Raw genomic sequence first — 72,089 nt, 5'->3', positions numbered from 1 at the left:
GAAATGAAAAAGAAAAATTCTGTCAATACAACATCAGACCTCAGCAATTCTAAACTGTGGACGTCAATAAAAGTATTTAATAACACACTCAGCTGAAGAATTTTGCATTATCTCTAAAAAAATCTCCTCCCTTACAAAGAGATTAACCCAAAACATATTGTTAATCATTACAGGGATTATGAATAGTTAACTGAAAATGGGATAACTGAGGCTGGGGAAAAGTAATAATTAATGAGGCTGGGTACAGATGGGACAGTTTGGGATACTTAATTATGTTTTGGCACTAAAAAACTGACCCACTTTTCAATTTTTCTGGTCATGAGTTTTCTACACATGAGTTTAAAGGTATAGCAAGTAAGATTTCCATGTTTAAATGTTCCATAAAAATAGACAACGTTACCATCAAAATTTGAAACCCTTCTGACATCACGTCAAAGGCATCTGTGTGTTGTGTTGCAGGGATATCTATTGACGTGAGCATACTAACAGGATAACCTTGGCTCTGTCCTGTCTTGTTATACCGTCATATCTCAAGAGGTGATAGTGAGTCATTGCAGGTGTCTAGTTTGCATTGTGTCAAATGTGAGAGGAGTAAGTAGTGCCTTGCAAGTAAAGATGGTGCTTTAGTACAAGTGTCATACAGACAATCAAGGGTTAGATGTATTTAATCTGCCATCAGGGGACACTGCTACAGAACAGGGATCATTCAACATCCACCCTGCATGATGATCTATTAAGAGGATACATATTCACTAATCATGTAGAAGCCTATAGACCTGTGAGTACCAGATATAAAGGTTTCTATGTTGTATATTCATATTTTTATGTATTGTATCTTTAAAATCAACCATAAGAAATCAAATCATATGAAAGTCTCTACTCAAAGTCAGCTTTTGTTAGTTACAAACTAACAAAGAAGATTACAAAAAAAATAATTATGTTTCTATGATTTTTTTTTTAAATGTGGGAAGTTGTAATTAATAGCTTGAAGTTTTTTTAAATACTAGCTGAAAATAAAACAAAATGAACTACATTATTTATAATTTCTAATCAGTATTGCATGCCCCGAGAAGAAAGTAACAAGAACTTCCAAGGACTGCATAATGCTTATACATTATGTAACTATGCCAGTGACTAAATCTTTGCTCTGCAGTAGTGCATGTAGTTAAAGTTTAAAAAACATTTCTTTCGTTGAGGAGCTCTGAGGATTTGGCTGTTTTGGTGTGTGACTGTGTGGGATTTTAAGGATCCATATAAATGTAAGTAGCTGCCAGCTGCTGTCTTTCAGCTCACTGACCCCTTGGTTCTCTCACACTGCGGTGCAGCCACAAATAAAATCCTGCAATCATAGTGGATTATGAGGGTCTTAACAGCAAGATGTCAGCTTGCAGCTGGTTGCAGGCGGAGCTTTCACTCTGCTAGGTCTGCTTGAGCCGTAATGATGTCTCAGCTGTGCTACTCTGTAGATTCGCAGAAGAAAAATGTAAAAAAAAAAATGAAAATGACAAATGCTTTGGTCATCAGTGCATCTCTAACTGTTTGATAAAAATCTGATAAAATGTGTATAAATACATTATTCAAATAAGAAATTCACCATGCTTAAAAATTAATGAAAAATAATACATATTTACATACCGTATAAGGTATTATAGTCATGTGATAACACTTGAAATAACTGTGCTTGGATATGCAGTGGAAAACCAGAGATTATGAAAAAAGAAACCATGGATAAAGTTTCAAAGAATGTCTTTGTTTATGGTTAAAAAACCCTTTAAAGAGCCCATAAAACCACAGATTGCCAGGAAGACAGTATTTTATATTTGTCCATTTTCATTTAAAATCTTGATAGGATTGTATGTTGCACAATGTGTTAACACAAACACTATGAACCCCCAACTAAAGATTTCTTTATCCAACTTGTTATGCTTTGGTTCAATCAATCAATCAGCTATTTGCAATGAATAAATCCGTATCTCTCATGCATCAGAAGATGTTACAGTTGCAGAGTGCAGAAAGAATGTAGTAACAATGTTAACATTACGGGGAAAAACAGCCTTTCAAATGTTCAATGAAAACATGCATGCATAAACCACAAACTTCGCTCTAACAGCGCCAGCAAAAGCTATAATTCTAAATATGTTCTCAAAAACAAAGAAAGCTTCTTAATCCAAAGTCAGAACGTTCCGTGGCTAATATTCTGTTGCAGGATGGAAAAATGCTGCAGCTTTAATCAGCCCACCAGATGGCCTTGCTACTTTCTGAGTGCCCATGCAAGTGCAGGGATGGTTGAAAAACAGTGGAGACAGAGATCTGAGGCAGGATGCTAGTTTGCATTGATGCAATGTGAACGTGTGATGTTTCCAGAGAATACTCTTTGTTATCTTGAGGAAAATATCCTTTTAAAATTATATATTTGTTTATTAATGACAAAGATTAGCCGTGTCAATGATAATATCTGATCAGATTGAGTGATTCAAGGGGTGTACACATGGCAAGTGATGTGATGACCACAGACAATGCAATGTCAACTAAATTTAGTAATTTGTATTGATGATAGGTAAAGCTGTTAATGGTGTAAAGTGGACACAGAATAGAACCAGACAGAAACCTGCGGCAGTGGTCTCATGTCACAGCAGAGTTGAACAGAATATCCAAGCATCTGCTCCCGCCAGCCTAGGAAGCACTGATAGATTAGAAAACCTGGAGGGGTTTCTTATTATCGTGGGGCCTTGTCTATGACAGAATCCTGGTTGGCAGCAGCCCACAAGGTAGTTTTGCCATCCTGAAATTGAATTGGGAAGGATTTAATGGGTTTAAAGGCTTTTGCTCTCAGTGTGATGGAATCAGATAGCGGTGAAAATGCCAGAAAGTTGTGAAAGACAGAAGGTTTGACTGGAGAGAGTGATATGGAAAGAGAAATTGGGCATGGCTGAGGTAAGCTGATGGGAAAAAATACATTTCTTAATTAGCTAATGGTGATATTAGGTATGTATCATTGTGTTGTCTTTATCTAATCTCAAATAAAGATATTATTGCCCTAAAATTGTGCGATGGAGGAGAGGAAGGACAGGGTAAGCAGAGGTGTGGACTCGAGTCACATGACTTGGACTCGAGTCAGACTCGAGTCATTAATTTTATGACTTTAGACTTGACTTGAAAAAATGTTCTAAGACTTGTGACTTGACTTGGACTTTTACACCAATGACTTGGGACTTGAATTGGACTTGAACCGGTTTACTTGAAAAGACTTGATATTTTACCCCAAATATAAAATTTAACACGCATATTATATAGAGATTGAAAATGTGACGTCATTCACGGGTAGAACCGCGAAGGATTCTGGGAACTCGTGGCAAGCGGTACTAGCGCACGCAGGCTTTCAATTGAAATCAGTCACACAGCGATAAAAAGAAACACAAAAATGTCAAGAAGCTGTTGTATTATTAACTGCAATAGCCGGTCGCATGACAGCCACGGGAAGCCGACGGGTAAAGAGATCGGTTGTTATCGGATTACGTCGTTGAAGAGAAATTGTTCAGCCATGTTTCCGAAGTAACAAAGATGCGACTGGATTGCAGCCATTCAAAGACCAATTATAACGTCCCAGAACCCTCCAGCTCACAGGTTAGTCTGCTCCAAGCATTTCCACAAAGGTCAGTCTGCTGTTGTAGTTAATGCGTCATTTTTCTTAACATAATTGGTGATATAGGTTACAAGTAAGTCTGGCGCTGAACAGAAATTGTCGCGCTATGCTCCTTTGTTTATTGTGCATAAATAGTGAATTGTCCTGACAGAATATTGTGTTTCGCTTCTGTTATTATGGTACATTGACAAAAACATATACTTTTATTCACAGGATAAAACAGTTGTTTTGTATCACTAATTGTCCAGTGCGATTACAGCATACAATATTATTGTCACTGCTACATTTCTGTGATGCTACCAGAAATTATTTCCACTACTAATTAATTATCGTTGAGCTCAAAGGTCCTATTAATAAACGGTTAACGAATGTGTATTTATGACGACGATTTGTGAGACTGGTAAACTTATGATACGTACGATGGTCTTTACTTTCTACACGGTGCATTTCAAGGTCCTGTACCCATCCGTCGGTAAACTGTACCTGGGCTTGTTGCAGTGACCGGAAGTTACTAAACTTCATGAGTGTATGCACTCACTCCAAGAAGCGTATAATTATAAATATGCATATAAATATGCTACGATGAGATAGCTGACTTCATCTAACTAGCAAATGTTTTCCAGGCTACGTTGGTGATACAGTTTTTTTTTAAATTATATATTTTTTAAAATATCATTTATTTATGTATGATATTTTTGTCATGCGATTTTAAAGCCGGTCCTACAAGCGCATCCAAGAATAACATGCAGCTTATCTCAGAACTGTCGGTGAAAATTATTCTTGGAGCTAGGTTTAATTGAGCTGCATTTTAAAGAGGTGCAATTTCACAATTTGTGTATATTTTCTAAGTTCACTATTTTGTCATGTGTTGAGAAAAACACACATTTAAAAATTACATGGTCTAATATTTACATTTAGCATAACTGCAACATGCTTTTTTTCGTTTTTTTTTTAAAGACTCGAAAGGACTTGAAATTCAAAATTTCAGACTTGTGACTTTACTTGGACTTTTACACCAGTGACTTGAGACTCGACTCTGACTTGCCTGACATTACTTGAGACTTGACTTGAGACTTGAGGATAAAGACTTGAGACTTACTTGAGACTTGCAAAACAATGACTTGGTCCCACCTCTGAGGGTAAGTCTTTGATACACACATCAAGGTCAATACACAGCATAAGAATGGCTTCCTGTTCCCACATGCGAACAGGTTCATCTCCCTGTTCTTCCCCAAACACCGTCTGCTAGTGTGGCAGTAATGCTCAGGCTCACCTCTTACCATTCTTGTGCTGTGATTTGACCTTGATGTATATGCCAAAGACTTACTTCGTGAAAAGCGTGAAAAGTTCACTGTTTAGTTGAGTGTCATGGGAGACATTATGTTTCCTATCAAGCTGCACCCAGTTTGGAGTAGAATGCGTCACACGGCAAAATGGGTAAAGCATTAACACGGAAGCTCAGATCATTGAAATAATGAAATGGTTAGCCCAGAGTCATAAACTGAACCCAAGTCAGAATCACAGGAAAATCACTGGTGACAAAATTATAGCTAATAAACCCTTTACACACTTTGCTGAGCTATGGAAGAGACTGGAAGAGGAGTGGAGTAAATTTAAACTGCAGAATAGTGAGAATAGGTTCTCCTACTTCCTAGTAATTTCTCTGAAAACTGTAAACATAAAAAAAAAATCTAATTTTGCTCGAAGAGATTGCTGTCTCTGTATTTTCCACAAAATAAAGGCTGCTGTTGAATGGCCATGGTTTTTGAGCACTATTTTGAACAATTAAGGTTCACCAACACTATAGGAAAAATAAATGGTTTATGATTTGTTCTTTATATTGTTATTCATGTGTATATGAATAGAATGAAAGAAAAGGGTGGAGAGTTAAGACATCTTATGTTTCTGCTTTCAGTCTAAAAGTGCATGTTCTTTTTATTTCCACTGAACGATACAGTAGTAGTTATAAGATGTTATTATGATATAATAATGTAATTAATATAATATCATAACATAATATCGAAGTAGTAAGATGCAGTGTGTGCTTATGACTCAAACCGTCACTGCTGCTGCAAATGTTATCTAAGCCAAATGTGTAATAGTCGTGATCAGTTGTTGTCACAGTTTCCAATCACTTTCCCAAACTGCTAGTCCTCTGCCTTTGGCCACAGATTCAGATGGCCTTGGTTATGACTGGAAGACGTGGCTCAGAGGGAGAAAGGGAGGACAGAGGGAAGAGAAAATGAAAAGATGAAACATTTAGATATCCTTCATAAAAAGTAATGAAGAGAAGAACTGTAACCCTCTGTTTACATTAGCAAATAACACACTTGTTAAGGTGACATACTAAATTTCTGCCTTAAAAAATGCCTTTAATCTTTTGAAGGTTCATCAAAGGAAAGTTCAGGAAAGGAAATGAGCCATAGAAAAAAAGAGGCATTTGCACATCGAGGTAGATGTGAAGCTTCAGCGGATTACTCATCAGTTTTCAATAAATGAAGGGTGACTTAAATAAGCCTCCTTTCCAAGTGCCAGCACGTATCAAAAACAAAAAGAGCAGAAATTCATTTTTAGCTTCAGTTTGAGTATGATGGAAAATCAGACTGGTGCACTGAAATGTCTTTTGCCATGAAATCATAAGCGCTCCGACAGCTCACAGAAAAAGATCATGCAGTGTTGTTGGACAGACATCAAAGGCAAAGGCCTCAAATAGTTTCTCTGTCACACTGGGTCACCCAGCAGCACTTCTCTTCCTCCATATGTACACAGACAAGTTGATATCCATGAAAACGAGGCACACTCATATGCAAACGCTCTTGCACAAACGCGTGGTTTTTGCAGTCACTCTTCCTTATCCACTACCTGAACAGTCTGATGTCATCCTGCTTTCTAAGAACTCCTTTAGCTGGTTCCGTGGTCAGTTAACGTAGCGCACAGATGCATTATCCCAGTACCACAAGGAACGAGAATTTGTCACAATTGTCCTAACCTTTGATCTCTAAGCCTTTGAAACCTGCTCCCTCTCTCACACCATGAACCCCATTCAAAGCATGCGTGCCATCTGTGAAAAGAACACCAGTGCGTTTGTTTCTAAACTTAGTTTAGCATGGAGTACAAGTCAAGTCACACAAGAAGAAGTGTGAGAATTTTAGGCTTCTGTCTCACAGAACAGGCAGTGATCATCTGACAGTTCTATATCTGACAAATGGAAAAATATGTTTTCCCAGCTGGATGCAGGTGGTTACTAATAGTCGTTGTGAACTCAATCGCTAAAGTCCCATTTACACAGACAGTCAATGAGCACCTGTTAAACACTGGTTGCTCTTCTGCAACCAGTTTGTGAATTGTTGATGGAGTTTGCTGGCTGTCAATGGGTAAAATTGTTTGAAAAGAGGTATAAGGTGCTGCACTGAAAACATCCTTGAGTTTGCTTTGGATTTGGTGTTTCATGCAAACTACTGCTGATGACCAAAGCAATCATAAGGAGGTTTGGAAGGTTGGTGCAGCATCTTCTTTGCAACCAATTTCACCCAGTGATAGCCAACAACCTGCAGAAACCACTCACCAAGTGGTCAGGAAATAGATTATTCTCTTTAACTGGAGGTTGTCAGGGGCTTGCAGACTGTTGTGCTGTGTGACTGAGACCTGAATAACCTTTTAGGCTTACCTTTCAAATGGCATCTTATGTTGTGATAAACTGTTAATGTATTTTAATACAGCATATAGAAATGACAAAAAAGTCCAGTAGTAATCAAATAAATAAACAGCTGGACAGGATCATTTAAAACGACTGAGGTTGATAATATGATGTAGCTTAAGTACAGTGTTTAAAATGTCACCACTCGATATGAGTAGATTGCAGTCAATTGAATTGTTTTATTTCCCCTTATAATTCAAGTGTCACGGCTCAACGGCACGAGGGAACAGGGATGGACACAGGCGCAGAAACCAACCCGGAAGCGAGGTGACAGAAAACAAATGATTTATTTCCGCCCACAGGTAAACAAAGGTGAAACACAAAGCGACGCCACCACACTAGTGGCGCGTAGGATTCGTCGGTGATAATGAGGGCGACCTAGACACCTCTAGGAGACGGCTGAACAGCGGGGACAGCGGGGAGGTAGAAACAGGACTAGGTAGGGGCCGGGGGCATTGGTTTCAGATGGAGGGGACAGGTGGAGCGGAAAACCCGGAAGCGGTCGAGGCGTGGGGAGGCAGGCAGGTGAGCGGTGGGCCGGCAGGCCACGTTGTGTAAGCAGCTGGCGGCCCAGGTCCAGGAGGACGGGAGCGAGGGGAACAAGATCTCCACTCCGGGTGCTATCGCTGAGGACAAGAAAAGACAGGTCAGTCATCACACGGCGTTGAGACAAGGTTTAGGATGCTCCACTGAACTAACATGGGAATAGCAGATACTCAGGCGATGAGTGGTTGAGAGCGCAGGTCTGATATACCGCTGGCACGATTGCTCACAGGTGGTCAGCCAGGGAGGGGCAACCGGACTCCGCCTAAAGGAGGAGGAGCCGCTGTCTGAGACCTGCAGGTGCCCAACCAGACCATGACATCAAGTGCATGATCCTGGCTATGGTGCCTGCTGTTCATCTGTAGTCTATGCATGTCTATTTACTTTCATTAAGGCTGTAAAACATTGTAAAAAGGGTTTGGAATAAGTTCATGAGCCAGCGACGCTCATTTCTGTCCAAGGACAGGAATACTGTTGAGTTGTGAGGATATCCTGAACTTTTCTTTTGGTAAGCACTTCTGTTTTTGCCACTGTTAGCTGCTGTTAGCTGGCATTAGTGAAGCCTTCTTTGAAAGTGGATCTACCTTTGTTGGAAAAGAAAGTCTGATTTGTTTTTAGGATACTTGAGCTCAACATTAGCTGGAATTATGTTAGCTTATAACCAGCTGTTATTGAACTGCCCTGAAGGGTTGTTTGTCTAATCTGCAGAATGTACTTCACTGTAATGCCTAACACGAAAAACCTGCACTAAGATGCTCACAGTCACTTTGATCAAAAGCTTTAATAAATTAATTTCTATCTACTATACAGACTCTACTTTTCCCTCTGGATTTACTTACTGTTTTGTTAAAAGGATACAATTTTCAGTTAATATATTTCATTGCACGAGTCTTTCGAGTAGGTAATTACTTGTAAGCAACATGTGTCTGATGTGTCCTAAAAATTAAAACAAACAAATAAATAAGAAGAAAGTACGATGAAATTATATGATGTAACTTTTTTATTCCAGATCCTTCACATTCTGCTGGATGAGAAGTCACCCACACAGTTCAGAATCATATTGTGATTAATGTTGTTCACCGATTACCGTTTAAAATGCAGCAAAATTATATGAAGCACTATTTCAAGCCGCAGGCAGGTTGCCGCTTCTCTTGGATGACCTGAGAATTCATTAGACAACAAAGCGCACGAGGAAAAAATAAGAAATAATCTGACTGTGAAGATTCCTGTGACTGTGCAAGTGGATAGATTTCAGGCCACCTGCAGCTGCCTGTGTGCTTTGTCTAATTATGTTTGTCCGGAAAAAAAGGACCTCTCAACGGAATAAGCAATGGGATTTAATTAGCAGTGAGTGACAGGGCCCAGTAGTTGTGATGCTACCCCCTCCTCTTTTAAAAAAAATCCTTTCATGGAAGATGCAACTCTGCTGCATACTGCAGATTGTTTTGTGGATGTGGGCTTATGGGAATTACTCAAGGCAGTCTTTGGTTTTCTTTAGTAAGTATGCTGATGGAAAACATGGCCTAGTATCAAGCACTGTTAAGTCAAGGAATGTGACCAAGCAGACATATCTGCTAACCTTGGATTATATGTGGTGATGAGTCAGTGGCACCAAATACTTTATGCTTTAATTACTCCTAAATGTTAATGTGTCACCAACATAATGATCTAAATAGTAACTGTGCATTAGCGCATGGATTGAGGGTTATTTCAGCCTTGGCGTGCCGCTGAGGGAACACATTTTTCTCCAAATGACCTAAAAAAAAAAGACTCACTGCAACAACTAACCTCGGGAACAAATGCACATGCATTCATCAGCAGTGTTAATCAGTCTGTGAACTGTCACAACACGGCAGCTTTCAGAGGAATGAACAGCCTTTACACCCCAGCCCAGATTTTTGTTTTTAAATCAATTATGACCCATATCTCCCTCTCACTCATGCAGAAAACAAATGAAAGTTGTAAATGAACAGATCTATTGTTCTAATGCCCTGGTGAGCTCTTTGCTGTAATTAACCAAGAGGTTGTGGACTTTAAAAGCCAGTCAAGGCCAATCAATACTGATTTGCAGGACAGTGAGCACAAACACAGGTCCCCCGAGGCACGTCCATCAAGGAGACAGCTCATGCCATTTCTCATTTCAATAAAGCCTAAGAAAAAAAGGTGGGAGTAGCTTAGAAGACACATTTGACAAATCATCAAAATATATATTTTTTCTGTAAATGGCTGCTTTTTATTTGGTTTCTAAGGGAACAAAGCTAAATAACCTGGATAGTTCACAACATAAAACTGGTCCCGACTCATAATCTTGTCTTTTTCCTCGCCCAAACAACACCCTTTGACTTCTAACCTCTTTGTCTGACTGACCAAAACGGTGTGTTTAATTTATGCTGTTGTCACATAATCCAGTTCAGAGGAAGGCACCATAACACATAAATAATTTATGTCCACATCTGTATTTCAAAAGACACCTTGAGAATGAATATTGAATATGTTCTATGTGCATTGTGTCTAATGATGTGTCCGTGCATGGATAAGCAGAAGATAATAAAGGACATTAAAAGTCTGGCCTCTAAACTGTGTGAGATCAGACAAATCTGAAATGTGGCAGATCTTCCAGTAAATGCTTTTATCTGCAGCTATTTAATTTATTTTACCTCCATTAAAGATAATCAATACTTTATTGATAGCTGTTAACATTTTTGGTCCATTTCAGTAATCCCACTTGCAGCTGTAACTGTCTGCACAGGCACGGCTCAGTGATGTTATATGCATATGTCAATAGAAATGTGGTAAAAATCATTTTCATATTTTTTAACGCTTCAGATTTTATTTTCAGAATTGCCTAAAGCCCTATAATCATGCTTTGCCTCTCCAGCTTTCCTATTCCTAACATGTCTTTCATCCTTGGAATTACATGCAGTTTTAAGCAACGGCATTACTATAAAAGCGAGAGAAATGCTTGGAGTGTGTTCAGCACTAGCAACAGGATTAATAATGATGCACCAATAGCAAATTTGTTCTTTCCACACATGTTGCAGTTTGTGGAATCCTTATCTTTTTTTCCATCCTAAAAAAAGCATAAATTTGCTGAGGTGAAACTTTAAAAGTAAAAAGAAAAGCTAACATATTTTTCAGAGTCAAGTACATTACCAATTCTCATTACATAGGCAGTAACCTAAATTGATATTTAGTCATAATGTTTCCCAGGAGATAGCAAAACAATAAAAAAAAAAACCCTCATTGCACAGTGGTTTTGTTAGAATAGATATCTGAACTCTGCAGTTGAAAGTACATTGCCTGCTAAGCACAAATCTGTCTGAACTTCAAATGAGCTGGAGACAAATGTAGTGGGAAGATCAAGCGTATAAATCTAAGTAGCAGCTCTTCAAACACTAGGGGCGAGTGACTCATGCATGAGAACAGGGACATACTGATATATATTTCATATGTTTTTATATGGATTGCGTAAGCTTGCAATCATGGCTCATCCATAACAATCATTTAGCTACATTAGCAAGAGTGCGTTTTTCAATAACTTCTTATATGCTGCATCTAATTTAAATGCAAAACCTACTCATATGCTTAAAAGTCTCTTCAGTTTGTCAGTCAGCTACATAGATGATTGTTTTTTCCTCATGTAGAACTTGTCAAAATGTGCCAGTTATTTTTCTGCTTTTGTCTGTTTAAACAAAAGCAAGTCTAATTATGTACTGGCACACAAAGCCGAACAACTTCTTTTAAAGCAGTTCCTCATTTTTAAAAACACGTCTAAATGAATTTTATCTCACGTGAGACAAAAGTGTTTTAGAAGCATTTAAAAGAAAGGAAACACTGTCAAATACTGACAGTCATTCAATGCAAGTTTATTTAACCAGAAAAAAGGATGAAGCAGAAATATTTCACAGAAAGAAAGTAAAAAACAAAAACATCAAATTAAAGCTGAATAGTGAAAGCATGAGACTGAGCTTTAACAGTTGAGAAGAAGAAAGTTCAGACTTCACTTTCCTGACAACAATAATTACTTCCCTATCCTAACTCATGGCCTGAATCCCCTTCACAGCCGGCTAATGCTCCCCAATTGCGTTAAGTTCTGTGTGTTTCTGTGATGAGATATTCCCTGCAAAGAATTTGTGCTTTACTTCTCCACAGTCAAAGCCTAACCAGTGGGGCGCATTTCTTAAAGATGACTGGACAGCAAATTTAATCCTCAGAGGGTGAGAGAAGCTTAGGATTATGGTCGATATCTTACCAACCAATGAGGATTTGAGCCTGTCTGGTTCTGAATTCTTGGCCAATCACAGCCTGAGGTAGAACAGAACATCAAATACACACGGAAAAAGCAGCAGTAAAGAAGTGATGCATTATGATAGCAATTGTCTTAAGGAATGGGTCTTTACTATTAGTATTTTATTTAGTTAATTATTTTTTTTGCTACTTTTCCAAGTTGAGTTTTGTTGACTTTAATGAATGTAACTCATACATTTTAATAAAATAATTATATTTTATTGAGAGCCTTTTCTTTCTTCCCTTGTTTTCTTCTGGATTACTTGCCCAGCATGTGACGATCTGCCACAGGCATGAATCTGTAATGGATTTAAAAATATGCGATGCATGTTTATTAACTATGATCCCTGTTCCTACATGGATCTTATTTGCAATGCATTGCGACTCTTAAACTTAGCAGAAATTGTACTGAAGCTGGCGCAATACATTTAAAAAAAATATTGTAAATCTTTGCAGTTAGGGCAACTCTCACCCTTAAAGAAATTGACGTTTGTTGTCTTTGCTTTCACTGCCCTCTAGTGTCAATTAATCGGTAACTGTATAGTATTCATTGTGCATTATAGAGATTTTTCCTGTTAATATATGTATATTCATATATTTTTATGTGTATATGTCATACTTATTATTATGATCCCATTTCATATATCTTTTTATACGTATCACCTCAAATGCACCCTGAATGGTGCACTTTGATCTGCATAGCTGACTATCAGTTATTAAATGATAGCATGCATTAATGCCGTATCACAGGCATACCAAAGTATAACCTAGATAACTGTGCAATTATAATTACACTGAACCTGAAATAACAAAGATAATCGGATCAGTTGTTTGTAATCCCTGTGATAAGATAAGTAATGCAAACAAGCCAAAGTTAATTTCATCCAGAGTTTGAGGATAGTCTGTTTTGTACATCTGAACTGAGGTGAACTTTGTCCTCACGTGTTAGCCAGACCTTCCCCAGAGTAAGCGGCAAGAAAAGTGTATATTTTTTGTAGAACATTATCTTTATCAGCAGAAAGTAAGACGTTTAAAGAATGTCCTCTGAAATGAAGTCTTGCCCAAAGATATCAGTATTATGCAATGAAAAGCAAAGCATCTCAAATCCAGTACAATTAGATCTTTTAATAGGTAAAGACATAATGGAAGAAATATATCTTTTAAAAAGACCCTTTGGTCATCTTCCAGATTTACCATCTCTGGTCCATCATATTATGTAAAGAGGATGAAAGCATGAAATGCAAACTGAGTATTTAATGCTGTGCTTACATTTGGTCGATACAACCACTGTTTTCGTCGGAAATGTCAGAATAATTCACATTTTGTTGTTTAGTTGTTTAGCTAACAGGCCCTCAGCAAATTATAAAGTCATATTTGATATTAATTTAATCTAATATTTTCCAAATATTTGTTCTGATGTTATGTAGCGGACATTTAAACACATCAAAACAAATTACCAATTGTATAGAGACTAGTGAAAAGTAGGACAAGGTATGAGATGACTGGCATTAGGCTAAGGATCAACAACTGAATGTACCCTGTAGTAGACAAGGCCAGTCTGAACCAGTTCAGTCTGGCCTTGGTGTTTTCTGAGGGACTCTGCTTGCATAAACTAGGACACAACTTTTTTTTTTCCTGTAAAAATGCTGTTGCAGTTTAGAACTCATTTGTCCCAGAGTGGTTAGAAAATAAAAGATGGTATCTTATTGTGTGCATATACAACATACATGAACACGAGTGAAAAGAATTTATTAAAGCATGCAGAGCCTTCCACCATGTTAACAGTTTGGGACTGGGGAAAAAAAACCTGATTTGTTTTGATGTATCTTGGCAGGTTTTAAAAAAAATATTCCAGTAAACAAGCCATAACGAATCTCATTTCTCATAAGTTACTGGGCACTGGGAAATGAATCAAAGACAACACCGCTGCAGTGTGTGAGTTCTCTCCTCTAATGACACTTGGCATGTTTTATCAGAATCAGAATCAGAATCAGAATGGGTTTATTGCCAGATGTTGAGGTTTATAACATTAGGAAATTGCTGCGGTGCTTCAGTGCAAACAATAAGAATTAAAGTGCTATGTAGAAAGAAAGATATGTGCATGAGATATACATGAGATATATACATGAGAATAAGAATTATGAGTGCTACGTAGAAAGATATATACATGAGTGCAGGTGGTGATCAGTGCCAAACATGAAATGATGCAGTGACACAGCGTAGGGTCATGTGTTAGTGGCGGGGACAGTCATGTGGTTATTGTTCATGTGTCCAACAGCAGAGGGGAAGAAACTGTTCTTACGGCGAGAGGTTCTGGTGCGAATGGACCGGAGCCTCCTGCCTGAGGGGAGCAGGTCAAACAGACTGTGTCCAGGGTGAGAAGGGTCAGCTGAGATCTGGGCTGCCCGCCGCAGTGTCCTGGAGGTGTACAGGTCCTGCAGAGATGGGAGTCTGCAGCCAATCACCTTCTCAGCAGAGCGCACAACATGCTGCAGTCTCTGTTTGTCCCTGATAGTGGCTCCAGCGTACCACACGGTGATGGAGGAGGTGAGGATGGACTCGATGATTGCAGTGTAGAATTGCATCATCGTCCGTGTTGGCAGGTTGAATTTCTTCAGCTGCCTCAGGAAGTACATCCTCTGCTGGGCTTTCTTGATGACGGAGGTGATGGTGGGCTCCCACTTCAGGTCCTGGGTGATGGTGGTACCCAGGAAGCGGAATGAGTCCACAGAGGTGATGGGGGTGTCAGTCAGGATGATGGGGGGGAGTGGGGCTGTGTGCTTCCTGAAGTCCACAATAATCTCCACTGTCTTCTGGGCATTCAGCACCAGGTTGTTGTGGCTGCACCAAGACATCAGACGTTCAACCTCCCTCCTGTAGGCAGACTCGTCCCCGTCCGAGATGAGCCCAATGACGGTGGTGTCATCTGCGAACTTGATTAGCTTGACAGACTGGTGGGTGGAGGTGCAGCAGTTGGTGTACAGGGAGAAGAGCAGAGGAGAAAGAACACAGCCCTGAGGGGAGCCGGTGCTGATGGTCCGGGAGTCCGAGACATTCTTTCCCAGCCTCACGTGCTGCTTCCTGTCCGTCAGGAAGTCAGTGATCCACCGGCAGATGGGATCAGGCACATTCATCTGGGAAAGCTTGCCTCGGAGATGTGAGTCATTGCTCATAGTTCCTCAGATCAACCTCTTCTTTCCTCCAGATGCATTTTGGGTATTGGGACTTCCTTCAAGACAACACACAGACTCATTTTGGTATTACAGGTAGGAGGCAAAAGAGAGAAATGAGAAAAGCCCAGTGTCAAATTAGTGTTTTATAATTGATTAAAACACCACTTTGATCAATATTGAGATTCTATTAGCATTTCTGTCAATTTCACTGTAAAAACTTTCAAAATCCCCCAAAACACATTAACCAAAAAACCAACCAGACAAACAAGCAGATAAGAAATCTTTTTAATGTTAGTGAAGATTAAAAACAACTTTAGTGTGTAAATCACAAATATCTGGTAGAAATTTACATGACAGTACTGCATGTAAATTTTTTTGGAACCCTAGAAGAGCAACAGATACAAATACTGTTGAACTAACTGCTGATAAAATATCTTTGTACATGCACATTGAACATTTAACCTCAGCTGATTGTACTCAAGTGGCTGCGGTGCAGACATAAAAGTTGGTAAAAACGTAATGTTTTTCGAAACTGCACTTACTGTCTCAATCTTTGGACTGCCACAGACTTAAATATCAGAAGAACAAGAAAGATGATGTACAATAAAAAGGTTTAAATGAAATACAGCTTCCTATATCGCCTTTAAAATGGCACAACTGACCTTTTAGACTTCTTAAAAAATTTGCTTGAAAGAAATCGCAATATTAAGATAAAAAATAATTTTGTTTATTATTGACTTTAATTATTGACCTTAAAACTTTTTTGCTATCTAACTACAGATGAGAACAAAATGTGGTCATGTGTCTGGTAAAGTTATTGTTGTTATTTACGTATATAAACAGATTGCACAAATGTGCTACTGATAGCAAAAAATTTCCACACACCTGTTTCAATGACAGAGTGTGGGAGTGACTTTCTCTCACTTTAATATTTTATTGTTGGAGTTGGTTTAACGATTATGTATTTGCAAATGCAATTCTAATCTAATCTGAAAATGTAAACAGTAAGATGGCTCAACTTAACTTTTATGGCTTTTTAAAAAATTAAACAGAAAAGGACAGAGTTGAAATTATGTTGGCTACACACTTTCCTGTTACTCATTTTTTTTTCTGTTTCAAGTGGACCAGCTAATGATCATACTTAAAAAATAATTGCATCCAGTTTCACTATGCTGGGTTGGAATTGATCAGACTCCCAGCACACTGGCTTTGTGCATATGTGGAAGCTGATAAGGTAAGACGATTCTCTCACAATTTATTTATGCTAACCTCAAAAGTCAGCCAACCTGTTAACTGAAAAAAATATATATTATGGGTTGCTGGTCAGTTGTCTGACCCATAACCTTACTTAACACCAAGATTTGTTGAAACACAACACACAACATTTGAACATATAAACTTTAGAGCTGCAAGTATGTATTATTATTACCTATGAACAAGGCTAGGCTAACGGTTACCCAATTTCCATTTATGCTAAGCTAAACTAACAGAATTTTGGTTCTTGAAGGAAATATGTACTTTTCCTACATTTTATTTTAAATATGTTCATATATTTTCCTTTCTTGTTTCTAAATTCCCATTGTAGCTTTAATATGAAAAAACACCCAGCATGCCCCTGCGGGCGGTTTATCCTTCAAGCTCAGGTCCTCTACCAGAGGCCTGGGAGCTTGAGGGTCCTGCGCAGTATCTTAGCTGTTCCCAGGACGCCGCTCTTCTGGACAGAGATCTCCGATGTTGTTCCCAGGATCTGCTGGAGCCACTCGCCTAGCTTGGGAGTCACCGCACCTAGTGCTCCGATTACCACAGGGACCACCGTTACCTTCACCCTCCACATCCTCTCGAGCTCTTCTCTGAGCCCTTGGTATTTCTCCAGCTTCTCGTGTTCCTTCTTCCTGATATTGCTGTCATTCGGAACCGCTACATCGATCACTACGGCCGTCTTCTTCTGTTTGTCTACCACCACTATGTCCGGTTGGTTAGCCACCACCATTTTGTCCGTCTGTATCTGGAAGTCCCACAGGATCTTAGCTCGGTCATTCTCCACCACCCTTGGGGGCTTCTCCCATTTTGACCTCGGGACTTCCAGGTTATACTCGGCACAGATGTTCCTGTACACTATGCCGGCCACTTGGTTATGGCGTTCCATGTATGCCTTGCCTGCTAGCATCTTGCACCCTGCTGTTATGTGCTGGATTGTCTCTGGGGCATCTTTACACAGCCTGCACCTGGGGTCTTGCCTGGTGTGATAGACCCCAGCTTCTATGGATCTTGTACTCAGAGCTTGTTCTTGTGCTGCCATGATTAGTGCCTCTGTGCTGTCTTTCAGTCCAGCTTTGTCCACCTCCTCTACATACCGTGCAGGGGCCTGTCCTTCCATGATGGTTCCTCGTCTCCCTCCTCTTTCTTGGGTTTCTGCTGCCTGAGGTATTCACTGAGCACTCGGTCAGTTGGGGCTATCTTCCCAATGTATTCTTGGATGTTTGTTGTCTCATCCTGGACTGTGGTGCTGACACTCACCAGTCCCCGGCCCACTTCCTTCCACTTAGCGTTCAGCCTCAGGGTGCTGGACTTGGGGTGAAACCCTCCATGCATGGTAAGGAGCTTTCTTGTCTTTATGTCAGTGGCTTCTATCTCCTCCTTTGGCCAGCCTATTACCTCAGCAGGGTACCTGATCACGGGCAGGGTGTAGGTGTTGATAGTCCGGATCTTGTTCTTACCGTTCAGCTGACTCCTCAGGACTTGCCTGACCCTCTGCAGGTACTTGGTGGTTGCAGCTTTTCTAGCGGCCTCTTCATGGTTCCCATTCACCTGCGGGATCCCCAGGTACTTGTAACTGTCCTCTATGTCTGCAATGTTGCCTTCTGGTAGTTCAATCCCCTCAGTTCTGACTACCTTCCCTCTCTTTGTTACCATCCGACTACACTTCTCCAGTCCGAACGACATTCCAATGTCATTGCTGTATAGCCTGGTAGTGTGGATCAGTGAATCGATGTCTCGTTCACTCTTGGCATACAGCTTGATGTCATCCATGTACAGGAGGTGGCTGACAACTGCTCCATTCCGTAGTCGGTATCCGTAGCCAGTCTTGTTAATGATCTCACTGAGGGGGTTCAGGCCTATGCAGAACAGCAGTGGGGACAGAGCATCTCCTTGATAGATCCCGCACTTGATGGTGACTTGTGCTATGGGCTTGGAGTTGGCCTCTAGTGTTGTACGCCACATACCCATTGAGTTCCTGATGAAGGCTCTTAGGGTCCCGTTGATCTTATACAATTCTAGGCATTCCAGTATCCAGCTGTGGGGCATTGAGATATAGGCCTTCTTGTAATCAATCCAGGCAGTGCACAGGTTGGTCAGTCTGGTCTTGCAGTCTCGAGAATATATATATATATATATATATATATATATATATATATATATTAGCACCTTGCTAATACTGGGTTGGACTCTTTTGCCTTCAGAGCTTAACTCTTCATGATATAGATTCAACAAGGTGCCTGAAACGTGTGGAGGCCAAGTTAATACAGTTTTACACTGTATTAACTGTTTTATTCAAGAAAATAATTTGAATTTTGTGACATAGTTCATAATCCTGCTTATACGCCCATCAGAACATGGGTACACTTTATCATGGGATGGACAGTATGGCCACTTTCCTCTGACCTCTCGCACCAGCGAGGCCTAGAGAAGTTCCACACGTTGGATAGTTTCTAAATCAGGAGTTTCTGAAATACGCAGAAAACCCATTTTGAACCAATAACCATGTCACATTATAACTGCCATATCACCTTGCTTTCTCATTCTGATGCTTGATTTAAACTTCAGCAGATCATGACCATGTCTATATACCTACCTGTTGCTGTTGCCATGTGATCAGCTGATTATTCCATTTTATTGAGCAGTAAAACTGGTCAATCGAACAAAGTGGACATGTGGACAATTAGTGTAGAAGATTAACATGAGAGTTTGATACCATGCCTATAAATGGATAATAAACTATGGCTGCAGCTGAAGTCATAAACTCAAAACCCAGGTTTAGTTTATATCATATAATCTAATGGTGTAATTCTGTAATTGTATCATGAATAGTATAATTTATAAAATTCTTCCAGAAAGGTATTCCAGTTAATGTCAGTTAAAATCATTGCCGACCAAAACAATCACTGACTATACTATAGATCTCCACTAGATGGGAGTCTCTACCCACATCAGTTTTCAAACCCGGCGTTTCCTCCACCCAAACAGTAGCAACCCCTCTGCCTGAGGACATCATTACATACTCAATAAAGCAATAGTCAGTCATTTTCTCTGCTTAATTGATCCCTCTGCTACCCAACAATAGGTGCTCTGACATTTTTTAGTGTAGCTGAAATGTCTGCATGCCTCAGAGTAAATGCATTTTTTATAATTATCTTTGTTGTTGTGCTCTTGTGTGACTAGCCATCTGTAGACAACATGCAGTGCACTTGTTGGTCAGCAGCTGAGGTCAGAGCCTCAGCAGTACCATCTTCCCAGAGCGTCTGTTTTGGTTGTAACGACATTGCCCTGGTATTTACCAGGACTTGTGAAACATTAATCACGTGGACGAACACAGCACACGCTTTCCCAATCCAAAGCTGTTTGGGAAACAGAACTGGAAAATGACAAAATGCTATTTAAACATCGGGAGGCCCGATAAGATAATGTTTTTGTTCACTTTGCAAGAAAAAACTCCAACGCAGCATGCATTTTGTATTTCATGTGATTTTTTTTTTTTTTATAGTGCATTTATATTCTGGCCATTAGTTTTCACGCTGACCGATGTTGCATAAGGCAGTTCACACAGGGCAGAAGTGAGTCACATCCAAACAACACGTACAATGAATAACATATAGACAACATATACACATTTTGCAGTCACACTTTTACTGAGTAATTTGCAGTTTCTAATTTTTGCTCTGTCTTTATTTGGACTGTGTCCTCTCTGCCTTATTTTTGTGTGTTCTCCACAAGGAAGTCCTGAAATTAGTGAAACTGCTTGAGAAACCTAATTTACAGAGACTTGTATAGTGGATAAAAGCTAATAAACACAGCACAATCAATGACGCATGTATAACACAGTTTTAGCAATTCAATGTCAATGTCTTCTCACATGTTATCATTGCTCTGTGTGTCTTCCTGCAGCCTCTCTCACTCAGCCAGTCCTTCGGCTGTCATAATGGCAGGGTGGAGCCGGTGAAACTGCACATGTCTCAAGCATGCTCTGCGGTGTCACCCCTCTCTGTTTCCCTTTCTTACTGTTGGTGCACGCATGGCTAAACTGAACGAGAAAAGAGGAGGGCCCAATAAATCACCAGCAATGCTTTTTACCAATCACAGGCTTTTCCCCACCCTGTTTGCCTTCATCGCTCCCTCCCTTCCTTCTTACTCCCTCCCTCTGTCTCTAAGCACGCCAACCACAGAAAAAAAAGTCCAGAGAAAAAACTGATAAGCAGCTTCTGGGTTTTGCTTTCAAGCGGACTCCTGCTGAACTGGTGTGAGTGAGTGTGTATGTGTGTGTGGTGCGTTCAGTCTTTTTCCTGCCACAGTAGCAACACATTGCAGCAGCGTCGGCCCCGAACAAAAGGCTAAATGCAGCAGAGCCAGAGGAGGGGAACTCAGAGATAGAAGCAGGCAGAGTGGCCCAGCGTGAGTGCACTTCTCAGGGAGCAGCTCAACCTGCCATTTAGCCCTCCTGGCCCTGCAGTGGAGACAGGACGGTACACTAGACTGACCCAGGCTACCTGCCAGTGTCTCTGTCAGAGCTAAGGAACACACCCCTGTTGTGTCTTTCACTTTGTCTACTATTTATAAAGCTCAGTCTCTGTCATTTTCTGCTGAAATTTCTGCACCTGCCCTGGGCGACTTCCCTCTTCATCCAGCTGCACTCCAAGATGTCAGATGACGACTGCCTCTCGCCCATCGGCCTGGACTGTTGCAGTTGCTGTCTGGACCTGGCCAATGGCTGTGATGAATCCATATCCAGCAGCCCAGCTCAGGGCCTTTCTACTACAGGAGGCCTGCCAGCAAGCCCCACAAGCCCCACTGTAAATCACTTCCGCCAGCTCCGCAACCAGCTGATGTACCAGAACCTGAACACGGACAAACTGAACAACATCATGAGACAGGACTCCCTGGAGTCGGTTGTGAGAGACCCCTGTTTCCTGCTCAATGAGGGGATCTGCAACAGCAACATTGACCAGACCATGCTGTCTATATTGCTCTTCTTTCACAGGTAAGCTTGGCTGTCAGACAGGTACATTCTTATCTGGTTACTTCAAAGATCTTTCCTTTGAACTTAAGAATATTTTCATTTCTTTACCTCACTTAAGGCGTATTCAATACAAAGTCGCGATTTCACCTGTTGATCTGCATATTAAATCAAGTGAATCAAATGAAACACATTTAGAGTAATCAAACGAGGTGGTAAATGTAGTGTAATTAGGTTTCTTGGGTCTTCTGCATGTTTACAGTAATAGATTACTTACTGGAACTGGGACAATAATATGTGCACGTCCTCTTCAGCTTTAACACAGTGATGTTAAGGACTGAGGACAATTATTATTTATAGGACATAACTCTTATAAAGAAGTCTTGCAAGATTCATCACAATGGAAAAAAAGCTTTCAACTTCAAAACAACTCAATACTGTGTGGAGGGGAAAAAAGCCAGAGAAAAAAGGTAAACAAAATGTAATCTAAAAAGAATGCCTCGCAAATACACAAGGTTATTCTAAAACAGCAGTTTGTTGTCATATTGATTCAATTAAAATGATCTTTTATTGCTAGAGGTCAATTAAAACTGGCCTCGCTCCTACACTGTCTCTGCCAAATAGTGTTTATAAAACAGCATTTGGCAGCTCTCGCCGCACTGTTTGCAAGGAAGAGAATGTCCTGCTACAATGTTGCTGCCAGTTGGATGGTTTGTTTGGCAGCTACTGTCAAATGACTTCAGCCTCAAATTAACAGCTACCATCTTTCCAGTTAGCTACAGTTTTACTGTTGCGGAAATACTGAACCTGAGCCAGCCATATGCGATTAAATACGGTGTATCTGGGTGTCTGATACATAAAATGTGTAGATCTATGGGGATTACCAGTGAAAGCTACAAGAATATGAACATGTTATCACTTTAAGAGGCACCATTGATGTTCACTAAGTTATGTGAGCTATGTGTTTGTGGCGTATATGTCAGAGACATACCGGTGCACAGATGGAATCTTGATAAAGGTTGGTTCCACTTGTGAGAGTTCCTGTACTTTCTTGAAGTCACTCTTGCAGACTTTTACTTTTTAAAAACTTGCGAAAATGCTTTCTTGTTTGTTTGTTTTTAAACAATTATATTAAAAAAACAAAAACAAAAACAAACAAAGTTCCATTAAAACTGGAATTTTTGCAATTTAATAGAAGAAAAGAAGACAGAAAATGTTGCAGCTTCAACTTTCAAACTAAATACGTGAGGTAGAACTTTAAATGAAAATAAACCAATTCGTTTCATTTAAATGGGAAACACAAAAACTGGCATTTTGACTATATATGTAATATGACGGTCCTAATTAAGGTTGGCTGGAGTGATCACATTCAAGGTAATTATTGTTACGTATGCGATTACTTGTAGGTTTTATCTTATCAATAAAGTGTTCTGGCCAAGAAGCATTATCAGTACTTTATCAAATTTATCCAGAAGCTGGACTGGCACACAGTATCAAAATAAGCCTGTCTTTTTTTTTTCTTTCTTGTATGCTGGAAGGCAGTTCTTGTCCAGTGATGATTACAGTACAGACTGGGAGTTCAAAAGAAGTTAAACCATTCACTGTACACTGCAGCTGATCTGATAGCAGTGACGATTAGACATTTACAAGAAATATACAGATTTTGCAGGTGTTGGCTCTAAAAAAAATAGAAACGGTAAGGCTGTGTCATGTAATATGAAGTGATTATGCAGCAGAGCAGAAAGTCTTCAGTCACCCTCATTTCTTTGTATCTTGCTTCCAAGGTGCCAGGCTTTGTTATAATATTTTTAAACTGGTCTTGAGTAACAGTTCTCGAGGCTTTCTGAAGGTGTTTCAAAACGTTTCTCTTTTTCGCTTATTTTCAGTAAAGTCCTTATACGTGGCCATTTTAAGCGATTTTTTCCCCATCTTGTTTGTTAAACCATTTAGCGCGAATCATGAGCTATGAATCATTCGGGCATAAAAAAAGGGATCTCAAGGGATGAATCAGTGTTGTGTCTGTACATAACAGACAACTTAGAAAAGGAACTATTTTTAAAATGTATCTTTAGGCACTTCGTTACAGTCGGCCTGTTGCAAGAACAGACAATTTGTGGCCTTTTTTTAAAGTGATGAAAAATATGGGATCATCTTTACAGAGAACAGAAAGCTTTGAATGGCCTTTAAAAGTATTCCTGAATATTACTTAAAGAAATTGAAGAATAAAAGTAGCCACACCAAATATTCAAGTTTGTTAGAATTGTGCAAACTGTGTCTGCCTTTTGGACTGAACTAGCATGTGTATCAAATATAAACTATTTTGCAAATGTCCACTACGTCCGCTTTGTTTTTAATAACCACTGTGTAAATGCTTATTAATTCTGACACCTTTTTAGGAGACTCTGCTCCTGCTCTCTTTCTGTGGGACTTCTTTATTTATGAGAGCGAGGGTGTGCCATAATGATAGATGGAGACACACTGGTTTAAAGAGTACAGCCACACATGACGGCATTTCTAAAGAAGTTTGTGTTTATTCTATATTATACTTTCAACATTGCCTTAGAATACACTGATAGGTCAGATGAATTATGATTTGAAGCATTCATTGTTTATGAATCACACCTGGAATAATGCCTGCTGGCAGAGGTTTGTTAAAGGTGTTACACACGAGTTTTTTCTGGCTTTGTGTGACAGACTGATACAAAAAGCAACACTTTCACAGTTATACAACTTATTAGAATAACATAACATAAGTGCTGTTATTTATATAGCATTGCAGTATTGAAATCTGCTTATCTGTTTAGTTGTCTACACTTCAGATAAAGATCAACGATTTCTTTTAAGAGAAGATGACTGAGTTACAGGCAGCACTGACTTTCCCTGGTGTGGGGTAAATGTAAGTGCCAACGTTTTTGACATATTTTGGCTGTGAGACAAACTGTTCACCTGTGCCATTTGCCAGAACGACCATATGTCTGCCTGTGCCAGCTGAACTGTTTGTCTGACGAACCCTCTTTGGCCTGAACACTTTGTTCCCAAACCCTTCCCTTCTCAAGAGAGAACCACAGACATGGATCATGTGGCTTTCATAGACTTCCTCGCAGGATTAAAACAGTGATTTCAAACCTTTGCAGGTTTTTTCATTCAAAAGGAAATAAGCAGTGATTCATTCGTACATGTACTTGCTGAGCTGAGGTTTGCAGAAGTTCATGGATTTTTCAAGTATTCGCTTTGGGAAGGACTGGTGTCTGATTAAAGCCTGGCTCGAGTTTAGACGGTGACCTCACACTGGGTGGTCATTCTGCCCAGCAGCTATCATTCTCATTTGTCACTTGTTAACAGAATAAAATGTTCAGCATGGCCCGTGGAAGCACGACAGGACATCTCTTGGAGGTGACAGAAGACGTGTTATGTAAATGATTTAAGGGTTACGGAAATGTCCCGAGAGGAGAATTTTAAGTCACAAGTCTTATTTGGTGTTTGAGGAAGAGCCAGAAAGCCCCAAGGGGGGTGAGGTGGATCTGTGATATCCACAGGATAAAATGAGAGGAAATGCGCTGATTTATTTTAAGGCTTAGTGGGCTACAGTTGGCTGGAACGAGAAAGGCACTGTCGCACACCTTCAGCACTGCCAGTCAGTCAGTATTTAGCAGCTATTAAAAACCACTTGCCAGGGTGAAGGGGGGTGAAGAGCCTGCAGTGATGATACAAACGTTTATCGTAGGACATCAGGTCTGTGACTAGTCAGCTGTTAAGCCGTCAAAACAAGAGGGGGAGGTGAAAAGGGAAAAAAATGTGTCCAGGGAAAAAAATAGCAGGACAAAAGACTCACAGAGTGTCAGATAGTTGATTGTGGCCAAAGTACGGGGCTGACGGGGGGCCGGATTTGAAGACACAGACTATGAAGTGCTTTTATTAGGTAGAGCAAAGTTAGGCTGACTTTCTCAAGCCTTTTAGCTTTAAGGAGCAAAAACTTCTTGGAATCAAGGAGGTGCATGACTGTGTAGGGATGGGACATTCTTCATCTTCTTGTTCATGCCTGTTGACTGAAAAAAAGAGAGGACTTTTCCAGTCTGGTTGGAAAACACTGTGATTGCTTTGTCAGGCTGAAATGACCATCAGTCTTTATGACAGAGTTGTAGGTGAGGTTCACAGATTTTATGCTTGTACATAAAAAGGCAGGAAGATAAGATTACAAGATAAGTTTTACTCTCTGTTCTCGCTTTTCTGTTTATCCTTGAGACATCCTGTTGACCTTGTTATAAGTTTCTGACTTTGGCTTAAGATGACACTGGCAGTTGGCTTAAGTCCAGTTGACTGCTGAACCTAACCTAGCCCTCCTACAATGTGGAGTGGAGACGGCATCCAGCTGTGTCTGACACCCTGCTGATCATGAAAGCTCCAGTCTGTGATTCACATACAAACCACAAAGTAGCTTTGCTACAAGAACTTTTTTCTTTTTGATTTCAGGCCTATATTTACTTCTAAGATTTAATAACCTCAAAACCAAGGCATGCCTGGAGAGGCTTCTGCAGCCAAATAAAGGGTCCCATCACAGTCTGTAAAATTGCTGTTTTTCTACACAACACTGGATCGATTCTTATACATTTCAGCAGAATATGAAAATACATTTTCATTCATTTTAACTCCATAACTGCATTTCTTCTCAGCGGTTGTTTAGTCTTGCAAGGAAAACAATATGCACTGGGACCATGCTCTGTTTTTATTGTGCTTCTTTAAAGACACGATTGAAATGTGATGTTTATGTCAGATCCATGACATACACATACATGACACAATAACTGTATAGAAACAACATAGGGAGGTGGGAGGAGAGGATGAGGTGCTGAATAACATTTAAACATCAGGACAAGTCAAATTATTTAATAGATTTTCATCTGCAGGCTTTACAATAAAAGGATACCTTCTTATTTTAAACCCTGTGTGTTTAATTTTTTTCTGTAGATAATATTGTGGTGATGTAGCTGAGTTAGCAATGTTGAGGATGTAGAATGGGGTAAAGAAAAAAAGTGTTTCTTCTCTTTTCTCTGTGGTGGTGTAGATAGTGCCATTTACCAGTTCACTATTAAATGGGGGGAAATTTAGAACCTAGAACACATGTTTGTCTTATAAATACTTACAAGCTGTAACAGGCCTCATGATCAGAGTGGAACAAGCTGCTGTAACAGTATTTAAAATCGAATTCTACATTTCTTTCACTGCTACAGAGAAATTCCATCAAGGTGTAGTAGACAGATAGATATGAAGTGTGTAAGGATTCATTGCTCATTTGCTGGAGATAACTGTCCCTGTATTACCCGCATTAAAGATTTGGTAATGACATTTGAAAAAAATCTAAATCTAGGGGTTTTTTTTGTACTTTTGCAACAAACCAAATCAATCACCAATCAAATCTCGAGCGAATGCAGGCTACAGAAGTGATGGCAGGGAGAGCTAAAGGAAAAGAAAGAGTCTGAAGTAGGTTGTCAGACAGGGATCTGGGACTAAGACAAAACATGGTTAGCTAAGAATAGCAGTGCTGTTGACATTTAGTGGATATAAGATATAGGCAGAGTGCAGCTGTCGTAGGAGAGGTAACACTGTTTTTCTATAGCTACAGGAAGTTATTAATAATTGAATGAAGTATAGGGAACTTTAAAAAAAACATGAGCAGTCTTTGTTTTACTATCGTTTTATGGGTTTCCTCTATAACATAGACTTTGACCACTTGTGTCTTGGAAGCAAAAAAGCAATTCTGGGAACATAAGGTGGAGATAGAATATTGGAAACCAGCAGATTTTCTCACACACATTGGTATAGATTTGGCATGTATAAACCTGTGATTTATTTACTGAGGGACCAGGTTAGAGAGAAATGGACAATAATGGCTTTATAATGTACTTCTCGACCTACTACCTTACTGTGTTGTTACTACATGAATAGGCTGCCTTGGGTACTCTGCCAGAGAACGTCTGGAACCATCACTGAATGGTTTGTTTGCAAGTGTTTGTGCGTGTCTGCCCATATAAAATACATGACAATGCTCTATTACTGGACTAATCTGTCTGTTGTATTAAAAATGATAATCAAGTTGCTAATCCTTGTGAAGACTGCACACAGTGAAGTGTGCATGCAATTCCCAAAATAGGCAGGCATACACACACGCGCGCTATAAATTCCATCATTGCCAACACTTTCAGCAGACAGAGATCAGTGTTTGTTAACTCAGAAATCCACAGACAAACCCTGCACCACAGGTTGATGCAACCTCTGCTGCGCGGGCCTTTCTTTACCAACACTGCTGTGGTTTCATTCAGTTGTCCTTAGCAACAATACAAACATAGGATGTGCATCAGATGTTTGTTATGATATCTTTCTGTTCATTGACTTTTGCTTGCTGCAAAAGCTTCTCTTAATGCAAAGAACCTGGAGACTGATATTGGAATAAATAAAAGGCGTTTCGTTTTTGTGTGAATAAATATGCTTCCTGTCAGTGAGGGTTTCTGAAGACTTTTTAACATTTTGCAAACAGGTGTCCTGAGGCTGCTGTCTAACTGATTGCTTCAGATTTTCCAGAGAACTGAGACACAAGGCACTCTAACAACACAAACACACCCACACATAAGCACCCTGGCAATGGAGGGCGCAAAGGTGACCCATAGCATTATCCACGTGCAGAATGCAGCACACTGAGATGACCCATAGCATTATGCTGCTGGGTGACACATCACCACAGCAAAATCCAGCTAAGCTTCTTTGTCCTGTGTGTCACCGAGTGTAGATACAACATGTACCAGATATTGGATTAGAAATCTATAAGTAACGCCTACTGTCATCTGAGACAGATCAGATCAAGATCAGTGACTATACTGAGCAAGTTTCAAGTCTGTGTCAGGCTCTGAGCATTCTGATGTAACACAAATGAAAAGAATGAAAAAGCAATTTTAAAATGACAGCACAAGCTTCATTAGTTATGAAATGCCTGTCAGTGATGTAAGCTGTCACCAGATGTGATTTACTGCGTAAAACCACTGGAATTGTTCTTTGACTTGCTTAGATCATGATCGCAGTGATGTTGCAGTTATAAATCACCAACTATCCAATATCCAAGGACCAAATATATAGACAGTGTTTTGTTTTCATTTAAAAAAATATGTGTAATTAATGCCTGGAAGCTTAGCATCGCCACATTAATATGATTTAAAAACATATTCCTAGGTATTTTGGGGAAGACAGAGAACAACCACAGGAATCGATGCCCTTTCATAGTGACTATTAACAGGAAGAATTTAAAAACAGTACCACCCATCCATTAAAGTTGTTTCTTCAATCATTCTTGAGTTTGTGCAGCTGTCTTTGTTGATGCCTGTTTTATTTGATGTGTCTCTTCCCTCTTTATTCTTGTTTATTCCCTTTGTCATTTTCTTCATTCTTTCATTCCTCATCTTAGTTACTCCAGATAGCAGTTATAGGAATTACATAAGTGTGCCGGAAGATGGGTGGGGTGTGTGTGGAGTGACCATGGCTTGCACTCCGTGCCTTATCTGCTTGGACCATGACTATGGCGCCTAATTAGATAATAAGGAAGCCTGTCAACACTTGCCATCACACACTCACACACACAAGGTTCTGCACTTAAGTGTGAGTCACAGTATCGCAGACAGTCAATATAATAATTATACAATTTAAGTAGACATTAAACTGTAATATAGCTTGTATAATGATCGATAGCCAGGGTGCACTGTGATTCAAAAACATCTTTTGGTACAGCGAGTTAGTAAAGGAACAGAATATAGATATTAGCAGTGTAATGTAGATAAAGGGAAGCTGAAATGAAGGCGTTGGTAGAGTTGTGCTCTCCACACCATTCAGGCTGAGCGAAACAAGCTGCTGGCTGGGGGGGGGGTGGTAAAATTTTCATTCTGCCCTATTTTCATTAGCATGGGAATCCCAGTCTCTTTCTAATCTCTGCATGAAAAGTGAGACTGTGAGAACCCACCCTGCTTCTGAGGGCCAAGTTTGAAAGAAAGATCAGTAGAAACAAATGGTGTGTCTGAAATTCAAGGGGAACTTGCAGTTTTGCTGTCCTCTGTATTATATGTCTATGTGTGTGTGTGTAAAAGGCAAAAGAACATCTTTATGCATCCAAATTGAAAAAAAAAATTGGCCTTTGTAAGTTCTCGTGAAATTTCACATTTTTCACATTTTGGTCTGGAAAAGTTAGAAGGTGTGTAATACGCTGGCTTTAATTGGGATTCATTCAAATGTTACATCGATTGGTTTCTCCATGCATAGCTGTTCCATAATCTTACATGTTTGTATCTAACACTGACGCAGTGTGGGATACCACAACAGTTGGCTACACAATGCAGCCCAACAGTGCTTATCTTATTTTCTCTGGGTACTGTTCACATGCAGGTTGAGTACATGATGTTCCCTGACTGCTTCCACACACACACACACACACACACACACACACACACACACACACACACACACACACACACACACACACACACAGATACATATAGTCACAATTGCACAGGAAAAAGACTGAAAAGCAGTAAAATTAAGAATCACCTAAGACCTTACCTTTTCTGACCTTGAAGGAAACACAACTGTGTACAGCCTAACAAAAACACACATGCACACCCCTAGACACACACTTACACAAGCCTTTTAAAATGTCTTTAAGCCTGCAAGGCATGGAGGTAGCATCAAACAAAGTTAAACAAGGGTGTTGCCACAGCCCAATGCTGAGAACTGTTCTTAAAGACTCTAGGAAAACAGTTTCTTCTCTGAACCTCAGCAGGTCGTAAAGCCCTTCCTTCCAGGACGCAGGAAAGGTTAGAGCACCAAGACCAATCACATGTTCTATTTTTGAAGTAACTGGACATTGGGAGTTTGGCAACAGACGGTGTTTTCCTTTTCTGACTACACTTTGGTGCTCTCTAGTAAACATTTTGGAGTCCTCGGGGTGGAGGTGTAATTTAAAATCCCTGCATTTTCCCAGCATTTCTCCCCCTGCCATGCAAATGGTAAAACAGCAGCGTCTGTGTTATGAAGAAGCATGAAAGAAACTCATTTTGGTCAAAGAACTTACAGCAAACCGTTATGCAACACAAAGTTGAGTAATTATTATGTTGTTTTGCACATTAAAATTTTTTTTAATTGAATATATGTGTGAAATTGGTTTATATGAGCATCTCCAACATCTGCTACCCATCACACCTAAGTGGTGCTTTAACATTTAGTTTAATTAATGCTTTATAAAGTATTTCCCTAATTTTGAGTACATCACCACAACGGCTTTTACCTTATATGTTGGAGCTCATGTCTTACTGTAATTGCATCATTAATTTTAGTCCTGGGCAGCATGGCGGTTGGCACATCACCTCACACCAAGAAGGCCCTGGGTTTGATTATACTGGCTGGCTGGGGGCCTGAGTCAATTTGGGTATTCTCCAGGTACTCTGGCTTTCTCCCACAGTCCAAACACATCCACATTAAGTTAACCAGTGACTCCAATTGGCTGTAGGTGTGTGAGTGGTTGGCTGTCTCTCTGTGTTAGCTGATATTAGCGCCAGCCCTCCATGACCCTGAATTTGATAAGGAGAAGAAAATAGAAAAATGGAAATTGAGTCTTTGCATGGCAATGAGATGATAACAAAAAAAGCCCTGGACACTTCATATAGCTGTCTACAGCTATCAAGATAGAAACTGAATGGAGAACATGGTGGGCAACATGCACCTGAAGTAGTGCAATACATTTTCTTCAACAAATAACATTCAAGTAATTCAATTCTATAAATGAACCAGAAACAAAAGCATACAGTGGCAGAAAATTCAATTTAATGTAACTGAAACTGATTAAAGTTTAAAGCATACATTCTTAAAACAATGCTGGTGAATTTACATGAAACATCAACTCTGACTGTAATATAATAAATATGGTTTCCTGTTTGTACTGGTGCCTCAAAATTCCCAAAGACTCTTTGACTTCAGGGCTTTTTACATAAGTGAACACGGGCTTTGTGAAAAAGGAAAATCGAGTGGGCAAAAGAAACAAGGAAGCCTGAAGTGAAAAATAGAATTAACCAAACTGGCAAAGAAAAATGATGCACTGGAAACTTTGTAAAGTACCATTTTTTTTCCTGTGGTGACAGCACACAGGGACTCACAGCCTATGACAAAACAAAGCTGATGAAGTACAACCCAGCCGTGGCTTTTGAAATCTAGTCACTTCTCCTCACTAGAACTTTGACTGGGAAAAAAAGAAAGTTATGCTGCACTGAGGATTAGTTTGGGCCTTCTGAAAGACAACATTGGTGGAATAAAAAGAAAAAAAAGGTGGACCTGTTCTGCCAAGCACTTTCTCTCTCTCTCAATGTGCCTTGCTGGCAGTCAAGAGGCTGTGAGTGAGCAAAGAGAAAAAAATGAACGTATGTGCCAAGTTTCAGTAAGTCTGTGATTGTTGCTGGCTGCTCCCCAGCAGAGGGAGAAAGAGAAGGAAGCGAGAGAGAGAAAGACTGAGAGTGAGTCCCAAATGAGCTACAGTAACAAGATGCATCCTGTCCAAGACCTCTTTTCTTTTTCTTTGTGCCACGGTGTTTTAAATGAGGCAGTTGTAACATAAGAGCAGTTTAGACCGGTTGTATCTAACTTAGCCTTGTTCCTCCTTCCCCTGTCATATTACTGTGCCATCACAAGGGGCATTTAGCACCAGTGACATTAAATGAACTCCTTCTGCATTCCTTCCAGTATGGAGTCATGGAGACCAGTGAGTCACAGACTCATCATTATGTTTGCATGCTGTGTTGTTTACACAATCTGGGATTAGGCTAAACAGCACATGTTACATGTTTTCAGCTGTTTTCTGGAAAACATGTACTGTAGCTGTCTCGTAAGCAGAGCGATAGAACTGTGACTTAAGAAAAACAGTGTGGGACTGGAAGGAACGTTAATGAATGAAAGAGTTTGTCCTCTCTACCCTTTCTTCATCTCGCCCTTGCAATTATCTCTCATTTTCATGTGCTAGTGCACGCCACACACACTCAGATTCCATCCAGACTGCCATCCGTATCCCTGACGCAAGTCTTTCAGGGGCCTGCAGTGTGTACAAAGACTTATTTATTTCCATCCAGAATGCAAGGTGTCATGTCAGGGGAAGTGGAACCTGCACCGTATTTGATGGAGAGAGAAATACTTAAGGTCATGACCTTACTTGTGAGCCTACGGTGTGGAAGTTGGTGAGGGTCAGGAGGTTTTCTTGTGTGAAAATCAATGTTCTTTGCTGTGAAAATGCTTGAGCCAAACAGGAAAACTGACGGTTTGCTCAATCTTCCTTCTCACGTGTCAAGTCACAGTTGTGTGTTAAGCAAAGCAAGTCTAAAAGGGTCTACAAGTCTACAAGTCCAGTTGCATTTGCAGACGTGGATAACCAGAGGAACTGAAAGCAGCAGCAGCAAAACCCTTGTCTAAACCTTAGCAGGCATCAGTTACAACATGTATGCACTCATTAAGTGATGCATAGCATGAAATGCAGGGTTCCGAAATGGCACCAGGACTGTTCAGCAACTGTGCTCCAAAAAGGCACACAGACATCCCAGCAACCCTCTGATAACCTCTGATGAGGCTAAAGACTAAAGGATCTTGTGTATCCTTTGTTGTATTTTCCAACTGACTGCATAGAATAAACATCAGCTGACATTAAAATGAAGAAAATCAGCAATTTCAACTGAGCGTGACTCAGTGGCCTGCCTGAATAATTGTTATATATATATATATCTAATATATACTGCAGGAGTTGGTTAGAAATGATAGTGTCGTGTGTCTTTTTCCATCTCTCACTTCCACACGTTTGCTCATTCTGACCTTCATGTTTTTATTGATCCATCATCCTTGGCTTGCTTAGCATAGTCTAGCATTTACTTTGCTGCTGGGTACTCACATGCCAGTTCATAGCAGGGACACCATATACATACAAGAAGCTCTTACAAGTCTTTCATTTTTCCGTTGGATGTTTTTTTAGAACTCCTGGTTTAAGTATACCTTTAAAAATAGCTGTTAAATGGAAGCTGTGAGATTTAGTGTGAGCATATTACTATAATACAGCAAATATATTGTGTTGCCTGCAAAGTCCTCCTACATGATTAGTAGTTGAGCTACCAAACTGGCACAAAGGTCTCTTAGTCCCCTGGCAGTTCACATCTATATTATATATTATGATGCCATCATGTTGCCTTGCAATCACCTACAATTTGTAGCATTCATGCACCTGCAGCACCTACAAAAATATAATTTTAATTTAATAACAGTACCTTTGCTATGCATAATATATTATGATGTCATCATGTTACCTAGCAAAGTAAGATGCTGAACTGCAGACAGAAATTCTGCAATAAAAGAACAAACAACAGTGTGAAAATGTTGGCCAGCCCATGCATTTTCCATCAATTTGTCACAAGAATCATCAGTTTGTAATTGATCTATTTTTTCCAGATTCATTTAGTAGTTTTAGTGAGTGGTTTTGCTGTACTTCCAGGGGTTTTTTGTTCATGAACCAATGTGCTAGCCCTCTGAAGGGAAAGGATGTTATTGTAGCATGTATCACTGAGAAATTCAGAGAAACACCCTGATAAAACACAAAGCCCCTCACTGTTATTCTTTGACAGCCAGCAAGGGGAGAACATATATATAATAAAAACAAGAACACAACTGAAAGAAAAGAAAGATACTTCCACCTATTCATATTCAAATGTGCTCTCTAGGAGGAGATATCAGATTCAGCTCAGGCAGTGCTTGTCTCTCGAGTGTTTTGTTTTTCTTGCAATATTAAGAGGCAATAATATCTAGACCATCACACTGAAAAGTGCCTTAGTAAGCACCTCTCCCGGGGCATGTCTTTTATTTCCCTCTCAAGTTGGCATCTTAACAAGCATTTGCATTTCAGTGAAACAGTTGGGAACAAATCCATTGGTTCAAATTGGATGGTCAACAGGGAACAAGCAATTTGAATTCCTCCCAAGTTCATCTTTTGGGAATCCTCGTTTTAAAATTTGTGTAATAAAATAGCAAACCCCAGTGCCACCACTGAATTGATTTTGCAGTTCACTTAATTATATATTTCTCCACACTCGTCCTTTCAGTGTGAAAGCAAACTCTTACCGGTATTCATGCCAGTGGCTTAACATCTTAGTTTCATCACTTCTGTTTTCTTTTCATCGCTGCCACCGTTGAAGTCAGATTCATATTTTAAACAAGTCTCCACATTATCTGAGGCCACAGTGGTATTAACTAGATGGAAAATGGCTCTAAAAAGTGTTAGCCTGGAGTGATGGGTTAAACAGTCCATGCCACCTGTTTTCACAGACACATTGAGACGTGCAGTAGGACAGATTAAAGACTTAGATTGTTCTTATCGTCTTGATCCCGTGATAAGAGGCTAACAAGTTTTGCAAATGTATGCACTGTTACTCCTGCACATCCTACTGAATCATCATTTGTACACGGCCATACATGTCTTGTTTAGTATATCTACTTAATATTTGGTATTGACTATAATTTTGCACATTTACAATTTAAGGTTTACATTTGTGACAGTGTTTTCCTAGGTTGAACAACTGAGTTAAAAGTTTATTTTTTTATCTGCCTAGACGTCATTCCTTTGTCATTTTAACGCACCTTTTCACGACATCTCTTCCAAACAAAACTAGTGCGCTCCTCTCAAGGTAACCCTGTTATTTGACAGATTACCTAAAGAACTGGGAGTACAGCCAAAGCCTCCTATCAGAGGAAACACTGCCTAGCCCTTTCCCTCTTTCTCCTCCTTTCTTCCTCATTTTTACATTTTCCTGTTTTGGTGTCTGGTAGCTTTGTGCTTTGCCTATAATAGAAAGTAAAGTCCTGTCCCCAGACGGCAGAGTGCAGACAAATAATAACTGGTGCACTGCGCTCTGATGGAAGGTGATACCCTGAGTTCTTGTCATCAGACCAGTTCCTGTGTCTGTTATGCATTTGTTTTGAGCTGAAAGGGTATAAAATATTAAAGCAGCAGAACATATTACAGCTAAGATTCTGTAGCTTCAGTTTCCTTTTTGAGCAAATCCTGCAAATGTAAATCGGTCCTTCAATTATATTTTGGATTTTTGAAGTAAATTATGATACATGCTCATTCATGTATTTTTGTGTTTAATTTCTCGGGGGTTCTAGTCTAAAAAACATCTATAGGTTGCTGAATGCTTTCACCCTTTCGACAGATTTGCTTTATGTTTTTAACAACAGCGTGAAAGGACGTGACTGGGCAGCATCACTTGTGTTCACCTTTATTCAAGAACACAGGCCAGACATGGTACACTTGCAAAGTCAACACAAATAGCTAAGCTCACTGAGCACAGGGCGGATGCTCTTTCACCCTAACCCCTCCCATTGTTTGTCCATATGCAGGTCACAGTTACATATACTTTATGTAATGGGCTGTCTTATCCTCTCACGGCAACACCTGTGTCAAAAAAAGGTGACTGCGTACCAGACAACACGAATATGACTAGACAGGTCAGAGACAGGATAATTATCTCAAGACAGAGTCAGGGTTAGGCCGTCCCAAAGCATACCAGTCAGATAGGATTTACTGCTCTGAGACTGTATGAAAGGACAGGAATAACAATAGCTGTTAGAGGAGGTGTGCAGTGCAGGCAGAGAGGAAGAAAAGAGGAGGAGCGGGACAGACACAAAGAGCCTAAAGACACAGACGGCAGGACAAAGGACTGTGCACAAGGTGGCAGACAAGACACAAAAATTACACTACTAAATTAATCACATTCTGGCAAGTTGCTTTTACATGTACGTCTCTCTGAAATAACGTTTTTGGCTTGGACAGGTGTTTTTGCATCGTAAAGGTGCGCAGATACCTTGCAGGCACCACGCCGTGCTCCCGCCTTTGTGTTCAGAATGTAATTAGAGTCTTCGTGAGAACACCACAGTCATTAAAGGAGTGTGAAGAAAACAATCAGTCACACAGGCTGGAAACCGGTGATAATGGTGTGACTGTGTGTGTGCACGTGTATGTAGGTCAGGAGTTATCATGGGAACCTGCGGAATACAGGATTTTGTTTCATTTCTGCAAATTCCTGAAACAGTTCCTCAAAAATATCATATTTGGTTTTTACTGACACTGGTTTTCTGTTTGTCTAAAGTGTGGATTTACTGTAAAGACAAAGAATGACAGGTGCTGAAAAAGGGAACACAACTCTTTACTTCTTTATGATTATTAAACCAATAACAAATGTCAGCCCGATCTGATTTTGCCATTTTGAATTTTAACTATATATTTTAAATATTGCTCAGCATATTTAGATGGACGTACTGAATGTCTGTAGTCAATAAATATTGTGAGATACCTAGAGGTCTTTTGAAAAGATCTTAGGACATACCTGGCTTTGTGCGCTGTAATTGTTTGCAACAACAAAGCTGAACTCAGAGTTTGCATATCGTTCCAGCAGCATGCTTTTCAGTTGTTGCAGGACCGAGGCTAAAGACAGCCCTGGAACACTATGCTTTGCTGGAATGCGGTACCTGAGTGTTTGACCTCACTCACCTCTAGCAGTCTTCCCTATGATCTGCCTCAGTTCTTTCTGAATACCTTCTGCCGCACAGAGAAATGGCATTCCTAAATTACAATGCACATGCTTTATTCTGCTTTGTGTTTCCCCCAACCTTGCTGCATCTGCACAAAGTTGAGCCACTGCCATTCTGGTGGGAAGCCTCGTACATCAGCGCTTGAACTCTGTGATGTGAGCTGTCAAGATAAGGTGACAGCTTCTACTGGCTCCCAAACATTGCTTATGTCTGCAAATCTGTCCATCTTCAAAACAATAAAGGACTCTTACGCACTTCTCCTTGTCGATAGGCCAGATCTGATTAAAGATTTTACGTCAGCGTCAGGGTTCATTGCAAAAGATCACAAGCATAGCAATCACTGTCTTACATGTTCGGTTGTTGTGCACTATTAAAATAGTTTTCTAAAGTCACTGATAGCAGTGAATAAAACCACAGATTAGACTGCCACTTTTCCTAGACCTGAACTTTGAGCATTTAAAATCCAATTGTTAATCACCCAACAACATTCAGTGAAAACCCTCGGTCTTATGAAAGGTTCCCAATTATTAAAGATCTTTTCTTTCTGGTGCCTTAAAAGTGAAAGAAGTTGTATGCCAAACTCTATAAATCTGCATGTTCAGACAGCGACAGAGTGTCTAGTACGCAGGCATGCTTTTCTGTCTGTCTGTGTGTGTGTCTTAGCTTTGTTGGCATTCGTTAGTGACCCTGTGTTTTTTATGCATGTGCACATTGATTTCTGCGTAGGTCTGCTTTTCTATCTTGATGTACTTTTGTCCTTCTTGCATGCATACATATGTAGGGATCTTTTAGCGTTATTGGCATCCATGCTTGAATGCACACCTTCACATGCGCAGAAGTATGACCAGTGGCAGTACCTGTGTGGTGTGTGCGTGCAGAACAGAGTGTTCTCCAGTTTCATAAGTGAACTTTGGAACCCTTTGGTACACGCTGGAGGCGGGCCAGTTTGTCCTAGATTGTTTACCTGCGTCTTGATACAATGACTGGAATGGCAAATCATGTTTACGCTCTTGAATGCAGCTTGGAAACGGGGAAAATGACACTGCAGATAGACAATTTGTCTTGCATACTGTGACCGGCTTCAAGTTCAAGAGTCACTTAAGTGGACATATTTCCTGTTTTTTCTCTTTAAAGACATCGTGAACCTGCTGTAAGGTTATTTAAAAAGAATCTTTGTGTGGGTAAAAATCTAAGACGATGATTGATTGGTTTCAAGCTCTTTATGGCAACCATTTCCACATACAATAAAAAGATGACAACAAATAAAAGAAAACTGCTGTCAGAATGCAAACTGAGCAGTTACTAAGAGGGTTTTCTTTTAATAAGAACTGTAAAAAGACAAATTTCCTCATTTCCACGCGGATGGAAAAACCCCTAAACTCTGTCAATGCAACATGTTGTAACACTGTAGATGTTTATGTTTTTCTGGTTCATATCATTTTGTTTTTAATGTGCGATAAGATATCACATCACGTTGCGTTTATTTTAATTAATCAATGTCACCACATATCCTGTCAAGTCAAGTTCTTATCTGTTTCATTATTCCCTACTCTCCTACATGTCTACAAATGGACTGCGACCCAAATAATAAAACAAACACACTCGCACAGGCTGACAGTGAAGTTTAGAAGACTTACATCTCTGTATAAGGGGCAGGCATTTTGGCTCTTTGAGGGCAGGATAGGCTGGGGTTCCTTTAAACTCACAAACAACATTTCAGCCAATCGCAGCACAGTGCCAGCATATCACTGTGTTCCCATTAAATCTGGATCACACAACAGAGTGGATGTAGATCCTTCCCCTGGCTGAGTCACATCCTGAAATAAGTGCTCTTGTGCTACAATATAAATTCTGCTGAACTGAGAAAAAAAAACAAGTGTTTGAGGTTGTCTCAGAATTTGATTTGCCTTCAAAATGTAAACAATAATTAAATGATGGGATGCTGACATCTATCAAAGGCCTATCTAACCTCCCTTTCACTGGTGCCACATTTGAAGATTTAGGCTTCAAATGCTGTACAAAACTTTAAGCACAAGTTCAACTGCAGTCTTAATGAGTGGTCCTAATGGCATCTCCATAGCTAAGGCAGACTTACACCATAAATATAATAAATACACCATGACAAACTATAAATACAATAAATACAGGGTGTGATGATTGGATATTCACGGAGCCTAGAATAACAAAAAAAAAACGTATATGTTTTTTGCAAAGATGCCAACATGCTCAAAGCTATGATCCATTTTCAATACTTTTCATGTAAATATACATACAAATACATGCATGCTCACACCAGCACTTACCAAAAAGATGCTTCCTTTTAGAATTGATACACTATCAGTAACACATCAACAGAGTGTTTTAACATGATAGTACCCCGTTACTCATCCATGTGTTAGTTTAAATACTTAGATTAGGATCTCTCTGTTGATTAAACAGACTTCCCATTAACTTTCATCAGGATATATATATATTTCAGCTTTTCTTCTGAAGAAGATAAGGCTTCTACTCAACTGCAAAATATTTTCTTTGAAGTACAACGGTGGCCAGCACATCTGGCCTTGTCCTCGTCTGTCTCAGGCCGTCCATGAGATTCTCACCATGCAGACAGGCTGAGGAAATATTGTGTACACAGTGTCCTCTCACCCTTCAGCGCTTCTCTCCCGCATTTGATCCACGCCATACCTCTGTGAGCCTGCACAGACTGAATACCCCTGTGGATTTCTTGGCTTCAACGTTAAATGGTTTGGTGATACTATTTGGAATGGGGGGGAATCAAATTAGGTGCTGAATATACATGAGTTCCCTTCACAGCTGCACTTGTATCAGCTTTCCCTTTGAGAAAAAAGTCAATGTGGCTTTCCTCAGTAAATGCCTTTAATGCAACTTTAAAGATTGGGTATATTTATGGACTTATTTACATATAAACAAGCCTAATTTCACGCAGCTGCTCCACCGATTCCAAGTCTGTAGCAATCAGTCAGAGTTTTCAATAGCATTGCCTCAAGCTATAACACAAATACCGGGTAAGATCCCTGGAGGGAACATTAAAGGCCTACATTCATTACAAATGAGAAGCGGTCCTCGCCCTGTTTCTGTTTGCGTTACTATTTCTGGTCGGAACACTTACAGTAGTGTGAAGTAGCCTGCATGTGTATGTGTAGGTGTTTGTTCCAGGAACAGTATGTGTGCTTAAGCAGTAGCTTTAATAATGATATATTCTTTTACACACTGAAAAAACTATTTTGCCTTTAAGGTGATTTAAAGTCTTGGGTAAACTGCACATCTCACCCACAGCAGATATATTACACATTATTCTATCATCTTTGTTTTGATATACAGCGTTTTGTATGATCTGAGTCATTCATGTGGTCTTGTTAAAGGAGAATAATATAGGTCGTTGGGCTTGTAGAGATCGGTGAAGCAGGTTGCGATGGAACCTCCTCAGGCTAATGGTAGGAACTTAGGAGAAAGCACCCGTGTCTTAGCTTCAAAGTAATTTTACCAAGAAATGAGTGATGATTTATCTGATATTTTCTTTCAAAAAACAGCAAATGTCTGTATTTAGTAGTTTAAAAGAATCTAAAAAATGAATAATAGCTGAATAACAGATGTAAGAGACCCCTCAGAACATAAAGTAACTGAGGCAACATAAAAGGTTTAGAATTCTTTCGAATTCTTTTGAAAGACTTACGACATATTTCTTTGGAAACTGTTTTCCATTTTGTTGCAAGGCGGTTTGTTTGATGCTCGTTTGTGTTAAAGCTGCAAATGTGCTTTTCTGTCATAATGACCGGGAATGACTTGTTTCAAATTATCCGTGGGAACTTTGTCATTGCTCCATCGTCGTGTCGCAGGTGACAAAGGATTAGCTTTAATACTCAGCGGAGAAGCCTGCTGGAGTCTGTGGGAACGATTCAGTGTTTGGATGACACTGACAGTGAGAGTTAGCAGGGTGTCCATCATCCAGTTAAATCCAGATCATGCTGACAAGGTCATACGCGCGCGAGTATGCACGTATGCAAACGTGTGACCAACTGGATTCATCAGCATACACACAGGCAAGCAAAACACAAGCAAACACATAAACACACACCAGAGGATGGCTCAATGAGGCCTAAGCTCCCTCCAGTGTTGTCCCAGTTGTTGGTGACTCGGGTCACACAGCTGCAAGCTCAGCTAGCTCAGCCTCAGCTGGAAAGCGACGAAGATGGAAAAATGAAGAAATCACAAGAAAGAATATACATAAAATGAAAGGTCGTAACATGAATATGAGGAATAGTTTGAAGAAGATGAAAAGAATAATGATACTATAAAACATGCATGTGAAAGTGAGCTAAAAAGAAAAAGATGTTCATCTTTTCCTTATTGTTAAAAAGCTGCAGACTGCTCATTATTCTAGTCCATAAAGTATAAACAAATTTCCCACGTGTGGGACTAATAAAGGTTATCTTATCTTATCTTATAAAAAGAATAAAATATTTTTTGTAATTTTGCCTCTTTACACCATCACAGTAAATTTCAAACCAGTCAAAATGTGACTGAAGTGCATTTTCAGCTTTAACTCAAAGGGTAGAGCAAAAACATTCACGAATTACAGACAGTTTCATGGCCAGGTGAGGCCCCTTCCCTTGATATTTCATGACCACTAGTTACACTCAAGTACAGGAAAGCCAGAAGAACCTTTCCAGAAAACCTCTGAGAGTCTTCACAGGTCTGCAAAGAGGATGGACACATGAAACCAAAATGAACTTGTATCAGTTCAATGGGAATATAAAACAATGGAGAAGGAGAGAAACAAGCTCATGATGTGAAACATCAATGCATCATCTGTGTGGCATAGGCATGTATGGCTGGCAGTGGAACTGGATCACTAAGGCAGCAGGATGAATTCTGAAATGTATGGGCGTATTCTCTCTGCTCACATTCACTCAGTTGCTCTATAACTGATCAGACAGTGCACGACTCAAATCATACTGCAAAACCAGCCCGAGAGTTTCTCAAGGCAAAGAAATGTGATATTCTTCAGTGGCCAGGTCAGTCACCTGATCTCTGCCCATTAGATCATGCTTTTCAGTTATTAAAGTTAAAAGTGAAAACAGAAAGACAGACAAACAAGGAGTGGATGAAAGTGGTTTCTATTGAAGACCTGACAGAGCCCACGGGCTGTCTTTAACTACAATAATTTTGTTCTAAGTATTAAACACAGTACTTAAATTTAGCATGATTCTATTTTGGTCAACTAATTTTGAACATCTGGGAATTGGGGACTATTGATAGAAATTATTAGGAGTAATAAAGTGTTAATAAACTACTTTTTCACAAAACCTATGAATTAAATCTGAAAGTCTGCACTTCAGTCAGATCTTAGCTTTGATTTAAAATTCACTATGCTAGTGTACAGAGATATAATTTAAAAAGTGACATTAGCCAAACATTTATAGCTCTAACTGTATTTACTTATACTGTATGCTTGCCAGTGACAGCCATGATTATGATGAACATCCTGTGCTAAAATCACATTTCTAATTGCTTACTAATGTTCTAGTTGCTGATAGGGTTGACAGTAAATCCAACCAACTCCTGACAAGTTAAACCTGATACTATCATTTAGTATCAACGGATGAATGTGTGTAACAGTCAACTTTGCTGCAGATCCACCAGACTGCAGTGGATTTCAGTGAAGCCTGTGCCCATATCTAGTCCGATGTCAGCATTCCATAGTTAGACAGATTAATGGCAGTGAACTCTGCAACCCTTTGTTCTGGGATGTGATCCAGCCATGCGAAGTGTCATCCACTAGATCCAGTCTTTAAATATATACATACTTTCACGTAAACACAGAATGTTTTTTTATCTGTCTTGGATACATATTTTTTATTTTAAATGTTTCCATTATCAACTGAACAGAATATAGTATTGGGTAGACCCATAGTTCCTTTCCAGTTTGCACCCCTGTAGCGTTTTGAGAGATCACTAAACTGCATCCATACTAGTCAGAGAGTTTGCCATCTTTCAGAGTGAACAATATGGTGTGTCTGCATGTGTGTGCGCGTGTTCTCCTCTGCCAATGTCAGTGTAAACGCAGTAAAACACAGATGGGAATCCTAAGGGCTACTGACTCGAACATACTGTTTGTGGGGGGAAGATTTGGGACTGGGATATGAATGTTGCCTGACAGGGTTTCACCTGTGATATTCCCTTAACACAGTCCTCTGGGCCTCCGCTCTACTTCAGTATTTTCACAGTAAATTTAGCCGGAACATGTTGCTCGTTAGAATACAAGGTAAATCTTTACATTATGGCCTGAAGCTGTCTGACTTCTGCTGAGTTGCATTCTGGTGCCAGATGCTGCAAAGTCCCCACGCTTGTTAACTGCAATATACTGCACATCACCATTTCTACAATAGTGCCTGTTCTTCTATTAGTTACGGTGAAAGCTACTGTAAATGAACTGAATATAATTATGTATTGGCTAAAATGAAATATAATAACAATTTCTGGTAAGCAAACCATTCAAACGGACCTTTATGTTGCCGTGGGAAACTGCATTAAGCCAGTAGTCCTTGTCTTGTCTTTTTAATGATAATGAACACAGGTTAGCACCCAGACAGCTGTTATAAAGCAAAGGAGGTTCTCTATCAAGGGACTAATCAGATAGGTACAGTTCCCTACAGATGGCGAGGACTACACATGTTCACGAACGCACACACACACCTGTTTGTTGTAGCTTCTGATTTAGTGAGATTGGGCTTTTAAAAAACAAGCGAAGAAATGTTTCTTCTTTATACTATGAAGATCACAATTAAAGCCTTTAATGTAGATAAGTAATCCCCTCAAAGTTGGTATTTATTTTTTTGCCTGTAATTTAGTAAACCTGCTTAATACAGCAGCTGGTGGCTGATATTTATATCCCAGGTGTGTAATTTCTTCTGGAGGAAAGCTGTCCAAGAAAAACAACCCTGAATGCTGATAGAGATCTGTGATTGTTTGACACTGTGAACTGAGTTAACCCGAAATTCCTCTGCTACAAGGAAATATAGATGGCAATTTGTTAATTTCCAAGCAGTGTGGTAAAATTAACCGACCAAATTATCAGTGCTGACTAAAAGCTTATTGCCTTTATATTTTATTTCCTTAAAATATGCCACAGACTCCCATTTCTGGATGAAGATGGATGAAGCTTTCTGTCTGATAGCCCTACATATGCACTGGAGATTTGCTTGAAGAACTGGTTTCACATACTGTCCTGTTGTGTAAAACCACACTCGTCTGTGTATCACAGTCTACAGACTATCAAATGTCTTGTCAACAGACTGGATTAAATGGAGACAGACATGCGAGACACTTACATGGAGCTGTCAAATTAAAAAGAAACTAGTTATGCAAAGCGTGGGTTCATTTTGGTGTTACACCTTTAACAACAGCAGTAGCTCTTCAAACATTTACACCCTTTGATTACAATGAAAGCATACTGCAGTTGACAAACCCAGCAATTAAAAGTACTTTGGGATTTTTTAACTCAAGTACATGATAAGGCATGTTGCATAAGAGGCAGCTGAGCTAAGTTATATGCAAATTACAAGGAGTTGTGTAATGAGGTGTCCAAAAAACTTGTTTTGTGGTGTAAAGGTTCATTACATTAACAAGATTGTTTCACATCATAGGAGAATGGCCCGATTATATTTTTATTGCACTTATTATGGCCGATTACATGAGGTAAGGAGACAGGCATGATGATTGTTCCCTTTAGGTGCAGTCAGAGAAATACCTTTTGCTTTGTTTGCCTCAAAGAGGCACTCCAGTGATTTAGAGATGAAACCGCTGGCGCCATTTCAGCAAACTGGCATTTTCATTGTAACTCTGAGGCCATTGTATTCAGCCAGATTGGAGACGCATCATACAAGTGTCAGCCTGAGCATGGCACTCACAGCTATGGCTGCATATCCAGAGGTTTCGCCAGACCTCAATTGTCTCTTTGTGCTCTGAGAAAACAGCTGCTGAGAGCAAACAACAGCAGAACAGTGAGCTAACACTAAGAGGGCTTTCGACTCTTGAACAGCCTCTTCATTTGGAAGCCAGAATGGGACAGTCTAAGACGCGTCCTGCTGAAGTTGCCCCTCTTGGGGCACGGCCACCCTCCCCTAGGTCGGTGTGCGCCCTCCGGCTGGCCGAACAATCCCAGAGATTCTGCTGTCACTACCAGCACTTCAACTTTCCTGAGAGACCTATGAGCTACTCACCCCCTTACTCACCGAGTCTGTTCAAGAGGCCAGATCGGCGGTAAGTGGGGGCGGCCGAGGACAGTAGGAGAATTTGTCTTGCTTGTGGTGTGGGGACATTTGCCAAGCTCGACAGTAACATGTGTCGGTGACAGATGCGCACACCAAAGGCGGTTAAAGAGAAGACGAGCTCTGGAGGCTGGCAGCTTGTCAACATCTAAATGATATAGAGTTGTCATTGCAGTATTTTCAACAGTTACAATCCTTAAATGAAACGATTGCCGTTACAGTTTTCATAATGTTCAATCTGCTCATGTGGTGAGAAACAGCACTAGAAGAAAATGCTGCAGCTTCAGGCTCATTATCAGATGTACTTATGGGGATTACTAGAGTAACACGTTCGTTTGGGGTGTTATTTTGGACTGTTGCTCGTGGTGACTTTGAAAAATGGATTTTTGTGCCCGCGGCACTGAAAGCGGGAAAAGTGATATCACTACCAGTCCTTGGATAGCAGTGTCAATCCTGTCATCACTCTCTGCCTGCACAATATATCACATAAAGAAATGTTACATTCAATACCAGGGCATGAATTTATTGAAACATCTCATGAGAGAGACCAAGGCCATGTGCCCTATTGTTATTCATGGCTCAAGAGTCTGAGGTGATGAGATAATAACGACTGCCTCTGGGTGTCCTAGTGTATGAATGAGTTCAGTGTGAATTCAGTATTCATTGTTTGTAGCTGTTCTTGTTGACCACACTGCCAGCTTCCTCTGAGATAGCCTCTGGCTGCAACCTTTGGCATGCACGAGTATTGTCGGGCCACACTCTTATCCACGCTATGCATTCCTAATTGGCCCAAAAAGAATTTTTCTTCTGTATATATTTTCTCTGCAGTATTATGAATAGCTTCAATTTGACGGGGAAAAAGTACAACTCCTAAAATGCTGTTCATAACAAAAAGCTGGAAGGCTGGTATTATGTGACGGCCTTATTCTTTTGAAGCCATCAGTACAGATGAATCATGGTATTATATAATGGAGTTGGCTCTTGCGCAGGAGACATCTGATGGAAACTGTGGGCCATCGCCTAGCTCCAAAATGACTCACTGAATTGGGCACACGCCGAAATTGTTAGGCATTAGGTGTTCCACGGAAACACGAGGGTATTTATTTTTTGAAAAGGCAGGAAAAATCTGTATTCCTCTTGAAAGGAGGAATTTAATCAATATTTTCCATCACTTAAATTTGTATCAGAGCGATTCTAAAGCTTCTGTAGTAGGAAAAGCAGGAGACTCAGTTTACACTGTGATCATCTTACCTAATGCGGTTCATTGGTTATACTGTGCTGGAAGGCTCCCCACTATGTAGGTCCTATCTGTGCATCTCAGCTGAAGACATTCGCTGTGACTCCTTCCTCCAAAATGGGACTATCACTGCTGGGCAGGGTAATTCACCTGTCTCTCATTGCTCGAAGCAGGCTGGATATTAAACCTGGCAGCTGAACTGTCGCAGCACGAAATCTGAGACGACAGGCACGATGGGCCCTAATACCCAGTCACTGTGCTTTCTGCTAAGCCTTGTTAGTCCAACCAGAAGTCAGCCCTTCCACTTTAATTGTTTTGTTATGTAACACAACTCCTTCTTCTCCTCTTTCAAAAAAACAGAAGGAAAAAAAAGGAATTTGGTTTTTAAAGTTATAAAAAGTTAGAGGTCTGGGATTATTTAATATTTTAAATGCAGGTCCACGGTCTTTAGGCATGTGTGATCATGCAAAAAATATCTTTGGACTCATAATTGAATTATTTTATTCAGATAACATCCTAATTTTTTTTCTGTCCTTATTTAAATAGACCTAATATCCTTTTGAAAGATATGACTGAAAGGATGTGGATTATGAATGAGCAAAATTTAATAGCGTTGATCCCCTCAGCAGGGAATCTGCATAAAAGTTATCCATGGTTGAATATTCCACAAGTTGATGTGCCTGTAGAAGAATTGTTATGCAGAGACTCTTTAATAAAATTGTAATTGGCTTATTATCAGTATTGAATCAGATAATTGCAACAACAAAATGGAACATAATGTGACAGCTGAGAAGTGCCGGGAAATTACATTAAAGCTATTAAAACCTGCAGCGAAAACAAGGTCTATTACGCAATAATAGCAGTGGGTAATGCGATGGAAAAAATGGGATGACAGCAGGTGTTCTCTCTCTGTATCCTTTGTAGTTATCCTATGTGACAAATGACTTATTATTTTATGCTTTGTGTGGATGCATTTGAGCTTCATGTGGTAACATGCCCGTTCGAAAAGGTCTCGCTTAGAGAGCGTTGCAAATTGATGTACTCCAGTAAGAGGTTGTTGATGCTTGATGTAACTACGCAGGGGTGGTCAATTAACTTTCCCAAGGGGGCCACATGAGAAACTGGGACTGTTGTGGAGGGTAGTACTAATAAGCTGAACTCAATTTTGCTCAATATTAATTTTATCACTTTAAAAGCTTGTTGGTACAGCCCTCCACAACAATCCCAGTTTCCCAGTGAGCCCCTTGGGAAAATTAATTGCCCACCTCTGCTATAGAGGTACAGATCACCCATTAAATATCCTGCAGTATGTTGTTTATTGGCTGAGACAATGGACTGTAGTGTGATAAAAACTAAAAGGAACAAGAAATGATGTGGTAGGCATATACTATATGAACAAGTAGGAGCTAAGTCCTTAACTATAAATATAGAATGCCATTTGAGAATTTCCAGAACTGGAAAAACAACCTGGAAATGTACGGTGTACGGAAAATTCCCAAGGAAACACCAGGTTCCCTCTAATTAATTTTGTTGCCCAAGTGCACTGTAGTCTACATTTTCACCACTAGAGTCCGGTAGAGTTCAGACATAGACTGATTGGAAATTTACCTGTGGATAGGACGGAAAAGTACCTATACATGTGCATATGGTACGTGTGGATGGTGCAGGACATTCCGTTAGAGCATATACTGTGAAAAACTCCAGAGTATCATCAACCAGTCATGTGAACAAAATGTGAGGGTTTTTTTCTTTTACATGTCGGTAACACTGTCAGTACTGACATGTAAAGTAACTCGATAAAAAAAGAAATAAAAAAAAAAACAATCTTCCTAAGAAGTCACATTAAAAATCACTTGTTAAATAAGCCCGTTTAATAAATTAGCCATATGACAGTATAAGGAAAAACTTTTTGGCTTTATTTACATCAATCGAGGGTTTTAATTTGCTGCAAGAACGAGTAACAGTGCAGGCTAACGTGTTCAGATAGTTTGTTTTCTACTACTTGTTGCAGCTTTGCGGATTTCGGTCTGTGGGTTCGCAGAGACTCACGAGAAGTTCAGCAGCGGGGCAGAGCTGACGCTGCCTTCAAATGCTGACGTTTAAGCTCGGCATTTGGAGTAGTAACTGTTTACTAAAAGGGTAATGAAACCTAATTGTTTATCGTGACTGCTTTGCTTTAACTGGTGCACGGCTAAACTATCAAAAAGGTTTACTGAAGAGAAGTGATTCAAGACCCACATCAAGCTTATATTTCTTTCATTTTAAAGGGTTATGATTGCTTATATAAGTGATAAGTATTATATACCTTATATATATAAGGTATATATATATATATATATATATATATATATATATATATATATATATATATATATATATATGCAATAATTATCATATAGCCATGTTAATGATCTGATAAAACAGATAAAAGAAAGGATGCAAAATTAATGCATCACTTTAGTATTTGGGATTTTTATTAGTTCTGAACGTCATTGCATCATGCTTATCCTGATTATACTGAACCTGCAGAGGAAAAAAAACATAAAAAGTAGTTAAATGAAGACCAAACACATAATCAATGCTACAGCCAATCTTATGATCAAGGTATTGAATGATCACTACGTGACCTATGGTTTAACTATTATGTCAAAAAAACAACAAAAATGCTGAGGTCGTGGCTGTTTATCAATCTCACACTGTTCTTGTTTTTTGCTCATGACACTGGAAGGCACCAAAAAGAAAAAAACTGCCCCCCTCCCTTCACCCCTCCTTCTCAGCTTATTTGACTAATTCATGCACGCGTCATGTGACGTCAGAACGGCAGTCGTTCAAATACTGGCCGGTGGCAGAAATAGCATCAGACAGTCGCTTGTAAAAATCCGCGAAGCTGACAAACCTGACACAGCACTGCGCTTAGCCCGAAGCGAGTTAGTGCATCGTTGCTAAAGACGAAACAAACCCGGATCCCTATTTAGCTGATCAACCAGCCGCAAACGTGGCGAGAAATATTATCCAAACGAGTCTGGTACTCAACATGAGCACGGAGATGTTCGCTAAAACACCAATGGAGGTTGCCGTCTACCAGTTGCATAACTTCTCCATCTCTTTCTTCTCCTCTTTACTCGGAGGAGACGTTGTTTCGGTCAAACTTGACAACAGGTAAATGGTCATCAAATACTTGAATACGGTTCTTTTTTATTTATGTGTGAGGTTTTACCAAACGTTCGTCTGTTTTGTTCTTTTTCTTTTATTTCCTCATTCTGCTTCAATACTGAATGCTTTGCTGGTGGTTCAAAACACATTTATGTGCTCGATTTCTGATGTTAAGAGTTCCCAAATGCTTTCTGCTGAGCTGTGTTTCTCTCTGCTGCCTTTGTGGACTTTGAACAGATATCTGTTCTGCCCTATTTGCCTTATCGCTAGCTGGCTGCCGCATACTCAGTAACAAGGTTACACTGAAACCTAAATAAAACCTTAATCTGACTCCAAAAGCAATTGACGTGTAGTTTATGTTTGGCAAAAGTAGCCAAGATACCAGCGGAGCAAACGGTTTTCATTTCCGTTTGGAATGCTTTCTGTTTCACCTTAGTAACCCTGGGAATTCCCAGAATTGGAGCGACATGTTTTCTTTGTTTTTCTTTTGTGGAATATGAGGTGACTTGAAGAGTTTTAAGTTGCAGAATGTTAATTAATGGGCTCTATTTCTTCTCTTTTGCAGTGCCTCTGGTGCTAGCGTTGTGGCCATCGACAACAAAATCGAGCAGGCCATGGTAAGCTAATAACACACCAGCCACTACACCGAGATGCATTACACATGCATGCAGTGTACAAGTAGCATAGCTGTTTCCTTCAAAGTGATAATAACCACAAAGTTAAAATGTTAATTCTGTATCACAGTAGATATTTTCCCTCCCAGACCTTAAAACTGTGAGATTTTGCTAGATTTCTTTACTAAAGGTTAATTCATACATCAGAACAGTTATAATCAACGACCGCCCAAAATACAGTTATGTAAAATCAGCTCTGTGAAGTGTCTAGGAAGTCCCTGCAATGTGACCGTAGCACAGGCTGCTGCACGCTTTATTGACGTGCAAAGTAGTAAACGTGCAGGAATGTGCACCTTTGAGTTAAGTAACATGTGAACTTTATTGTGCCTGCTAGATCACAAGAAGTACATGTGAGACTAGGAGTAAAATATAGTAGCAGATATCCTCTAATGGAAAAACTTGGCTGGCAAACCCAGTCCTTCTTTTAGACTGTGCAAGCAATCAAACCAGCCTTGCAGGCTGTAACAGTTGCTCTGTTTTATGTACCTAAACTAACCTCTCTTCTTTTGCTATGACAGGACCTTGTCAAGAACCACCTGATGTATGCAGTGCGTGAGGAGGTGGAGATCCTCAAGGAACAGATCAAGGAGCTGGCTGAGAAGAACAACCAGCTGGAGAGAGAGAACTACCTGCTGAAGAACCTAGCCAGTCCAGAGCAGCTGGAGAAGTTCCAGTCGCGCATCCCGACGGATGTGCTGTTACCCCTGGACAATCAGAACATCCAGGGCACTCCGGAACAGCAGCAGCAGCAGCAGACCTGCAACCACAGCACTGGTTCTGCTGTATAAGTGGCTCTGCCTTGGGGCGGGCAGAGCCACTGTCTCTTTCCAATTATGGACCTCCATTTGAATGAAAGCGTCATTAAATCGCTGCCGCAGAGATCTCTTCAAAACAATGAAGGTGAAGCATCTGGGCTTTAAATGATCGATGGGACACAAACGAACTGTTGACACTGATAAGCACAGACCAGAACTGAAGACGCTCTGACCGGTGCCATGTCAGGCCCGTCCTCTGATACCGTCCAGCTTTTTGTCATGTTCCCTCTAATGTAGACGAAAGTGTTAAGAGTAGCGAGAAGGTTCTGACTAGACACAGTCGAGAACTTGCTGACAGAGGGCGGCTTTCCCTGCCTAGCCTAACCCTTCCAATAGGTGAGAAGGTGTTGATCGGGCTGGCCCTGCAGGTGCTTGACTTGGAAAAGTGTGGAGAGTTTGCTCTTCCATTACTCACAGGAAACCCATCTGAGACGGCCCTCCAGGTCTCAGTGAGAGGTGCCCCATTGCGTGGATTTGTCTCAAAAGCCTTGCAGCAGTACATTTCAGCCTCATAACAAAGACTTTACCTGTACCGACAATGTATTGCTGATGTGTTTGTGTACATCCGAGCATAACACCAATAATTAACAGAATAAGCTGGGCAACAGAGGTAGAGGTCAGTACAGATTAATGTTTTTAGAGCTGGTGAACCGATCAGTATACTGTTAATGATTCAAAAAGTGTAATTTTGTATTGCCTGCAGTTGGGGCTTGCTGCTTATGGGGGAAAATTAATCCTGCTCTGTTTTTGTTTTTGATTTTGGAACAAAAATCAGTCGTTTGTAAAGTAGGAACATTGTGTTTTTTCTTCAAACGTTTCTTATTTTGTAATATATGGTGCATATCTGTTTTCCTAACTCTTGACGGAATAACTACAATGTACATAGAGTTTAAAAGTCCTGAGATTAACATAGTATAGCTTGCTTGCAAGCAGACACCTGCATTTCTCGCTGCAGATGCACTCCTGACTGTAGCAGCGTCATCGAGCATCTGGCCTGTTTACCTGCTCAGATGCCAACTCGAAAACAATGGCATGACAACAGTGCCTGTAAAGAAAGAGAGGAACGCATTCTCACACTGTCCTCAGTTGCTGCTGTTGTTATTGTTGTTGTTTTCTAGCTACCAAAGACTCGTTATGTTTTCCACACAACAGCAGACGCTGAGCAAACCAGGACCATGTGCAGAACTTCACAGGGAGAAGTCTTCGTCGTAACTAGAGCTGACCTTTGTATTTGTTTTGTAAAAGATGACTGTATTGTTGCTGTAATGTATCCTCAAGAGTTGTTCACTAGATGTTTGGATACAACTGCACATTTGCAATAAACCTTGTTTACATTATAAAATAAGCTGACATTGTCGCTCTCTCTCTTTTTCTTTTTCTAAATTAAGTCTGTCCTTCGGTTCATACTATATAGTGTCTGTAGTTTTTAAGTAGGGCTGGTAGTGTTAGTACTAAGAATATCATCCCATCACTAAAATGTCATGTGGTACCATCACATGCTTTTGTTGCTGAATTTTAGTAATAAGAGTGGGATACATTCAAGAATGGCTATCTTTAAAATGGATTTCCTTAATGTACGTGATGTGAAGTTGCATACTCTGTAATGGAGAAATCTGAAACTGGGAGGAAAAACTCAGTAGCTGCAGCAGTAGACTTTATTTTCAGGGGCAAAAGTTGAACAGCTGTGAAATCCATTCATCTGAGTTTCAGAGTAAACAACCCTTCAACTTCTGTTCAAACTAGCATGGCTTTCCTGGAAGTTGTAGCCTCTTCATCTCAGTATCTGAATACATTGATTTTCTATTGAATTCTGCGTGCCCTGTTTGTGTTTATGAAGTCTGACAAACAGCATGTGATTTGTGAAATTGTGAAATGCATGGATCTCTGGGGTACTGCAGCACAAGTTTGTGTTTGCTATTCATGGCTGCGCAGAGTTGGAGTTTTTTTACCCCTTGACAATTTGAGAAAGTAACTTATTACTCACTCTTTATTTTTCCAAAGTCAAAACCAGCACGACCGCTAATGACAGCGAAATAATAATAGTTAGGTTGCATGCAGATTGGAATCTGGCAGAGTGAAAAAACAGTTTGTCCAAGAAGCATTTTCCTTCAGACGGACTGGCAGCCAGTCACAGCAGCTTGTGTGCAGCTACACATGTTGTGGCTTCCCTGGTACGCAAACTAGACTTGCATAGTTGAAATGAGGAGACATGTCTCTGGCCCACAACCATCATCACGGATCAGATTTCACTGTTGTGAACACGGCATTGTTACCAGTGCTTCCTTATAAACAAGAGACTGTGGTCTTTCCAGGTGTTTTGTGTCACAACAACCGATTTTATGTGAGGTGGAGGGTCCTGATCAATATGTCTGACATGCATTCTTCATTTAATAGGTAACAGGAGGGAGGTGCAGTTTATTGACTCGGAGGGCATTTATACTATGTAAAAAGGAGTTTGGAGACAGGTGTCTATTGACTTCTTTTATACAAGAAAATTAGAGTCAGATCCATGCAAATATGAATCCCTGTGTATTTCAGCCAAAAGAGGCATCATGATGGATCCACTACAGCAGGAAGTGGTGCCATAATTTAACCACACTTGTGCTAATGGCTGGTGCTCTGTAGAGGAAAAATTATATTTGGCGGAGTCAGCATACCAAAGAGTGCAGGAGCTGAAAAAAGCCTGAAGTTGATTACACCTTTGGCTTCATTTACCATAAAGTTTAGAAACACTATGTTCTGGGAATAATGTGTTCATTTAGGAAAATTAGGGCAAATTAACCATGAAGATTTATGTATTCATACCTCACTGCATCAAATCCATAAAGACCTAACCCTTATAATAAATCATATTTTGTCATAAAAAAAATACTGTATGTCAAACATTAATCTCTTGAAGGTAATAATCTTACCAGTCTACTTGTAGAACATGTTCTGGTTCTTTTATTTATTGACCACATTTCAAAATCTTTTTTAGGCTTCCAACGGAATTTCTAACGAAAGGAAGAAAACTAGTCCAAATCAAAACATCAGTGATTCCACACTACTTCCCTTGGAGTTCATTTTAATATTAAAAGCCTGGGAATAACCTTAGGTGTGGAAGTAATCCTTAGACTGCTTGAACCCAGGCGGCCCAGAGACGAGCTTGTGTTGGATTACCAGTGTTATGCAATACAACAAAAAAAGAACATCTGTTCCAGATGGAAATTCGGGGGTGGCGTTGGGATATGTCAGATCTGCCTCAGTGTGGTCGGGGTTGCATGCAAGGGGATAATTTAGACGGACTGCTTTTCATGCGAACGTATACAACTTGTGCGTCTCCTGAATGTCAGCATATTTAGCACGACAACTTTAAAGTCAGAGTTTAATGAAAAATATGTCAGATTTGGAGTCCGTGTCATACTGCTATGCAGTCTCATGCCCTGCACATTTTTGTAATACAAACAAAGAGTCGCTCTGCTTTTTCCAGAAGAAGCAGTTCAGAAGAGTTGAAAATTGTTGACGACAGATGGTTATGTAAAAGAGAAAAAAAAAATGCTGTTTTGCTTCTGCACTTCTGAAAACTGTAGCGTGAAGGATGAAAGACTTTATTTATATCTCAGCTTTTTTTGTGTGTGTGTTTGATAGACCTTTGACCTTCTTAAAGCAGGTTTAACTGTTCATGTCTGAAGCAGGGTGGACAAAAACAATAATGTACAAGTTAATTTTGACATTTCTATTATTCAGTGTGTCTGCACAGTTATTATACCACTGCTTAGATTGATCCTTTCTCTGCTCTCTGATCATGACTTTGTGTCAGCATATGAAGTTCTCCCATACATTGGTAAATTGACACAGGAGACTGAACCACCTCAAATGTACAAAGTCCAACCATGCAGACAAACAAGCTGCGACAGCCCCTGCCTAACTACCAGTGTGTGGTGATGTGGCTAATAAGTCTCCCCTTGTGTTCCTGAAGGTACATAATAATGCTAGGCTGATATAATCATCTGATTTCGTGCACCTAGTCTGAGGATTCAAGAAGACTAAAACCAATCCAACTAAGCTCTCCTTCCTCACCCACATGCATCTGTATGTTCCTCTGTTGTTTTTTGGGGTTTTGTAATATATCCTCCACAACACCCTACATTTCACCATGTTTAAATGGCCACATTTACACATGCAGGTAATACTTCTGCTAAACATGTGCTATTTTTTTCTTTGCTTTATATTATCACGATTAAGGGTTAAATTTATCGTCCACCATTGCCCGTTTCTGTTTTGTCATGGCCTTGGATCCAGGTCATGACATAGGTATTTCAGATCAGAGACACCGGCTAGTGTTGGTTATGCTTTGAGTCATGTGAATGAATGTAGCTATGTTTGTTCTCTCTCACTTAATTTGTATTATTATACAGACATGAGACGTGTGTCTGGGTGGACTCAACAGAAATCTTCAATATTAAATTATCAATATTAAATATGTGGTCAGAGTGGACAATGGTGGGTCTTTGAAAATGTGATAAACATGTTATTTATTTATCAAATCCAAATTTGGATCACAAACCTCTGAAAAATTTCCTTTTTTTTTCTGGGAATTCCTTAATGAACGAGGATATTTCAATTTGCAGACCTGATTATGGGATTAAACGCTCACTAAAATTCTGTGATTCACTTGGTTTGTTTTCAAGTTTTTTCTTTTCATCATTTTTTTTAAGTTTACATTTTTTCAATGTTTTTGTTATATAACAAAAGAAAATGAACACATTGTAAACATGCATTTCTGCTGTTTAGATCTTGACTGTGGAAGTGCTCTGGCAACTTCTTGTTTTTTTGCATGGGGGCATCAGCTGCTGTTCTACCTGATCAAAGCCACTTTAGGAATGCAGACAGGTCACGGCATCTTATTCATAAAGGTCCGAGGTCATGAACCATTCATCTGATTCATGGTCATACCCCAGTTCAGGGCACCACTGCACAGCAGGAGCCAGCACATGAAGCCCCAAAAAGTCATGCTTTAATATGTGACATGTGTCTGGTGGCAAAGAAAGAAAATGCTTGCATTATGTGATCAATACAGATAAGGTAGTCTGTAAAACTGACCAGGTCATGTGCTTTTATAATTATATGCACCAGTCATAAGATTTGTTAATTAGTGGCTAATCATAAAAAGCCTTAGCTGGAAATAAAATATTGATATAATAATCACTGATCTAAATGAATGAAATAAAACAGACAAGGAGAAATTCAGAACTTTTTTGTTTCTTTTCTTCTGAATACATTTTAAAACCAGTGGTTCTTAGTCCATTTTGTTAATGTCCACTGGATTTAGTGAATGTGAATCTGTGTACTGTGGTTTTTCACAGTGCAGCAGGTGGTAATCAAGTGCACTGACATGCACAGAGAAACAGATGAACATAGCGGCAAATGGGCTTTATGTGGAAATACAGTAGATGAAAATGTCTATGGTTGTTTTTCTTTGTTAAGTTTCATCAAGTCTTATTAGTATACACCACAAATATTGCTTGGTAAGTTCTTCAGAAGATTTTAAGATTTTGTATGTGTTGTAAACATCTGTCTTTCTCTGCTCAAGCTTTGGCCTATGGCAAGAGGGAGAGCCAGTGTGGAAAATCAACTCCAGACTGTACTGGAAATATGTAGATTTGTAGAATAAGGAGCTGGAAATAATATTCATAAATAATAAAAATACTGAATTATTAACCTCAAAAATGAGTGAATTATTTATATAGTCTTTGATTAGAACAGTTTAGTGTGTAGGTTTATTAGGGATCGCTTCCTACATCTCCGAGCCACTCAGCCTTGATATGAATACATAAACTTCAAAATATGTGTTTAGTGTACTGTGGGCTGGTGTTGGCTGGGTGGCCATGGTTACAAGTTATGTCAGCACACACACACACACACACACACACACACACACGGGACACAGTTCATAATAATAACCATTAAACTGAAACCCCTGTTCACGCATAGAAGAAATGGAAAACCTTTATTTTTTCTAAAAAAGAGAAAGAAGCACAATAACAAGCTGTTGTTGTTTTTTCACTAGTGAATTTGCAGTTAATTTCATTGCTTCAAGAGTTCCTTGGAGTTGCATGAGGAATATGTTGTAAAAACGTTTCAGCCAATACATTTTACATATATTTATACACTGCACAGAAAATGAAAGGAACACTAGAACAGTTTTTAATTAGAGTTTTGGTGTGATTTTAAATCCAGGCCTCAAGGGGCTCAGGATTTTGGTTTCTGATGAACAATGTTATGTTATTTCATTTACTGTATTTCAGTAAAGCTTTTCAAGTTGACTATTTAATTCTTCAAGATCTGATGTGAGATTTAAATGTTCTCTTAAGTTTTTTGAGCAGCAGGGATTATAACATTCCATACAAGGAAAAACATCATTGATTGTACCAAAATACCAGGATCAAAGCCAAAGCAGCCATAACTGAATTTGTAATTAACACAATCAAATATTATCTGTGTAAATACCTATTAATAAAACAATAGAAACATCTAACATTAGGTTGTATAAACCAAATTGTGACAGATTAGTGCTGAAATACAATATGTCTATTCAACAGTTTGGTACATACTGCGCCACAGTGGCTTGAACAATGTGTAACTTTGTGACACATTGTAACTTTGTCTGCTCTGCTTGGATTAGCAATCTGCTGCTTACAACAGAACTTAAAATGTTCTAAAAAAAATGAAAAGTATAAATAGGACACCGGGTCAGTGAGGTGCTTTTTCCTGACATGGCCGTCATGTGTTGCACTCAGTAATAACCTTTTGACATTTGAAATGGCAGGAAAAGCAGAGGTATGACAAATACAACTAATGTTAACGTCACTCCATTAACTGCACTTGGATTCGGTTCACATAAGTGATGTAAATACTTAAACATGTTTTTTAATCATACCAAGTGTCTCCTGTGGGATTTTCAGGCAAACAGAGAAGCAATTTTGAAATCTCTTAATGGCAGCTGTTTGTTAAATACAGTACAGTAAATTTTATAGTGTGCTGGGTAACAATAAATAGCTTCCTTGCAATTAAACCCCATTTTTTTTACCTCAAACCAGCGCAATTAAATGTGAATGTAGAAGTTACAGTTGTAGGAAAAAATGTAATTCTGTCTTGTGAATGATTACATGAAGTCTGGGAAAATGTTTGTGTTCTGGACAATAAACCTCGGTGCAATTTAAAAACCTTTACCGTTGTTACACTTTGTCACCGTCTCATATTTCCTCTGTTGGTCATAAAAACAATTTCATGATACAATAAAGGAATCAGTCGGGTAATGTGAGAAAAAATGGGGAATATCAGTGAACTCAAAAAAACTGCTTTAATACATCCTGTGTGTATCACAAAGCTCACATGAGATTTAGCTCAGAGCCCAGTTGTTTTTATGCTGTCCTGTCAGGTTATAAGACTGTGAGCACTTACAGTTTCCATCTGGTTTCTTAGAAATTCTCAAGGGAAATGTTGAAAGAAGAACCGGCTCACATAGATCAACATGTCTTTTTCAGATGTTTTAAAATTAGTTCCTACAATAAAAATTGGGACCTGCCATTTTTTGTGTGAACACTATTATGTGAGACAGAGAAAGTGACCCAGCAGAATAACGTCAGACTGCGGGTAACCAGAAATAAAAGTTTTAACTTTACAGTTTTTAGCCAGGTGTGTCTGACAAGTTAGGTAATTTGCATAGTGATGCCAAAACCTTGCACAATGTTGGAGAGTAGTGGCATGAAAAAACAGCAACAAATCAGCTGAAAATTGCTATATAATTATTAGTGGTAATAGTATAATGATAGGTTGGGCGCTACAGACACAATAGAGTATGCAATGTCTTAAAGATCACACTTGTCCTGTTCTGCTTCTGTACTGAGAGGGCACCTCTCTCGAGCTTCTGTTGGATTGCAGAACAGTGTGTTCTCTGATGGTTTATTACCTTCCTGTGGTTTTCTGGGGTTGTGAACTTTACGAGGATTACTTTACAGCCATCTAACCTGTCCCCAGCTTTGGAGAGCTGCCGTGGATGAGAAAAGATTGTTAGTGTGCCAGATCTTTATGTTCTTCTATTGGCATCTGTAATACATAATTATGTTTTTTCTTAAATTACCAGTCAGCCCACCCTTTAGCTTGCTTTACTGCTGTACTGAATTCCAACAGCTAATCGCTACAGATGCTGCTTCTTCTCAGGCTCAACCTTAATTCAAGATTGTTATAAACAATCCAAATAAAAGGGTTCCTTGATTACAGGGAACAGGAGGCAGCCATGCTTGTTCTCCACAAAAAGGAAATAACAGCAGCCATGTAAAATATGCTGTAATCTATACTTAGAAATATACATTCATTCTCTCTCTTGCTTTCTCTCTCACACACACACAGTTCTGGTTCATAAACGGTCGTTAAAGCAGAATATTGCGACAGATGTTTGTGTTTGTGCAGATTATGACTGACAAGCTGTAAATGTATCATAATGCCTTTGAGCTACTTTTGGTGCCCACAGTTGGGGCAAGTGCACAACCACCTGTGGGGAGGTAAGAATGTTTATTGCATGACGTGTTGGTGAGTGATGCCTGAAGGTTGATGGCGGTCGTTGTGAAATTAGTTGCTAAAGACCCAGTCGCACAGGCCTAGAGACCATTGAGCCCCTGGTTAACCAGATCACTAAGGAAAAATGTTTATTGGCTAACCAGTTGGTGAGTGGTTGCTTGAGTCATTTGGTGAAACTGAACACCACCACCATCAAAAACCTCCTTATGATTGCTTTGTTTGGTAGCAGTTGCCCGTAGTTTGCAGGGCAGATGCCGACATGTCTTCACTCTCTCCGAGCAGTAGTGAAAACTGCAAAAAGTATAGCACAAGCCAGAAACAGATTTACCTTCAAAGTAAAGGTTGTGCCTTTTGAAACATGTTGGCTACATGAGGCCTGGTGACCAAAGGAATCACAGGGAGGCTTTTGGTACAGGACCCTCTTTGTCACTCATTTCACTGACTAGCTGCTAGCAACCTTTATGGATCACTTAACAACCAGTTGGGGAATACACATTTTCCCTTGCAGTCAGCAATGGCCAAATGGTGCCAACAAACTTCTAGTACTTTGTGATCGGGGCCTTGACTGAACTTACATTAATGATTTGTATATAGGTGATCAAATAGAAGCCAACTCTGTAGATTAATAGGTTTTCATTTGTTGAGAGTGATGAATTGTCATAACATCACACATCTACAGCTGCACCCTTCTCTAGTAGTGATACACTACAGTTAGTTCATATAATGAAATACAGTGATTAAAGAATGACGATTAGTGTGTTTCCGTGTTCCCACTTTCAATTTGTAAAATGACGCTGTTATTACACAAAATGTTATGATGTCTGCTGCTCAGCCCCAAATGCACAGGTTTGTGCGAACAAATTTTATGCTTTATGTGGTGTTTCAAATGTTACTGCAGAGCAATGATGATTTTACTCACCGGTTGCTGGATGCCCTTATAAGCGAAATGAAAACGATAAACTATCATCTAATCAGGTGACCACACTGTGCTGCAGTATACCTAATACAAAATCAAAACATGCATTAGATAGTGCAGATGGTGCAATATTAAGCAAAGCCAAATGTCCAGGTGTAATGTTTTATATAACCTTTTTTTTCTTGTACTTAGTACTTAAGTAAATAGACCTTGAACTGCTTTGGATGGGCTGTTTGGTAACTGCATGAGCAAAAGGACAAAATCATACTCACCTGTTTTTTCCTGTGGTCTCTCCAAGTTGGAGAAGAAACGTAGAACACTGTCATTTTTTATTAGCGTTTGCAAACAAGCAAACTGAATGAAGTTTTCTTCACTTTAGTTCTTAATTTGGCCTAATTATTCTGGCCTTTCCAGACAAATTCCAGGAACCAGTCAAAAAGAAAACCTTCTAGCATGAAAAATAAACTATAAGGGCTTTCTTGGGCATACATTTCCTCCAATCCAAATGTCCTTGAAAAGGCACCCAAACAAACACAGCCAGATGCACATGACTCTGCCTGTGGCACATTCTTGTTTTATGCATGGGCTTTTTTTATGCTGGAGCTGGAGGAGAAAAATATTTTAGTTGCAAACACAAAAAAGTCTGTTTGTAAATGCACAACCTGATTACTCTGACACACACATATTGAGGCTTTAGGGTTAATCAGTGGTTACATAATGTGTAAAACTGTCCAACACAGCAAATTCTTCACAGCCTTTGATAACATGAAGATACTATAATGACAAGGTAACTAGTTAACACAGTTTGCATCAAGGGGTATGTTTGTGGCTTCCTCCAAAAATCCACAGATATGCAGTTAGCGGGGTTAGGTTAACTGGTTATTCTAAATTGACTGTATTGATTGTATTTGAATGCAAATGATTGTTTGTCTCTTTGTGTTAGCCCTGCAACACACTGGTGACCTGTCCAGGTTGCACCCTACCTCTTGCCCTAAATTAGACATTGAATTACATAACTAGACGAAAACAGATGGAGGGTGTATGTTTCTAAACTTCATTCAAGACAACCTCTTTAGATTTGTTATCTCAAATAGCTGACTAATTTAAAACCTGCAATCTAGTGTCATTTTCTCTCATGGGGTGGCACTACATTTAGTTTGAAAGGATGGGTTTTGTGTTTCTCTAATCCTTATTCTCCATCTGTTTTGTCAAAAGACATTTTCAGTGTGTGGGGTTTATGCATTTCAGGAATCTTGCAAATACCTTCCTTTGTTATGTGCTTGCCATCAGGATGTTTTTGTGAGCATGCAGGTTTATGCTGGGACCTGCATGCTAAATCAAGTTTACGCTGTGTACTACTTGGATTATTTCCCAAATGGCTGTAAAAATACTCATTTAAATGATCGTTTTAGAGTTGCAATTGTGTTTCAGTGTTGTATTTTATTCATTAGAGATGTATGGAAATGCTAGTGAATTTGTAAAAACTACGAGTTTAGCTTTTGCTATTTTTCGTTGAATATGCACAGTTGTTGAAATTGCTAGCTGTGTGGGATTTATCATTTTCCGATAGAGTGACTCTAAAACTTGCCATGTCAGTTGTTGCCACAGTCTAAAGGTACATGACAAACAGTGGCAGGCCATACTTTGCCCTCTATATTTAGGTTGCACATTTCCATGTGAGACAAATGTGCAGTTAAGAGCAAACAAAACTTCTGACATACATCTGCACAGACAGTCAGGCGCATGCACACAAAAGAACAGACCCTGACATTTGATGTAATCGACTTTATGCCTTGTCCTTATGATAACACAGTGTAAGATATGTGTAAGTGTATTCCACTCCCTGTTTGTACCGAGCATGTTGGCTGCATAGATGCGTTGAGTGCAGCAGACATAGTACCAAAGTATCACCTCAGCATGCTGAATGATTAATAGGTTTGCAATATTTACTAATGTAATTATCATTTCCAGCAACACTTCCAACTGCCTCCCCTAAAATGTAAAACCTCACATGTCCAGTATAGTAGGTTACCCACTCAAAACTGCCAATTTAAAAATGCCACTGCTGTATAATTACAATTAAACATAAGAATACATATATCACAGCAAATATTAACACCACAGATATACAGCTAAACTTCAAACACTCCACAGCTGTACGATTGCATTTATGACACCCGACTGACGTCAGGATATCCCAAGACAGACTTGTGACCAGAAAAGAAAAGAGAGGCAGATAAACAGCAGTCAGAGTGAAGTGATGAGACGACCCTATTCATTCTTGAGCACAGCAAATCAATAAATGATGCAATTTCTAAGAACACAAACAGCCTGTACAGAGCTGGCAACCAGCAAATTTCCAAATGGCTGGCATTGTATTTATTTAAAATAGTGCCTTACCTCCAGAACAGTGACACGATTCTTTGTTAATGATTATTATTGAGGATTTAAAGTGCAGACTTTCATAGAGCATGAATAAAGATGGGCCAGTGGGCCACCGCTGATCTTTCTTCTCTGTTTTTTCAAAGGTAACTATGTGCAAGCTGTATTAATTAATTAAAGACCGATGAAAGAATATGTCTCAGTGATCAACTGATACAGTTGCTGTTTGCTGTTGAAACACAAGAGAAACAACAATAATGTGATTCATGGTTAGCATGTAACCGCACGCATGCAGAAAGTGCAAGCTGGCATGAAACACTTCTTCACACGTTTCTGAATAGGAAACATAACAGATATAGGGAGAATGTGTCAGCACTTTGTGTAAAACTAGTCATTTGAAAGTGAGATGATATTCATTGCCATTAAGATAAGCCTTCTTTCCAATAGATAGTATTAGGCTTGCTTCTGTGCACTAAAACCATATCCTGCAAAACAGAATTAGAACAATAAGTTAACAAGTAAACCTGAAAAGGTCACTGGTCCAGTTCAGTCTGTGTCACAAAATATAACTTTCCAAGAGTATTAGTCTTGACTTTTCTCTCATCAAATAAATTCAGGTTTAACTAGTGCAAACCTGTTCTTTTGTTGTTTATATGCCGTAATTGGAATGAGATTATATACAATTGATATCTTTGGTAAGGCTCCCTCCCATATTTGATTAAGCTGATGAAACAGAACCCAAGGGAGGCTGGAATTGTTGATTGAGCCTTTCCTTTCCTGTTTTCTTATTTCAGTTCACCCAGTTTCTTCCCTCCCAGAAAAGCTGATAAATACAGATGTGCTTAAGGTCTCCTCCTCCCATTTCCTGCTGCCAAAAAGTATGCCTTTAGAAGGGTATTTTTTTTCTACACCGTAGAAGCCCTACGTAGTCAGTTGAAGTCCAGACAGAAACAGTTTCGGGGGAAGGGTATTCAAATCAGTAAGTTCTACGGAGCCAATGAAAAGCTAGCGTGTGGTAAGGCCAAGCCCATGTTGCATAACCCTTGTGCAGACAGACTGCAGAACAGAGACTGTCTAGCTCTACAGACTCAACAGTCTTCACACGCAACCCATCCCAGACCAACCAAGAAGGTTTATGTGTACATACACAATGTGTGTGTTTAGGTGTGTATAACTAGGTTTGCTTGCATGGATTTGTTTGCTTTTATTTCCTGACAGAACTGGGTCACAGCACATAAGTATAACTTTTTTGATGAGGCTGCCAGCTTAATATATACTTATTATAGATAATAATTATTTCTGAGTTCTGCAGGAGACTATTTTGACTGTGAGCATTCGTGTGAACAGGTCATATTTCTATATCATAAGTCAACGATCATCACTTGACCTTTAAATATTAACTTTTTAGACCTTTGATACTTTCCTAGAGAGTGCTGCATGAAATGCAATATAACACGTAGTGTAATGTAGTCCCTGCTCTGAAGATAAAGTTCCAAGAATAATCCTGGCCAACCATGTTCTGTTTCTTTAAGCTAAACACATGTTGCCACGACACATGTTGCAGCAACGAATACAACTAAAGTGATCTACAACAAATACACAGGATGTGGTGCACTCTACTGCTGGTGACGATACAGAGTCACTCACTCTGCACATTTCTAATATAATATTTGCTAAAACACTTTAGCAATATGCCCATGTTGAGACAAAATGCTGCTCCCTTTGTAAGTAAAAAACTGAATTCCTACATGGGGTGAAAGCCATGTTATTAGAGACATGTTGCACCACTTATCCCCAAATAAGAAATCTATTCATTTATTTATTTCACTGACATTTCCAAGGCTGGTGTCAGTGAGTATGAAATTGCTGGACAACTGCTAAACAGAATACAGACTTGACTATAGTTGACCATGCTCCAAGTTTTTCTGGTCTCTCACTGTCTGAGCTGAGCGTCACATAAGAAAAAAAAAAAGAACTGAGGAAAGTGGAGCTCACAGTGTTTGTTAAAAAACAGGCATTAAAGACAGAGGGAGGAAGTGTTTGGCTGTGTACCCAAAAACAACATATGGGAAAATACAATGAACAATTACCGAGCAACAAGGTTTACATAGCCGAAGTCAAACAAGGTCAAGGAAATGTTAGGTCCCCCAGTTTGGTTTTTCCCTGAGTGGACCACACTGGTTTAGGTTGATGTTTTTGGATGGATTTGGATGGTTTATACAGTGGAGGATGGAATAACAGCAGCAACCTTTTTACCAAGAGGGAAAAGAAAGAATGATTTGAGAGATTTTGCAAAGATCAAAGAGTTGATGCTAGTTGCTTAATTAGCAGGCTTGTTGCAGTTTGAATAAACAGTCTGATGTGGTGTTTTACATGATGTTTCATTTTTTTGCCATTATTCTCTGCAGTGTTTATTAAAACCATGACTGAGGGCTCACGGATGATCAAGTTTCAGTTGCTCTATACTTTTGTTGTTCCATGCTCTCTGAGCTGTCTATTAACAATAGGGTCTCTGGGTGTCACAGATACTAAAATAAACTGAGGAAAGACTTGAAATCCTTCGACCTTTTTCCTGCTGCTGCTTCAGCTGCAGTGTGGGATTCACAAAGTGCTATTCAGGTCTGACTTTGCGTTTTTCAAGGAGTTTCCTGAGGGAAAGCTGTTCTGGCTCACTGACAGGACAAACATGCTCTCCCTCTCTCTTCTGTGGCCACAGGGACTTGTGGGTCTGTATTTTGGATTGGAAGGATCACCAGCCTGCTTCGCAATCATTTCCTCTCAGCTGTCGCAGCACCGGTCACCCACTGAAAAGTGGGTTGAATCCCTTATAATATGAAGGTAGAGCTGCACAGGATTTAAAGCCAGCTGTTTCTCATATTTGAAGATCAGATCACTGCTTCTAACAATTCTAAGACAATATGAGGAATCACAAAATACACAAGTTTATATATATTTAGATAGATAGATAGATAGATAGATAGATAGATAGATAGATAGATAGATAGATAGATAGATAGATAGATAGATAGATAGATAGATAGATAGATAGATAGATAGATAGATAGATAGATAGATAGATAGATAGATAGATAGATAGATAGATAGATAGATAGATAGATAGATACTTTATTGTAATTATAAAACAACACATGCTTTATTACTTGAATACATATGGTAGTCTTCCATATCTTTTTACCACTTAGTAAATTACTATTAGCATATCTGAAATCAACACAACAGTTTCATAAACATTAATACTAGTGTGCACTTTGAAATGAAACTGTTTGCTGAAAATTGAAACTCAAAAAAAAGTAAAGCTTTTTTTATGCTCTCTGTTTGCTGGAACCACACTTCTGACAAAACTGTGATCAGGCAGTTAAAGTACCTATGACAAAAAATATAAAAAATGACTTTTTTAAATCAAAATCAGCATTTAAAACAAGAATGTCTTGTAAATACAACTAAATGGATGCTTCTTTCAGCTACTCCCTTATTTTGAAAGGCCTGCCACAGCAGATGGATGCACATATTTGATTTGGCACAGTTTTACCCCAGATTGCCATCCTGACACAGCCCTCCCAGCTATTTGTGTCTCCTCCTGGTCTCAAAGCAGGGATCTTTTGCGTGTTAGACTAATATGTTAACCACTACACTATGGAACCACTAATAGCTTTGTAAAATTGGTTATTTTAATTCCATAAGAAAATAAAGCATTCTGCCTGCTTCATGGGATGTTAAGCAGCTGATAGGGATTTGAACTTCACTGCCTCTGGGGACCAGTAATTGCAAAGCTGGTACGTAAGAGCCTATTTTGTGCTTTTGTGGATAATCTGATCCCAAACTTCCAAGTGGATCAGAGCAAAGTTTACCTCTATTAAACCCAGCATAAGGCGCTCAAACATTCTTAACACTGAAAATAAATTCATTTGTAAATAACTGTGACACTTTCCCATGACACTTAAAGACCAGACCTGTCCAAACCAGACTATAGCTCACAACACTGAAACACCTCGAAACATCACAGCAACCACGTGACCCTGTAAACATTTCTGTTTGTTTAAATCAAAATAAATAAAAAAGACTGTTTTAAAGTTTTAATTGACTGGTTCACCTGTGTTATATGCAAAGCATATGTCACTATAAACATGATTTAATTTGGCATTAGATGCATGAGATGTTTTATACCTCCTATTAAATGCTTTAATTGGTTTTTCAGGAATAAAACAACAGATGTTTAAAGTCGACACAAAGATTATTTTTGGATTTAACCCAAATAACCTTCAAGTCCTTCTTGCACTGGCATGCTTCCTATTTACATACCTATAAAGCTAGTCAATAGAAACAGCTGCTGAACTCACAGAAAACTTTTTTAATGAGTCTTGGATCCAATATGTGCACGTTGAGGGCTTTGTGTACAAAAGTCTAAGTAGTTGAAGATGTAATTTGTCATTAGAGTTACCACATTTTTTATTAGTCACTGTAAAAAACACAAAAACAGTTAAATCTAAATTAAGATGCAGTATCTAACACTCTCAGAATGATGCGGGGGAAGGAAAACACCCATGAAAGCCACCGCTCTCTGAGAACTACCACGTGGATTCTGAAATCTGATGCAAAACTGCCATGCAACAGAACAAATGTGTTCCCAGTGTGCCCAGACAGACAATATCATCCTTGTTGAAAATGGCATTGCATTTTATTGGACTCTGACCACGTAGTGATGCTTTCACAGTACAACAGTGGAGGCTCTTGTTCACACTGGCTAGGACTGCATCATCAGTAGGCACTGATAATGTCAAATGCTGGTTAGGATGAATCACTGTCTATGTGTGAACTCCTGCTTTGTTTTTTACAAACAACTAAACAAATAAAAAGGCAACGAACTAAACAAGCACATGTATGGATGTAACATTTACAATTATTTAACGTCGTGGTCAGAGAAAGTCAGAGACAAACAAGCCACATTCCACAACCTGAACAGTGAGTTCAGGTATACCGTTGGTTATTGGTGATAATATGACAAGTTCACATCTTTCGGTCTTTATAATTTCTTTTGCTGTAGCATGAAACAAATCGAATAAAAACAGAAAGAAATATAAAGTAATGGTTAAGCTACTGCAATGTGGCTCGGTATAAACTTGCTCAATTACTTAATAGTCTCTCTTTTACAGCTTAAGCTGTTGGGATTAGTAAAATGAGCAAATCTTTTGGAATGGTTTCTGTAATAGTGGAGTGTTTGTCAGTGCCTGGTGGTGTAGCCGTTTTAGTGTTTATCCGCTGGTTCACACCTATTAAAGGTATGACTGTCATCATTGCCAGCTATGGCTAAGCTTAACTTCCTTGGCACAGTTTACCTTTACCTTGACTTGGTAAGTCAAAGAAAGCATCACTTTTTAGTTTACTTTGCAATAGTCGATTTACAAAAAGAAGTCAAACTCATTACCTGCAAAAAAAGCATATCATCATGTAACTGTGTGCTTTGCTTATTCACTCCCAGACCAGAATCTCTGCAACCAGAGTATAAACAAACCTTAGGTAACACTTCAGCTTGGAGTTGCATGCAGAGCTCCAAGCTTCAGAGATTTCCTTGAGCTAATATTACTTAAACCCAAATAAACACAACGTACGATGCAAAGGTCTTGCTGTTCTCTTTATTATTTCCCATCGGGTGGTTTAAGGAATCAGATTGGGAAGAAAATATAAATCACGATAAAAAGGAAAGAAGACACTGCTGCGCTTTTCAGACAGCCACAGCAGTGGGACGCGGCACTGTGTTTGGTTCATATTATCTAAAACAGTCTTGTCAAAACAATATTTATTGTGCTGTGTGCTCAGGCGACACATCTGGTTGCCCAGTACTGAGGGAAGTCCTATCATTTAGAGCAGAGGAGCAGCTCCTCCGGAGCTTTGATCTGTTGAACTTGCATGGATTAATGCTGTCTTGAAAAGGCAATAATCTGCAATTTAATTAAAAACCCCACAAGTATTTTGTGTGTTGGTGGCCCAAAACAGAAGTTACAGTTTGATTATTTGAAATTTCAGGTTTTAACAAATCGCTCACCCCTTCTGTCTTCTCCCTCTAAATCATGTACCGGGGCAGTAAATTACACACTCAGTTATACCACCCTGCCAGTCTTTGATCATCATATACACAACCACCATGCAATGCTGCTCTATCCATAACTTTGTGTCCGCCTTACACATGTAACACCTTTGTTTATACAAAATATGAAAATCCAGCATCTTAATTAGATGTTTTCTATGATAAACAAGATCTTCATAGCAGAATATTGTTGAAATCAATTCAGTCAGTGCACAGATTCTTATAAGTATTCATAAGAACAAAATTGTGCAATTTTAGATTAAAAAAATGCATTTGAGTGTCTTTTCCCACGTAGCCTGCAGCTTTGCAGATTCCCCAAGTGGCAAACAGAGGGACACTGTCGTCTCGCACTGCTTCAAGGGCTCACTGACTATTTGAACAGCTGCGGACATCATGCTAAACCTAACTACATTCAAGGGTTATATCAGATCAAATAAATCCACTGCTTTTGCAGAACCTATTGCATAACTGGTACGTGATTAGAGCTACACTTTTAACTGAGATTTATTTATCATGAGTCCATTGCAGTAGTGGAGATAATCCATCTGCTTGTTTCAATGAGTCTAAGTGGAATTAATGCTTCTGGCTGGTTGCACAGGCCTTACTGACACACTTTGGACAATAGCCACCAGGCACTGGGTGATATCAGCTTTGTCCAGCTTTTCTACTGAAAGAAGCTGTGCCAGGACTCTTGGCGACAAACATCTGTGATGAGGTGGATTTCCACAATTGGTCAGGGTGTGACCCACTTCCCCATCTTTTTATATCCCTTTTGCAGAAGGCCTGGGAAAAAGTGTTTCATCGAATCATGCTTAGTTAGCACTGTTACATGTGACACACCTCACAGCTCCACTTGCTCCCTCTCCACTCTGTGATTCAGGACATGAGAAAACAAACCAAGCCTTAAGGCTTGACAACTCCTATTTTGGGATTCTGTTGGTCCGCTGTCATAAGCAGCAGAGGAATCTCTTAGTCAGATTTTGTCTTGCGATTATGGGTTTCCCTCTCCCATCATTTCCATGGAGATAAAGACAAGCTCAGACACAGCTGGCGACAGTCAGATGTGAGAAATGAAAGGAAATGAAGAGTCATCCCCATTTGAGCCAGTAGTCTTAAAATAACCGGTTGCAAAGAATGCAGCATGTTTTGATGCCACACACTGAATCTAGGTGTGGATGAAGGAAAGAAACACTGGGATATGTTTGTCTCAGGATGATTCTTTTTTTTTCTCCCGATGTGTTTTATCAACAACGGGGTCTATTTTGGTCCACCTCTTTTCCTCGTAAGTGCAGACAGATATATATAAGTGATACAAGTGCTACAGATAAGAAGCTTCCGATTACCCAACAGGAAGAGCGATGATGCTCATTTCCGAACCAAAGGCTTCAATTATATATAGTGCTGTTTGGAGGATGACTCCAAGCGGTGCTGCCTCTCAGCAGCACCTCATAAACTCTGAATGTTGCTTCGCTCCCCACTCCCCAATTTTTAAAATAAAGGGAGACACTCCAAAAGTTACTTTACATTCTGATTATTGGACGTGGTGCAGTCAAACTAGCAAATAAACAGGCAAACATGACTTGGCAGAGGTATTAAAGAAGACAATTGTATCATTGAATCAACATTTTTGCATTATCTATCTCTTTATCTCTTTTATCTCTTCTTTTATCAAGTAACCCCCATGTTGCCAGGAGCTAGTCTGTGTTTGGCCTTGAAAGGGATTAGCCAGTCATTATAGACAACTGTAATTTGCTTTTATATTGTTGCATAACTTGTTACATTACCTGACATTAGTATTGTGTGAACAGATGAGGAAGAACAGCACTAAATAATGATCCACTTAGATGAGCATGAATATGTGTGCTAAAGCTGCCGCTAGTTATGCAACAGACAGTGTTTTCAAAGTACACGTCCTTGAGTCAGTCTTTGCCTGTGTGTGGTGTGTCTGACTGCAGACAGATGGGAATGTAAACACACACGGATAAAATCTGGCACTAAACACACAACAGGATAACCTGGCTTCAGAAAAATATAGGGTTTGTAGTCTTTTTAGTTTTGCAGCAGTGGCTGGGTAATTGGGTAACCGGGGAACCAATGTAAGGCCAGACATATTTATTCCAGTGCTATAATGACCAAAAAAACCCCAGCATGCAAGTCATAATGACCCAGAAAGAGAGTTTCAAAATTAAAGCTGAATATGACTTTTAAATTCAAATATACATAAAGAGCAGATGCAACAGTCCTGGCAAGTGAATATTGGAAGATAATCACAGAAACCGTTTCCTTCTTTGGTCTCCAAGATGAAATTAAAAAATACAAAAACAACAAAAAAAGCATCCCTTTCACGGTTTGTTGAACAAGATGACCTGTGATTTTGATTTATTTATTTATTTATCACCTAGCAACAGCTTATGTAAGCTAGAACATTGCCCCACATTGTGGCTGACCGTAGTCTACAAACACTCCACTGAGCTTCCTTGAAGCGGAACAGCGTAAGGGATAACAGGGACATGAACTTAAGCCCCAAGAGGCTAGCTCACTAGTGTTATGGTTGTGATACTTGTTTGGCCTCAGCTTCAACATGATGCACGGTGACACTCCGACATATCCTCAGGAAACACATTCAGAACAGCATCTTGGTGAAAAAGTGGACCCATCCTGGCAGAGCTAACAGTGTGTCAAAGTGTTTTGGATAAAGCTTTGCAGCAGTACTAATGCAATGCGACAAGCTGACCTATGTGTTTAAGAGCT

General features: G+C 39.6%; 1 protein-coding gene across 1 annotated transcript; it reads left to right on the top strand.

Annotated features, from left to right (window-relative positions):
• Positions 1-20,785: 20,785 nt before the first annotated feature.
• Positions 20,786-52,723, top strand: tsc22d3 (TSC22 domain family, member 3). Its single transcript, XM_086258019.1, has 3 exons — positions 20,786-21,596; positions 50,455-50,506; positions 51,082-52,723. The coding sequence occupies exons 1-3, from the start codon at positions 21,256-21,258 to the stop codon at positions 51,349-51,351; spliced, it is 663 nt and encodes a 220-aa protein (XP_086114145.1). The 5' UTR covers positions 20,786-21,255; the 3' UTR covers positions 51,352-52,723.
• Positions 52,724-72,089: the final 19,366 nt, after the last annotated feature.

This window comes from Aulonocara sp. 'chitande type north' Nkhata Bay, linkage group LG2 (assembly GCF_057382095.1).
Source record: "Aulonocara sp. 'chitande type north' Nkhata Bay isolate Kocher_YH1m ecotype deep benthic linkage group LG2, A_spYH_male_GT1.1, whole genome shotgun sequence".
In the NCBI taxonomy this organism is placed as follows: Eukaryota; Metazoa; Chordata; class Actinopteri; order Cichliformes; family Cichlidae; genus Aulonocara; species Aulonocara sp. 'chitande type north' Nkhata Bay.
This window is presented reverse-complemented; position numbering and strand designations above follow the sequence as displayed.

Bases quoted from the DNA above. Each gene is read 5' to 3' on its own strand.
- tsc22d3 (XM_086258019.1), top strand. From the start codon at position 21,256: ATGTCAGATGACGACTGCCTCTCGCCCATCGGCCTGGACTGTTGCAGT. The intron at 21,597-50,454 runs GTAAGCTTGGCT...TCTCTTTTGCAG, and splicing joins ATATTGCTCTTCTTTCACAG to TGCCTCTGGTGCTAGCGTTG. The intron at 50,507-51,081 runs GTAAGCTAATAA...TTGCTATGACAG, and splicing joins ACAAAATCGAGCAGGCCATG to GACCTTGTCAAGAACCACCT.